Consider the following 72,089-nt stretch of genomic DNA (forward strand, 5'->3'; position numbering starts at 1 on the left):
TGTGGTATTTTGTACAGAAAACGATACACCTCAAAACCTAAGCTTTACTTATGGGAAATGACAACTTCTAGCCAAACTGTGGCTGTAGGGAATTAAGGAAAATCTCAACGATGGTGCGCACACCAAACCTGAATTACTTGAGGCCGCAACATTTTCTTTAGCGTATGTTACGGGTCTTCGCTTAAAAGACGCATAACGGCACACACCTACGATGGCCTTTTGAAATCCAATACATTTCCTGCCTTCTTCATTCCTCAGGACTCTTACGACCGACCAGCTATTTATAGCCCAGGAAAGGAAAAAAGCTCCACTAGAGGCAGGAAAACTAAGTTCGGAAAGAATAGGAGGAAGTGTGCCTGCCATTTGGCCAAACAGCCTTCAATTCATTGAGCTCAGCGCTAGCAGCTTCACTGTGGTTGTTGGGCGTAAACAGCTTGCAATTTTCAAGTTTCTTTTTTTTTTTCCCCCCTCTCTTTCTCTTCGCTTTTGAACTGGATTTGGCAACGAAGATGATGACATTTTAGAAGAGAGAATAGGGATCTCCAGGTGTTGAGACACATTAAAGAGAAACTTGCAAGAAGTTGATGAGGTAGAAGGCAAAAGACCATTCTGTAGTGGGATGAACTTTAAATGACTGCACGTCTGCAGGTTAAGGTAAGTGTCATTTCCACGTCTGAATCGGTGTGTCTTCATGCATTTCACATGAACTTTGGATAGTAACTGGCTAGTACATATAATTTGAGGGAAGACCTTCATGTAACTCTTCAATAAGCTTAGCGGATCTTATAGCTTTGAAGAAATAATGTAGAAGTCAGTTTTAATTATGACATCTTCAGTTTTTAACGATACACATATTTTATTGTGTCTTTAGGATAACTTTATTGCCACTAACTTTCTTCAACTTTAATATCGGGATTCGATAGTATAATTTCATTGGTGATCACTTTAAAAAAGACATTCTTGAGGTTTGTCTGCTTGTTCTTTTTAACACGCTGATCAATAAATAAATCTGCCATTTCTTTCATTGGTACTGGCTTGAAATACATTTAGTACACAGATCCTCAAGCATAAACAGACACTTATGGAAAAGTTATTTTAACTTAAACATCAATTCTGTGTAAAATTAAGTGAAGGTAAAGATTTTTATTTAAATACAAAGATTATTCTCCTCAGTGTTCATTTTCAGATAAAGGGGAACCTTCTATAAAGTACAAAAATTCAGCACTGAAGTTTTAGGTGATAGAAATTGTTTGCAGTTATTTCCACTTGCAATTTCAAAACATTTCTTCAGCGTGTATTCTGAGTGCCTTGAAAATTGCCACTGGGCTTGGAAATGGAAAGGTCGAAAGGAAATGGGTTAAATCCAAGAACAGTTGATACTGCCCACAAACACTTAGAAAGTTCCTAGGGACGTTCTGAATTTTGTCAACCCTCCATGCCATCAAGCGAGCACGTTTGTTTAAACGATGCTCCGTCCTCGCGTCGCTGCCCATCCTGCCCAGGCTTGTGTCTTTGAGTTGCTGAAATAAAACAGGCCAGCAGAAAGATAACCAGGGGAAAAGGCTCTTCTGGCTAATTGAAGAGGAAATGTGCTACTGTTATTTTGGTTTATTCCTGTTTGAGATTGGTATGTCTAAGATCTGTGGCAAGAAGATAGCGAAACTGGAAATTAGAAAAGCTGAGAGCCCACCAGAACCTCGCAGGGTCGCCCCGCGCTTCTGGTTCCTGTGGAGCTCATTGGCCATTTTCTTTCCTGGGAGAATTTAAGGGTGATTTTTTTTTTATGAGAAATTTATAATTCATTCCATGAATGCCATAGGTTATACTGCTTTGGGGGATGGAAAGGGCATTATTTCTTAGTTGTACCCACACTGTAAGAAGATAGAAGAAAACAAAATTGTTCTGGATAGATGGGATAGATAATAAGAAATAAACCCTTAGAACTTATTTTGAAGACACTCTAGGGCTGGGAAATTTTATTTTTTTTATTTTTTTGCAGGTCTGGAGATGGAACCCAGGGACATTCGATCTCCAAGCTATACCCTCAGCCCTATTTTTTTTTTATTATTCTTTATTTTGAAACAGGGTCTCACTTAGTTGCAGAGGGCCTCACTAAGTAGCTGAGGCTGTCCACGAACCTTGATCCTCTGGTCTCAGCCTCCGGAATGCTGGGATTACAGGCGTGCGCCACCACACCCAGCTGGGAAATCACTTCTGAATGTGTTATTAATTCCACAGAGTGACTTAATTAACCAAAGGTTAATTGCCACCCCATGTGGCTCTAGTGACAGGTGGTGCATTTAAAGCTCCTGATTCCTATTAATGTTGAACTCATTCATACAATTCCGAAGCAACTTTTACATTTGACAGTCATTACCCTATGAGAATAAGCCTGTTTTAAACTATTGAATGTTGAAGCGGTAGATAAAATTATGAGTTATATTTTATTCTAAGAAAATATTTTTTGCAAGCTGGGTGTGGTAGCACATGCCTGTAATCCCAGTACTTGGGAGGCTGAGAGAGGAGGATCACAGGTTCAAAGCCAACCTCAGCAACTTAGCGAGGTCCTCCACAACTTAGCAAGACTGTGTTTCAAAATAAAATAGGACTGGAGGTATAGCTTGGATGTAGAATGCTCCTAGGTTCAAATTCCCAGTATCATGCGTACACAAAAAATAATATTTGTTTTCACTGGCAGGAGCCGTATAGTTGATTATTGGTGTGTGGGTGTGCAGAGATTCTTATAAATGTATGTATGAAATGCCCATTACTTAAGGTATATTTCTTGGGAATTCCTCAGTAGTTTCACAAATTACTTGATATATTTTCGGGTTCCTAAAAGGATTTTAAGTTAGTTAGATAATATTTTAAAATATTTGGGTTTTTTTTTTAGCATTTCTATTAACTAAATAAAAATGTATTGGCTCATCTTCAGTGTAACTCCTATAATCATTCTGTTTACAGTTTACATAGTACAGTCACACCCAGCCTTCACATATAGGCAAAATCAGATTACTAAAGAGATCATGTCAAACAACGGCAGTTTCGATGTCACCTCATGAAATCTTCAGCCTGTGGGATGTGTTGCAGGAGGTGCAGGGAGAATCAGGCCAGGGGCCAGAAGCCATGCCCAGCAGCCATCTGGCCTGACACAGGGCTGAGAAGGGGGTGTTGCATGTTCATTTTTGTGTCTACAGGCACCCTCATTTCTGGTTAATGATCTCAGGAGATTCCTGTTTTCCTCCTTTCTCTCCCTCTCTCATCCCCTGTATCACACACAAGTCAGCAAGCAGCAGCACACAAGCAAAGCATTTCTGTCAAGATCTCCTGCTTATCATATGATCTCTGTTTTCCATAAACTCAACATTAAGGTGCAGGAAGGGAATTAAATAGGACAGAAAGCGTTCTATAAGTGGAACCAGTTAGCCAGGTAGATAATGGATACCAACCAGATAAGGAAGAGCCCATTCAGGTAGGCTTCAGAGAGCCCTGGGCCTGAGGTAGGTGTTGGAGGACAGAAGTTCTGATGGGTACAGAGGCATGAGGGCATCCCAGACAAGACTGGCGATGGGAGCATGCACAGAGATCAGAATGTCCATGGGTGTGCCCAAGGCAGGGGGTGGCAGGTGAGGTTCAGGGCCCAGTGAAATGTGAATCCCAGATAAACAACAAGCACATTTAATAAGTATGGCCTATTGTACAGTACATACTTACACAAAAATATTATGAGCTGTTTAGCTGAAAATCCCACTTAACTGGGTGCCCTGCAGATTTTATTTTTATACCTGGCAACCCTACCAGGGAACTGAGTCAGCCAGTTTCACGAGCACAGGGGAATGGTCACGGGGAACAAGCGAGATGTTTCTGGAGAAGTTTGGGGTCAGACCATGGTAGAACTCTAATGCCCAACTAAGGAGTTTTGAATCGAAAGATGTCACACAGCTACTGACAGGTTTTGAAAAATGAAATGACATAAGGAGACCTGCCCACCCAAGGCAGGACTTACTGTTTTAAGGAAAGCGGGTTACTGAGCCATGGGTTTTGAGGAAAAAGGAGAAGAAACCAGATGGAGACCCATCAGGAAATGGGCAGATCTGCTTTGAAAACAAATTGGAATTTCAGTATCATGTGTGGGGAAGAGGAGGGAATGGGGAGGGAGCCAGCCAGGGGAAGCTCACGAAGTGCTCTGTGTGTGTGTGTGTGTGTGTGTGTGTGTGTGTGTGTGTGACTATCACTCTGAACTACAGTTTGATGTGAGACTACAGTGCACCAATAAAAGTATAGAAAAAAGAAAGAAAGAAAGAGAAAGAAGAAAAGAAAGAAGGAAAGAAAGAAAGAGGCTAATTGGAAGCTGGGTACAGTGGCACACACCTGTAATCTCTGCTAGACAGGAAGATCATAAGTTCGAGGCCAGCCTCAGCAACTTAGTGAACCCCTTTCCCCAAATATAAATAAAAATAAATAAATAAATAAATTATGCATGGCTATAGGAGGAGAGGACATGTTAAAGAGGGTGGGATAAGCCGGGCGTGGAGGCGCACGCTTGTAATCCCCGCGCTTGGGAGGCAGAGACGGGAGGATCGCGCAGGTTCAAAGCCAACCGCGCGTGCTGGCTTAGGAGACCCTGTTTTCAAATAAAAATTGTAAAAATAGGTCTGGGAGTGTAGCCCGGAGGTAGAAGGGCTTCCAGGAACCCCAGTACCACCAAAAAAAGAAAAAAAAAAGAGGGTGGGATAGTTCATGGCCCCCTTCAAAGCCACAGTCGATCGGAGAGCCACGGCAGGTCAGGGAGTGAGGAGTTAGTGAAGGGGATGAGGATACTGGTCATAGAAATGCTAAGTTTAAGGAGAAGGTGGAATAGTGAGGTAGAAATCGTCGATTGTCAGCTGGAGATGGGCCATGGCCTGGGAGCGAGGTGAGGCCAGCCTCTCCCCGGCACTTGTTACACAGCCAAGCTTTCATCCCCGGATCTTATTTAAGGTGGATGGCCACCGATGGCCAGGCTCCATCACTAACCACCTCTTCTAGGCAAGAAAACAGAAGTTGAGAGGGTGTAAGTCACTTGTCCCTGACTCATGATTACGCAGCTAGTTAGAGACAACAGGAAAGGGGGCCTGAGTGTGGATGAGGCCAAGGCCTATCTCCTGCTCACTTCTGCACAGGATGTTCACTGTCTTGCTCTGAATTCACCGTCTTCAGCTGCAGGAATCTAAGGGCGCCAACTGTTCATGCCGCCACCCAAGTTTTAACTAGCATCCCAGTCTATTATTCTTCCTTACTGTGTTAGCGTGCATGGAATTCCTATTTCTTTAATATTTGTATACTTATTTATTACGTAATTCTTGTCCCTCTCACTGTCTCATTTTTTAAGTTTCCCTTGCCGAAATAAAGATTGTAAGACCAAGTTGGGTGTTGAGCGCCTCTCCCTGTCCCTGACTGCCCCCTAGTGGTGATGTCAGTTAACAACGTTCTGCTGAGGCCGCACAGGCCCCTTTTAGCACCAGCTAGCTCCTCAGGAGCCTAACACTCCATCAAGGGTGCACAGAATCCCTGCAGAATCCGCGGTGGGAATCAGGTGGTTTGATAGCTACTTGTGCTAGGAGATTCTGCAACAAGATCATGAAATTATACACACCCTTGTAGCTGGCTAGCCTGGAGGCCATTTTGAATTGACCAGTATAAGATTTACCTTAAACTTTCTACTTATTAAAAATAGTTCACTTGTTTACTCTTAAAAAAAAAAAAAGCATGCCGGGGTTGGGAGCGTAGCTCAGTGGAAGAGAGTCTGGCTAGCATGCACAAGGTCCTGGACTCAATTTACAGCACACTTGTCCCTCCCCCCCCAAAAAAGTGCCTGTTTATTATATTTGGCTATTACACTTTTAATGCACATATGTGCCTTTATTGTTAAGATGATTTCCTGGGCTGGGGGGTCATAGCTCAGTGGTAGAACACTTACGTAGTATGCTCAAGGCCCTGGGTTCAGTTCCCAGTGCCAAAAGAAAAAGATGATTTACTGGATCTTTCGTTCCATACTTACTTCAAAATTAGCAATATATCTTTAGAGTGAAAAGAATCATAGATTCAGAAAAATATGTGCAAAAGAATCCTTTCCTACTTGTGACAGACACATTTTAAACTAAAGCTGAACATACAAAAAAATGAGGGAATTGCTAAATAAGATTCCACAATCTGAGAATTTATTAAATTACATTAAAGTAGTTAATGTCACTGTGAAGTATTCATAGTTAAGTGCAAAAAGGCTACAAAATTATATCTGTGATGTGATCCTATTTGCTTTAATATGCTTTTACACACACAACGCACACATACATACACGTTATAAATGGTTAGGAGCTAAAAAAATCACATACCAAAATGTTAACAATAGAAATTTCTGGCCAGAGTGATAATGGGAGATTTTATTTTCCACTTTGTCTCCAGGACAAATAAACATATACTACTTTAGAATTGGGAACAAAACCGTAGGCTTTTAAAAAGTGGGGGCCTAAGTCTGTTATAATTTCTTGCTGTCACGGCTAATAATATGTTTGTGCTAATTCAGCGCCATTTTCGGCCTCCTTGCCCCGTAAAGAGCTATATCCTGTTTGTGACAGCACAATTTATTGTCATGGAAAAGATTCTGATGTACTGGCCTGGACTATGACTTCACTGCACTCATTGGCAACAGGAAACAAAGACACACACACACTTTTTTTTCATAATTGTTTTAGTAATAATTGACAATTGGAGGAAATGAATGGCAGAAAACAATTATGGGCAGACAAGATGGTCAGCAAATCAGACTGGGAAAGCAGTGGGGCCAGGCCCAGCTCTCTCCTGCAGTGATGCTGGGACCCTACAAAGAGAGCCTTGTTTTGTTCTCAGTCCACTCCTGAAGTCACCATTGTTTTTACCAGCAGTTACACAATTCTTTGCTGGCAGCCATGACCCCCAATATGTTTTTAATTCAATAATCCGGTAATCCCACATCAGGGACTTGGTGCTGAGCTTTTGATGTTTATTACTGTACAGGGTCAGTGTGACTCCAGCTGGCGCAAATGTCCAGTGATGACGCTCAGGGAAAGTGCTAGAATTTTCCTGCTGTGGATTCGCTGCTGGTCGAGTATCTTGAAAGTTTTATTTTTCCATCAAACTTCAATAAAATTCATATTTCTGTTTTTGTGAAATGATCCCCAGCCTTTGTTTTAGCAGCAATGGAGAAAGGGAAGAAAATTAACAAGACACTCAAATGAGTTTGTGGTTCACAATCTAGTTTCTATGCCCTGAAATGGGCATGATTAATACCATCATAGACAAAAATGGAAATGAAGAATGTGTTATCAACTAGGAGAGAGTAGCAAGGTGGGTACCACACCGCAGCATCACTGACCTCTCCTAGCATCGCATCCTTTATCTCTGTCACAGTACCATCAGTCTCTCCTATGGCTGTATCCATAGTTGACCTGTTGGGTACTGTTAAAATTCTGTAGATGGAGCCGGGGCAGTGGTGCACACCCGTAATCCCAGTACTTGGGAGCTGAGATAGAAGGAGCACAGGTTCAAAGCCAGCCTCAACAATTTAGTGATGTAATGAGACCCTGTTTCAAAAAAAAATTTTTTTTAAAGGATGGGCTGGGAGTCTAGCTCAGAGGTAGAATGCCCCTGTGTTCAATTCCCAGTACAAAAAAAAAAAAAAAAATCTCCAGCTGGGGGAGCTAAATTTGCACAGGCCATTATGACCTTTACCCCAGGTCATATCAGCCTCTAATTGACCTGATTTGTAGTAAAATTCTGCAGCAGCTCTGACTTTGAATCTTAAAGACGACTTACTGGACATGGCTATTTGTTGTAGAGACTCAGCACTATCTAACAGAAATGGAACATGATCCATAAACGTGAGCCACATGAAATAAGAAATAGGTAGCTGGGCGTGCATGCTTGTAATCCCTGCGCTTGGGAAGCAGAGACAGGAGGATCGCGCAGGTTGGAAGCCAGCCGCGCGTGCTGGCTTAGGAGACCCTGTTTAAAAAAAAATATATATATACACACACACACACACACACACACACACACACACACACACATATATATGGTCTGGGAGTGTATCCCAAAGGTAGAAGGGCTTCCAGGAACCCCAGTACCACCAAAATAAATAAATAAATAAATAGGTAAAATACATTGGGGGGGTCCTGGGAATTAAATTCAGGGGCATTCTACCTCTGAGCTATAGCCCAGCCCCTTTGTATTTCATTTTTTATTTTAAAACAGGGTCTCATTAAGTTACTGAGGGCCTCAGTAGGGTGCTAAGGCTGGCCTCAGACCTGCAATCTTTCTACCTTAGTCTCCCAAGTACTGGAATTACGGGCATGTGCCACCATGCCTGGCTCAATAAAATACATTTTAATAGTATAGCTCATTTAGCTCAGTATAGCTAGAGTATTATCATTTTAACATATAAGCAATATAAACATTGTTAATGAGATAAATTGCATTCCCTTTTGTCTACCAAGTCTTTGGAATCCAGTGAGCATTTTTTAATTATTCCATGCCTCAATTCATTTTGAGTGCTCAGAGCCTTCAGGTGTTGGTGGCTGCACTGGCCAGTGCAAATCTAAACAGAAGAGTACTGCTGCTGCCCCCTGTTGCACGCGTAACATTTGATTTTTGGGCTCTGAGACACTATCTGTTCAGGAGTCACAGTCGCCTCCATTCTGATACAGTGAGCTGGCAACTCTTTCAGGTATTAAAATAGGAGAAAAACTAGAAAAGAATGGCAGTTTTTGAGGTTGAGCCTATTAGAACCATCCATCTGTCCATTTAGGCCAGGTTACTATGGATTCCTCAACTGAAAATACGAGTAATAGATGTTTTTAAAAATTCCCGAACTTTGAAATCTGGATTACATGTTTGTAAAAGATTTTAGTTTATCATCATGATATTTGCTAGTGACTCTAGGTCATACGGAGAGATTTCATTACATAGCCTAACACTAACTTATCCAGATAGTATTCTACTGTGCGCTTAGTACTGCACAAAACTTGGTGCAAAGAAATATTTAGCAATTAAAACACCCCTCCCTCAACACACACACACACACACACACACACACACACACACACACACACACCTTCTAACATCGTGACTGGTTGCTGATGTGTCTTCTGCATTTTGCATTGTTTTACTTGAAGGGTAGGAAGCATGCTTTAATAATCTTGTGTAACTACTCTGCCCTGGGGATTCGCATGCCAGTCAGCTGGGTGATAAAGATAGCTCTCTGTGCTAAATATGGAGACATAAAAATAGAACCAGAAGGCACCATAGGTTCTTCTGGCTCCACCGATGGCAGAGACCTGCAAACGTGGGCCTCTCGAGTTGGCAAGAAGTCGCAGCCGACTGGAACAATCACGTTTGGGGCTCATTTCTTATTCCATGAGGCTTTGATTATGAAGCTCGATTTGAAGGAGTCAAAAAATTCTGAAATCAAAATAAAAGTTAAAGACATTTGAAACATAAATAACGACCATTCACTGCATGATTTACGAATTGGTAATGGTCCAAAAGCTTGAGAATTTTGTTGGCCCTCTGAATTCGCTTTCCATTTTCCCTACAGAAACAAAGTTATAAATAGTGACTGGTATGTGCACCTAAAATACCAAATGTCTACAATGAAATGGTTACCATGTATTCATAATTTACTAAGGTCTTGCTTAATAAATTATTTATTGTAAATATGAATTAATTATTAAACCATCATAATACATTTATAATTAAGCATAACGATGAATGTATTATTTCTACATTAATGCATATCATACATTAATGATTATGAATGAATGTATTATAATTAAAACAAAAGAATATACTATATCAACTCACAGTGTCCTTGTATCAAAAACAAGAAATAGTAGTAGGAAATTTAGGAAGTCCCAGGTGCTATATTCTGTTTGGAGATGAGTGAAAGAGATGAATCATATTTATTTTATCTGTTGGTGTTAGTTCGAAAGCAAATTTGCTGAAGAAGAATGAGGAAATACATGGAATTCTTTCTTAAGAAAGTCATTTATCTAAGTGACTCTTAGGTAGAGAGACATTTGTTAGACATTCACGTCTGATTTTACTTCTAAACTTTGGACTTGCCTTTTCTGTAAGGCAATGACTCTAGCCCTGTTCCTAGTCAGTAGCCACACTTTGACCTTTTTGATTTCCAAACAGGATGAGATTCTCCTGAAGTAGCACTTGGCTGAGGGTAAAAAGAGAGTAAGATGGAAGAAAAGATTAGCATGAACAATGTAGGCACTTAAGAGAGTTATGTGACACTGCTCAGTCGTCCTGGGGGAGAGCGTGGGGAAGACTAGGAAAAGGGCTTCAAAAAATGATCCCCTGCAGCCTCTGGGGTGGGGCCAAGGACGGGAAGATGGGACATGCAACCAGCCTTTGCTTGTGGGACACGCTGCCAGGTCAGCTTTACGTCTCAGGGAGCCGTTCATCCGCTCTCCATTGCTCTGACAGGACACCCAAGGAAAGCAACTTCAACTTGGCTCGTGGGTTCAGAGCTTCAGTCCACGGTCACCTGGCTCCATTGGTTCTGAGTCCAAGTGAGGAAGAACATCATGGCGGGTGTGCCTGGTGGAGCAAAGCGGGCACCTCATGGCAGACAGGAGGGAGGGAGAAGGAGAGGGCTGGAGGGATGAAAAATGCCTGGAAAAGAGACCTCATTGAGCCCACACCCCTGGACCCACTTCCTCCACTGAGGCCCCACCTTCTACAGTTCCCATCTGCTGGGGACCAAGCCTTCAATACAAGCACCTTTGGGTCATTTCAGACCTGTCTATAACAGGAACAGTACTGCTGGATCCTACAGACGCTACCAGTCTTGTCCTAATCACTTGTAAATAAGGAGAGCCAAAGTCAGACCTTAACTGGGCGGTAATTTCTTCTTCGGTCTCCTCTCAATTTCTTTGGCCCTTGCCAAGGACATTTTCTTTAAAATATCCACATTTCTTCCTGGCCGTGAAAACTACCACCCAAGCTACTCAACTTTGCTGCCCCTCCTGTTATTTATTTGTAGTCTCTGGTTTCACCCTCGAATCCCTGGTGTGCACCTGGTCACTTACTGCCTTGATTTCCCTTTCTGTCTTTGGAATCTTAAATACACAAAATCTGATCTCTGTCCTCAACCCCACTGAAACCTTGTAAATGATAAAGCAAGCAACCCTTTCCAATTCGTTCACTCCTCTAAATCCCTGTGCCAAAAAAAAAAAAAAAAAAAAAAAAGGTGGGGGCACACGCTTGTAATCCCCGCGCTTGGGAGGCGGAGACAGGAGGGTCGCGCAGTTTCGAAGCCAGCCGCACTGGCTTAAGAGACCCTGTTTCCAAATAAAAAATTATATAAAATAGGTCTGGGAGTGTAGCCCGGATGTAGAAGGGTTTCCAGGAACCCCAGTACCACCAAAAAAATTAAAAATAAAAATAAATAAATAAATAAATACAAGATCCTAAAATTTCCATTCATTCATTCATTCTCTTCTCTCTCTTTCTTTCTTTCTCTCTCTCCTACTGGGATTGAACCCAGGGGCACTCTACTTCTGAGCTTCATCCCCCTTTTTGTTTTCTTGCTTTGAAACAGGGTCTTGCTATGTTGCTGAGGCTGTCCTTGAACCTGTGATCCTCCTGTCTCGGCCTCCCAAGTCCTAGGTTTACAGGCATGCATCACCAGGCTGGGCTTCCTCTATTGAATTGAATTTTGAGGCACTGCATTGTTCTTGTGTTCATCCACTCTTTTTTTTTTTTTTTTTTCCGGTACTAAGGATAGAACCCAGGGCATTCTACCTTCGAGCTACATCCCCAGCCCTATATTTTATTCTTAATTTTGAAACAAGGTCTCACTGAGTTGCAAAGGGCCTCACTAAGTAGCTGAGGCTAGTTGAGAACTGTGATCCTCCTATCTCAGCCTCCCAGAATGCTGGGATTACACGCCTGCGCCACCACCACTCCTGGCTTATCCAGTCTTTATAGGAATCGCCCCCTTTGCCCATAAACGTAACCACTTGCCAAGGATCCTTGTTTTCCATCTGTCTCTGAATTCTTTCTCCCTAAGAGAACTTGCTCTCAGCTGCCACGTGTAAACGACCCTGCACTTGCTTGTGCGGTGCTGCCAGAACTTCAGCCTGCCCTCTGGAGTCAATCGTCTGCCTGCAGGACGATTCTCCCAGGTGTTCTGGCATCCTCTCTCAGGACGATTCTCCCAGGAGTTCTGGCATCCTCTCTCAGGACGATTCTCCCAGGAGTTCTGGCATCCTCTCTAACTGGCAAGTCCAGGAGAGGAATCCCGTCCTCTTCCCGCTTCCATCTGCCCCTGTCATTTCCTGTGCCGGTGACACCCTCCCCTCCAGCCGGGGCAGTCCTTCCTCAAGTCCTTCACCTCCCACTAACCTGCCTGGTCATTCTTCCTGTTAAACGTGTCTCCTAGAGGCCGGGATTGGAGCCTGCCGAGGGGTTAGGCCGCTGCTGGGGCCAGCGAGGCCGGCATCGGAGCCTGCCTTGAGGCAAGGCCGGTACTGGGGCCTCTGAGGCCGGGATCGGAGCCTGCCGAGGGGTTAGGCCACTGCTGGGGCCAGTGAGGCCGGCATTGGAGCCTGCCGTGAGGCAAGGCCGGTACTGGGGCCTCCGAGGCCAGGATAAGAGCCTGCTGAGGGGTTAGGCTGGTGCTGGGGCCAGCGAGGCCGGCATCGGAGCCTGCCTTGAGGCAAGGCCGGTACTGGGGCCTCGAGGCCAGGATAAGAGCCTGCCGAGGGGTTAGGCCGGTGCTGAGGCCAGTGAGGCCGGCATCGGAGCCTGCCATGAGGCATTACCAGTGTTGGGGCCTCCGAGGCCGGGACTGGAATCCTGCCAAGGGGTTAGACTGGTGCAGGGGCCAATGGCCAGCATCGGAGCCTGGCGTGAGGCAAGTTCACTCCTGCGGCCTCCAAGGTCGGGACAAAAGCCAGCTTAGGGGTTTGACCGGTTCAGGGGCCAGCGAGACCAGAACTGGGTCCTCCCATGAGGCAAGGCCGCTGCGTGAGCCAGCGAGGTCTGGATCAGTCCACTGAGTAGCCAGGGCACTACTGGGACCATCAAGAGTGGGATTGGTACTTACAACGCAGCATGCACAGAGAAATATCGCAGAAAATATAAATCAGACGCTTCCCTTAATCAGCAATAACTAGGAGGAAACGGGCAACAGGAAGAGGTTGAGCTATAGAAAGGGCCCTATAGTGAAGCAACTAATGTGACCAATCAGAGGGTATGTAATACTGGAGGACGGAGCCTCTTTAAAATGCAGGAGGTACATAAACAAATGTATCAAAGTAAATCACCAAAGAAGTGTGGGATGGAGGGAGGGGGAGGGAATGGGACGGGGGCTGCAGGAGGGCTAATTGGATGATGTGTGCTTGTATATCCTCTCAAGTCTTGTACTCCAATGTGATTGATATATGACTACAATGCACCAATTTAAAAAATAAATTAATTTAAAAAAAAAAAAAAAAACAACAACAAAAAAAGGCAAAAATAATAGAATATTTTGATCATGTAGATCCAGTATTATGTAATCATATCTAATTAATTTTCTATTTCTAAAGGTAAAATTTTAAGTGAAACTTAAGATTTCAAATGTGCACCAGTAAAAAGAATGACTACAGAAATACAATATGTGATTTCAATTCACTTTACTCAATAAGCAATGCCTTTGTATGTTATTTGGTGCTATAATAAATTACAAACAAAATGTTAAAAAAAAAAAAAAAAAAAAAAAAAAAACGTGTCTCCTACCACGTCGTTCCGCTTTCCCACACTGCCGCCTCTGTTCTCATTTTATTCGCGGACTCAGTAGCCTGATGGCTGGTCTGCAACCCTCGGGCATTCTACTTCCCAAGCACCCTACTTTCTGCGCTCCTGAGAGACCAGGAAGAGATGCTGACTGCAAGCTGCCTGGTTTTAGCCAAGTGGCAAGGAGCAGAGATGTCGTCAAAGTGACCGTGTTGGATAAGAGAAAAGATGTATCTCACAGAGCCTCTCTTGCTCTCTTTTCGATCCCAGGCTTTCTTTACTAGACCACCACACACAAGGAGCAGGAGGATGTCTATCAGCTTCCCCATTCCACTGTGTCTCATAGAAATAGAGGAATTGTGTGCTTCCAATTTCACACCCGACTACCCAAATGGCCTGAATTTGCCTCTGTGTCAACTCCAGCCCTATTTTTTATTCTTTATTTGGAAACAGGGTCTCCTTGTAGGTCCCTTCTTGTAGGTCATTGCGAATAGGGTGACTGTACTGATCCTGAGGATGAGGCAAGTTTTAGGAAAACGGGGACTGACTTGGGACCTTGAAAGCCAACTGTGACATCTGACACTTGGTAGTAATAGAGTTTTCTTTTGCTCTGTCTTCTTTCTCTCTCTCTGGTCCTAAACAACACGTCTCGTAACTTTCCCTGAATATATCTTCTAGTTTTCCTCCCCATGGTTTATCCTGAACTGATGTGACCTTCTGGGGTTATAACGCCTCCTCTCCTCTTCTCTCTCAACCCAAACATAGATCAATTCAGCAGAAATTAGTTCTCTTTGATGAAGCCATCATCAGTTTTCAGTGAGATTGCCCACTTCAGAAACACCATAACATTTATATGTTATAAAACTGTGTGAATATCATCTAACATGTTTGATCATGTTTGGTGATGTTTATTTAACTCATTCCACTATTATTTTCCTCTATAGTTAATTTTCTGGAATTTTGTTTTCTCTCATCAACCCAATTATAAAGTCTTTAAAGTATAAGTCCGTGTTCTGAGCTTTTCAAATAACCCTCTCTATGCTATGCCAGTGTTTATAGCAGCATTATTTACGATAGCCAAAATAGCACAAAGTGTCCCAAGTATTCATCCACAGATGAATGGATAAACAAAATATGGCCTATACACACAAAAAGAATATTACTCAGCCTTGAAAAGGAATGACTTTCTGATCTATGCTACAATCTGGATGCACCTTGAAAATATGTAAGTGAAAAAATACATACACAAATGGACAAATATCTTATTATTTCATTTGTGTGAATTATCTATAATAGTCAAATTTATAGAGGCAGAAAGTAGATTAGAGGTTATGGTGGGCTAGGTAAGGGGAGAATGGAGAGTTACTCCTTAATGAGTATATAGTTTTTGAAAGTAGTGTGATGATTGCACGTTTTGAATGCAATAATTCCACTGAATTGTACACTGAAGATGGTTAATAGAAAATTTTATGTTATATATATTTCACCCCCATCTTTATAATTATTAAATGTATCAAAATCAATAAATTATATGATATGTGAATTATGTCTCAATAAGCTATTTAAAATTTCTCCAGAATCAGATATTGCTTTATAAATAAGTGCTTCAGTAATATTGTTATATCATTTGTTCATTAGGACACAAGTTTATATTTGGTTTAGGTCAGATTTTTTTCAAGTTATATATGCCAGATGTCACACTATTTACTCTCTATTTGGGGATTAGGTAGATATTTAGATTCGAGTCAAGTGAGATCCAGGTGTGGTTTGAGATGCTAAACTGTTCTAATCACTCTGTGTCTCTCCTGAAAGACCTGATGTCAGGAATTGCCATAGCGAGTTTCTAATCTTAGGTTTAATGAGTGAATGAATACAGGGATTAACAAGTTATGCAGGTTTTCCACTCACATATGGCTTTAGTCAGCATTCTCACTTCTGTGACCCAAAATACCTGACAACCTGAACTTAGAGGAAGGAAGATTTATTTGCTCACTGTTCTGGAGGTTTTTGTCCATGTTAGGGCAGGTGAAGTCTGTAAAGCTCAGAGTATGAAGGCTGGAAGGAGGGGGGGGAGCTCTAGTAGAGGGACTCTGCTCTCACATCACGGAGATGGAGGCTGGAAGCAGGGAGAGAGAGAGCGCGGGAGAAAAGGGAGGAGGCACATATATAGTCTCCAAGGCCACCCCCCAGGGCCCCTCCCAGCAACCAAGCCCCGCCCCCCACATGGCTGCCTTGTCTACTGCGTGAGACCTGGAGGACATTCTAAGTCCAAACCATATAACACCTATCTACAGAGATTTTTTTTCTGGACAACTTTTCATCATTACATTTTTACTCTTTAGGGCCAAGATACTGTTTTCAAACATCTGCTTTTAAAGATGGGAATTGTAAAGCTAGCTAAAAAAAATATCATATGTAGGGAAGAATATTTGATGACATTGGAATAGTTAAAAACATATAATGACACTGGAAATGTTTATAACTTATGATAAACACAAAGGTTGGATCAAAAATCTAAATGCCTATTATAAATTTTAGAAAAGCCAAGAGGGATATCTTATTAGTTGCCTATTTCTGTGTAACTGCAAGTCATTTCAAAGCAAAGAGGCTTTTAGATAGCAGTAATAGCTCACTACCACTCATGTTCTTTGTGGGTCAGGAATTCAGAAGTTCAGACTCAAGTGTTTCATGTGAGGTTTTAGTCACATGCCGCTTGGGACTGACATCATCTGAGGACTTGCTAGGGACACCCTGATTTATTAAGGTAGAACCGATGAACCAAAATTGCACATACTTAGAGTGTAAAATGAAAAATCTACATTATGAAATGATTAAATCAATCCATTTAACGTATTTGTCAACTCATACTTATTTTCTAAATGGTAAAAACATTTATGATCTTAGCAATTTTCAAGTATACATTATTATTAACTGTAGTCACCCTACTGTACAATAGGGCTTCAAAACTTAATAATTCCATATAACTGAAACTCTGTACCCTCTGACCAAAAGCTCTCTTCCTCCCACCCACCTCTCAGCTCCTGGGAACCACTATTCCACCCTCTGTTATTGCTCATGTGTTTGAGGTTTTACATCTTATAACTTGGCCACAGAAGAGGGAGGTTTTGTTTCTATATCTTATAAATATGGGGAAAGGACTCACTGGGTTAGGGAGCTATGCCCTTGAATCTGGTGCTTTGAAACACTCAAAGGTGGCCGAAACAAGAGAGGAACCCTGATGGCCCAGTGTAGGTTGTGTGTCTGTCTCTGGGCCAAGAAAGGAGGTGGGTTGTGATCGAAGGCGGTGATGGAGGAGTTTGGGAGTGTCAGGCAGGATTTGTCATAGATGTTGACTCTAACTTAGCGTCTTCTGGAGGAGATGATGTCATGTAGGAACCGGGATCACAAAGGCTTAAAATTGTCTTACAGATGAAAAAAAAAATGCATCAACCTTACATTTTGACAACACAGTATGGCTTCTCATAGTACTTTTTCTAAATTATTTTCTTTCCTGAAAATAACATCCATGGGGCAAATATTACCATTCTTATCTTGTTGATTCAGGTAAACTCGCTGTGACAGTACTGTAGACTCACTTTGCTATAGATTAAGTGGATTAAGGCAGGGATGGGTTGGGAAATCTCGTCTTCCAATTCTTAGCCCTGCACAACTTTTTAGTTTAGCACTGAGTGATCAGAATAGGCTCGCAAATTCCTAAATAATTGGGAGAGGCGAAGGACATTGGGGGAGATGATCTGTGCAGGCGATGAACTGCCATGGATGGTCATAGTTTCCTACTGTCTCACCCACAATTCCTTGCACCCCAGCCCCAACACGCGTAAAATCAATAGAGGCTGAGAAAGTGCTGCCAAAAACGACCACCCAGAGGAGCTGCATGGCCTCCCTTTGGAATAGGACTAAAGAATGAACTTCTGGAAAGAATTTTCCATCTGTTTTCCCGATAAGACTGATTAGAGCCATCTATTCAGTCTTGCCCATTCCATGAACGAATGGATGAACGGCACCAGCTGCTCTGGGGATGTTTAGTTCGGATTTCTTAGAGGAGTTCCAGCGTCCACGTAGACAAGTTCTGGCTTCAGATGTCCACAGGGGAGGATGTCCGAGGGGCTGGAGTGTCGCGCCCCACCCTGGGTGTCTCCTTTGAAGTAGGAGGTGCGGCAGCCTTTTCAATACCCACCACCTGGGTGTCTGTTAGACATCTTCCCATGTACTCTATTTGTGATGTTGCTGAGATTATTTCGTGGAAACATTATTTCTTACTGCCAGTTCTCTGTCTCCACTCCACTTCTCCCACCTTCTCCTCTTCCCACCTAGTTAGTGTACTCTGTTATTTTTGGTATAAAGAAATTCCCTTCAATTAATTTCAAAGCTTTGGAAAAGCAGTGAAAAGGGGGTTGAATTGAGGAAGGTATCCATTCCTCCTGTCTGCACACCTACAGCCCTACACCTGCAAAATAGGACTAATTGTCAACAGACTAATTTTTGTATGTTATTTAATGATAGTATTCATGGTTTATTGGTAAGTTTAAATAATCTATGTTATGGTTATTTTTTAAGATATTAATGTTATTTTTCCTTTCTATTACATCCCTTTTCTTTATTTTTCTCTCCTTTTTCTGCCTTTTTTTCTTTCTTCTAGTTTTTCCCTTTTTATGGTTTGGAAGTTACATGATTTAAGTTTCTTTGTTTTTATTGATTACACTTAAAAATGTACTTGATTTAATATCTTAATTCTTCAGAATAACATGAAGACCTTAGAAACCTTTCATTCTCACCTCACTCTCCTATGTTTAAGGTTATTACTATTGGATACTTTAGTTCCACTTTAAAAAATAGTTTTGTTATGATATCATTGACAGCTGGATGTGGTGGCATACATGAGTAACCTAGTGAGATCCTGTTTCAAACTAAACATAAAGAGGGCTGGAGGTGTGGCTCCCATGTAGAATGCCCCGGATTCAAATCCTAGTATCACACACATACAAAAAAGGATGTAATTGACATCTGATAAATTGTACATACTTAAAGTATACAGTTTGATGTCTGGAGATATACATAAACTACCACAATAAAACTAATAAATATTAATTTTTCTAGAAAAATTAATCTAGTTCACACAAACATAACTACTTACATGTTACCAAGGTCAGCTAGATTTTTGTGTGGACTCATTTTACTTACAGAGTTCTGAAGCTCCTGCACAGAAGTAACTGCGATAATTACCATTCACCGAAGTCCACTAGGCATTGGGCTCAGCGCTTGTCTCAGCTCGCTTTCCATTCCTATGATCGATAACTGAGACTATTGACTTACAAATAGAAAATGTTTATTTTGGTCCACAGTTTTAGAGAGGCCGGTCCATGATTAAGTGGCCCCATGGCTTTGCACATCCTGGTGGAAGTGCATGGCAGAGTAAAACTACTTACCTCACGGCCAGGAAGGAAAAAGAGAGGGAGAGGAAGGAGCCGAGAGCCCACCGTCCCCTTCAAGGGCGCACTCCAGTGACCTAAGGCTCTTCCACTAGGCCTTGCTTCATTTTTGAGAGATTGGATACCTTTTATTCAGAGGTGCAACTGTAGAAATAATTGAATCTAAACAGTCTATACTCATTATTTAAAATATGTTTTATTGGTGCATTGTAATTATACATCATAATGAAGTTCAGAGGGATGAAGACACATGGACATAGCAGTTGGTGTCTCTTTCTGGATGCCGGCCCATTCCTCCTCCTGCCCATATGTGTAAGTGACACCGGTAGTGATACCGCCCAGGACATAGCATTATGTGAACATCATCAATCCTTTGTCAATCTGATATTTTTTCTTCTTTTCACCTTCCTCCTCCAATCCCATTCCACTATTCTACTGGTATCTCTCCTCATTTATCTGAAGTCCGCTTAGTTTCTGAATTTCTCTTTAGCATTTACATATGAGAGAAAACATATGACCCTTCACTTCCTGAGACTGGCTAATGTCACTTGGCGTAATATTCTGTAGTTCCATCTATTTTCTTGCACATGATAGAATTTTGTTTTTATTTACGGCTAAATAAAATTCCATTGCGTGTGTGTGTGTGTGTGTGTGTGTGTGTGTGTGTGTGTGTGAAGTATATACTATTATTGTTATCTACTCTCTTATTGATGGAAACCTAGGTTGGTTCCGTAATTTGGCTATTGTGAATTGTGCTGCTCTAAACTTGGGTGTGCATGCATCACCACAGTGTTCTTTAATTCTTTTGTAAGGATGCTGAGGAGTGGTACAGCCGGGTGTACCACCTATGGTGGTTTCAGTCCTAGTCTTTTGAGGAACCTACATACTGATCTCCACAGTGGTTGTACTAATTTACCATCCCACAACAGTGTATGAGTTCCTATTTCCCCTCACCCTCCCTGACATTGATTATTGTTTATGTTTTTGATGATTGCCATTCTAACTGGAGTTAGATGGACACTCAGTGTAGTTTTGATTTGCATTTCCCTGATTGCTAGTGATGCTGAACGTGTTTCCATATATTTTTTGATATTCGTATTTCTTCTTTTCTGAAGTGTCTATTCAGTTCTTATTAGTCTTATTAGGTTGTTTTCTTAGTGTTAAGGTGTTAAAGTTCTCTGTAGGTCCCAGATATTAGTCCTCTACCAGAGGAGTAGCTGGCAGACTGTCCTCCATTCTCCAGGCTCTCTCCGTTCTATCACCTTCCATTAGTGCCACCAGCTGGGGCCAAGCCTTTGACACGCGGACCTTTGGGAAACATTTGTCTAAACCACAACTATACTTTTTTTGTTACTATCCTTAATGTTTACTTATAGCAATAATGAATGTAGTCAAACTAAAATAAAAAGCCAGGCATGGTGGCGCACACTTGTAATCCCAGTACTTGGGAGGCTGAGACAAAAGGATCACAGGTTCGCGGCCAGCCTCAGGTACTTAGTGAGGCCCTCTGCAATGTAGTGAGACCTTGTTTCAAAATAAAGAATAAATAGGGCTAGGGATGTAGTTTGGAGGTAGAATGCCCCTGGGTTCCATCCCTGGTACTGCAAAAACAACAACAACAACAAAAAAAACCCAACAACAAAAAAAACTAAACTAAAATAAAATAAAACATATAAAAAAAAGGGAAAGACCTGGAATACTCACTTGTTCTTAACAAATTTGAACTTCAGGGAGGATTACTGGACCTATGTTTATTGCTTGCTACATGTTATTGTAATAAAATGGGGCCTAGTGCACAGTGCTTCTTTTCCAGCTCTTTTTCTTCACTTATTATATCAATGCCAGTGTTTAATTTCCGCGTGTGTGTTGTGTGTGTGTGTGTGTGTGTGTGTGTGTGTATGTGCGCGTGAGAGAGAGAGAGACAGAGAACTGGAGACGGAACCCTGGGGCTTTCGACCTCTGAGCCGCACCCCTAGCCTTATTTTACTTCTTTTTTTTTTTTATTTTGAAACCGAGTTTCACTAAATTGAAGAGGGCCTCACTAAGTTGCTGAGGCTGGCCCTGCGATCCTCCTGTCTCAGCCTCCCAAGTACTGGGGTTACAGGCTTGTGCTGTCTCACCTGGCTTAATTTCCTCTTTTTTTTTTTCTTCTTGGTGGTACTGGGGGTAGAACCAGAGGCTTTCTACCTCCCCTTATCTTTAGGTTGTTCATCTGTCTATTTAGTATGATAAATGTCATATTGAACTTGTCTTACATATATTTTGTGCACTTATTGACCGTGTTTTATAAGATCCTGAAGGTGAACGCATCATTTCCTATATGAGGGCTGTGTAAGAAACCTACATAGACGTCTCTTGTGTTGGTGTTATCATTTTCCTTTTGAACACGAAGCATGTTCTCCCCATAGACTTGAGTGGCTTACTCCGCTCATAAGTGATGCCGGGAAGCAGGAACCTTCCTTCACTCCAATGCTTTGCCTGTTCTACTAGTTTAGAAAATGGTTTAAAAAGAAAAGAGTTGTTTATGATGGAATTGTCAGGGGGATTACTGAAAAATTTCAGCCCATAGTAACCTATGGAATTAAAACTCGGGGGATGTATTTCAAGCCGTCCGGTTTTCACCTGGTCTGTCAACTGAGGGCACAAATGTAAGAACTGAGGGCCATTTTTAGCAGCTACTTCTGAGCGCGCTGGGGATGTTGTGAAATAGCTGTCTATGGCAAGCAGCTAGAATTGCTTGCCCAGTTTTTGTTCTGAAGGAAAGGACACGGATCATCTGAGGCAGTAAGTTGGGTTTAAATCAGACTTGTGTTTATTTTACTTAATCAATGTCTCTTGAATAGTATGAGTGTCTGAAGTTTGGCTGGTCGAGTATCATTTTCAGTTCACCAAGAGGTGCACACGTTTCTTGTAATCTTTTAACGAGTGGCTTTCTGAAACAAAGACTGCTTTGGTAATGTGAACAAATTTCCCTTCATTTACATGGAATATAAATCATATTTTATTAAATCCAAGAACTCTGTGCTCGGTTGTTTGTGTCTTGGAGTGTGCTGGCTGATGCAGTTGTATTGGATAACAGTAAGGTGGACTGTGGATGCTGTAAAAAATACAGAGAAATAACATCTGAGGTCTCGTTTCAACCTCGCAACCAAACTATATGGTGAAACCTAATAATGCAGAAGAGGTGGTTTTAGGTGGAATTCTGTGCCCAGAGGAGTGTAGCCGTAGACCGTGGGTTTTCCTCGTCCCTGCACTTACACTGTGGGCCCCATTCCTGCCCCGTGGCCTGTGAAGACCTGGCTCTGCAGTTACGAGGCCACAGCCCAGCAAACGAGGGAGAAACGAGTGAGAGTGACTGGCCCTTTCTCTCACCTGCACCATTGCACGCTGAGAAAATGCAATAAAATATTCTTTAGTCCAACCGTAATATTTTTGTTATTGGTAGCATATCAGTTCACAGTTGCTCATAAAAAAAATAGCTTTTAAAACTAACTGGCAATTGATTCAATGACATAGAATGATATTTAGAGTTAAATAAAATTTGGGTGAATGCAGATAATATGACTAAGCTGGCAAGGAATAAATAGATTCTAGATAATTTTTGTGTATGTGTGGCACTGGGGATGGAACCCAGGGGCATTCTATCTTCGAGCTACACCCCAGCTGTAATTTTTTTTATTCTTTATTTTGAAGCAGGGTCACACTGAGTTGCAAAGGGCCTCACTAAGTAGCTGAGGCTGTCTGCGAACTGTGATCCTCCCGTCTCAGGCTTCCAAATGCTGGGATTACGAGTGGGCGCCACCACGCTTGGCTCCTCTAGATTGAGTTTTGACAAGTTTTAGTCAATTGAGTTTATGATGCTTTGAAAAAGGAATTCTTATTCTTTATGAAAATTAATATCTGCAACATAAATGATTTCTTAAATGTACCTGATGGGATTTAATTCTGAAATAAAGTTTTAGTGGTTCTTGCCTTATAACCTTGATCCTCAAAATTAACATTTTTCAGATTTTTTAAAGACCTTACCTTACTATTAGCTCTGTTTAGGGAAGAGAACCGAGAATGCATAGTGTCAAGGCAGATACTAGTTAAAGTGGTAAGGACAGATGTTAATTGGTAATAACCATTGCAACGGGGGGAAAAAATCCAAGTGTGAACTGAATTCAAGTTTGGTTTGTGAGAAATAACCAAACATTTTAAAGGGAGACTGAGGGAGCAGGAAGACCAAGGAGGGACTCAGCAGAGTTAGGAAAGCAAAACATTACAAAAGGTGACTCAAGCCTAAGAGAGAGTAGGCCAGCTGTGTCCGCCAGCTGGCTCCTGCTGCAGTTAGGAGCCTACCTCCCACAGAGACGAGACGACAGATGCCCTCAGTGCAGGTGTCAGCTGGAAGAAACAGTAAATGGTTTCGGCAGCCTTGAGTGTTCTCAGGTCGATACTCTAGGGGCCACGAGAGTCTTCTTACCGTTGTGTCCTTGAGTGGCTGGGAATGATCTTAAGGTTTTTAAAGTTTTTATAGGCCAACCTTGCGGCCTCAGTAAGAAGAGAGCTCAGAGGAGCCTGGCTAACATTTGTCAACAGCATATGAATAATTTTGTAATTTCAGTGATCCCCTGTTCTGGAAATCCCATAAAAGCACCAGCCATCAACGATAGATGTCAAGGATGTTGAGAATGTTACTGTTTATAGAGGCAGAAACGGGGAACATTCAGACTGTTCATCAACAGGGCAAATGCACTATGATATAGCTATACTGTAGGGTGGAACAAAGCTATTAAAATAATAAATTAAATCGGTATCACTGGTATCGCAGCTATGCTATATTATTGTTGACCATGCTGCATTACTTTTTTTTTAAAAGAAAGGAAACTTAGAGTTGTGAGGTTTTTTTTTTAACAATTTTTTTTTATTGAACATAAATAGTATACATTTACACTATATTTGGTGCCCTCTCCCCCCCGCCCCCGTTTCCCCCCCCCCCACCAATGGTTGGCCAGGTTAACCATGTCTTATTCATAATTTTACACATGTTCAGGTGAAGATGCTCCTTAATCAAGATCGGCCTTTCTCCTCTCCTATCTTTCCATTAAAACTTAGCTAGTATTTCCCCTCTAATATCTGGGGTCCTACTGGTATCCTTTGTGTTTTCTAGTTTGGGCATATTAGAGGAAACATGTGTATCTTCTCCTTCTGTGCTTGGCTGATCTCACTTAACATGATGCTTTCCAGGGCTTTCCATCTTCTTGCAAATGATATAATTTTGTTCTTCTTTATGGCTGAATAGAATTCCATTGTGTGTATTTCCCACAGTTTTGCTGTCCATTCATCTGTTGATGGTGATCTGGGTTGGATCCATATTTTGGCTATTACAAATTGTGCTGCTATGAACATAGGTATGCATATGTTGCTGTATTTCTCTGAATTCAACCCTTTTGGAAAGATACCCAGGAGTGGTATAGCTGGATCATATGGTGGATCTATTCCCACCTTTCTTAGGAATCTCCACACAGATCTCCATAGTGGCTGAACTAGTTTGCACTCCCACCAACAGTGTACAAGAGTTCCTCTTTCCCCACATCCTCGCCAGCATTTGTTGTTGTTTGATTTCTTTATGCTTGCTACTCTCACTGGGGTTAGATGGAATCTCAGTGTAGTTTTGATTTGCATCTCCCTGATGGCCAGTGATGAAGAACATCTTTTCATGTATCTATTAGCCCTTTGTATCTCTTCTTTTGTGAAGTGTCTATTTAGTTCATTTGCCCATTTCTTGATTGGGTTGTTTGTTTTGTTGGTGTAGAGCCTTTTGAGCTCTTTGTATACTCTGGATATTAGCCCCCTATCAGAATGGTGGCTGGTAAAGATCCTTTCCCATTCTGTAGGCTTCCTCTTTAGGTTATTGATATATGCAATTCCCATTAAAATACCAGTGACATTCTTCAGAGACCTAGAAAAATCAATCATGAACTTCATATGGAGAAAGAAAAGACCTAGAATAGCCAAAGCAATTCTCAATAACAAGAAACACGCAGGAGGCATTACAATCCCAGACTTCAAACTATACTATAGAGCAATAGTAGTAAAAACAGCATGGTACTGGCACAAAAACAGATATACTGACCAGTGGATTAGAATAGAAGACACAGAAACAAACCCACACATCTTTAGTCAATTAATCTTTGACAAAGGGGCCAAACACATACGCTGGAGAAAAGACAGCCTTTTCAACAAGTGGTGTTGGGAGAACTGGCTAACCATTTGTAAAAAGATGAATCTAAACCCCTATATCTCACCAAACACAGGAATCAACTCAAGATGGATCAAAGACTTAGAAATTAGACCGGAGACTGTGAAGCTAGTAGAGGAGAGCATAGGTTCAACACTACAACATATTGGCACAGGCAGTAACTTTCTCAACAAAACCTCCAAAGCTCAGGAAATTAAAGCAAGAATAAACAAGTGGGATAACATTAAACTAAAAAGTTTCTTCTCATCAAAGGAAACTATCAATAACCTAAAGTGAGGTTTTAAAAAAAAGAAAAGTAGAACCCCATATATGTGAGATGTAATTTTCTCTCTCACATTTTATTTATTTATTTATTTATTTATTTATTTATTGGTGGTACTGGGGATGGAACACAGGGGCTTTATCTACCTCTGGCCTATACTCTCAGACCTATTTTATATTTTATTTGGAAACAGGGTCTCACTAAGTTGCTGAGAGCCTCACTAAGTAGCTGAAGCTGGCTTCGAATCTGTGCAATCCTCCTGTCTCAGCCTCCCAAGTGCTGGGATTACAAGCGTGCGCCACCACACCCGGCTCTCTCTCACATTTTATGTTGATGTAGGATACAGAAAATAGGTGTTATCTCAGTGAGATAGGGTAGGAAAAATGGGTTGTTACATTTCTATTTTTGTATATCTCTATTATTCAACTTGTCCCAATGGGCATAATATTGCTTTTTAAATTTAAATATCTTGTAAAATTAATTTAAAAAGAGCATAGACAGGACTCTTGATTTTTTTTATTTCATAAAATAAGGAAGAAGATTATTCCTCACTGTCATAATATCTGTATTCTTTTTTTTAGTTTTTTTTTTTTTTAGGTTTCTTTTCTTTTTTAGGGATACCTGGATTTAACCCAAGGACATTCTACCTCTGAGCTACACCCCCAGCCCTATTTTTTATTTTTTATTCTTATTTATTTATTTATTGGTGGTACTGGGGATGGTATCCAGGGGCCCTCTACCTCTGGGCTACACTCCCAGACATATTTTATATTTTATTTGGAGACCGGGTCTCTTAAGCCAGCTGAGGTTGGCTTCAAACCTGCATGATCCTCCTGTCTCAGCCTCCCAAGCGCAGGGATTACAAAGCGTGGGCCACCACGCCCGGCATAATGTCTGTATTCTGGCGACTAGAATACAGGACTGATAAGAATGGATGAGGAATTCAAATTCCTATCAAAGCTTCACAGCTTAGGTTGGTATTTTCCAGCTGCTGTAGCCCAGATGCCTCTGCCTCAATTTCTTACTCTGGTATGTTTATTTCCACCCACAGAGAAGCTTTACTGAGGTTTGTTGTTTTTTTTTAACCTCCTATGCTCCATAAGAAAACAGCCTGCCTCGCAGTCCTGAGAAGTTTCACCCCAGCAAAAATAGACCAACTGCTTTTTGCTAAGAAGAGTGGCCATTCCAAAGATGAGTGCTGAGAATGCTCCTGTTTAAATGAAAACATTAGGCCGGGCGTGGTGGCGCACGCCTGTAATCCCCGCGCTTGGGAGGCAGAGACAGGAGGATCGCGCAGGTTCGAAGCCAGCCGCACGCATTGGCTTAGGAGACCCTGTGTCCAAATAAAAATGTAAAAATAGGTCTGGGAGTGTAGCCCAGAGGTAGAAGGGCTTCCAGGAACCCCAGTACCACCAATAAATAATAATAATAATAATAATAATAATAATAATAATAATAATTATAATTATAATAATAATAATAAATGAAAACATTAGGCAAAACTGAAGCTTCCATTTTTTTCTAGGTGCTGCTGAAAGCACTTTCTTGGTTTACCCCTTAGGATGTACAATAAGAAAATCCTGTCCCACTAATACTAGGCCCCCATTTCTCAGCGGGTTTCTACCCTGCTGGCAATTGCCTTTGTGTTCTCCAGAATGTCCTAAGGATTCTACTCAAACACACACAAAAGTATAAATAATACTGAGGCTGCTGCCTCTGAAGAAACCACGGCCCTGGCTGAGTGCACGGCAGGTTATGAAAACCAGGCCAGAGGAGCAGGCTTCGCAGACTTAGCACCTACCTGCTGCATGGCTGGATTACGGCTTAAGCAAGTAGTTTGGCACTAACGCTGGAAAATGGGACTTGTCGTTAGCTAGCTGGGTTTGAATAATCTGGTAATTAAAGAGCAAAAGCGATTAACCAGAACATTAACATTATTTAGAATTATGGACAGTTTTGAGCAGGTGGATTTGGTATCAAATTAATATTTTGTAATTTTGGCTCTGGTGTAAAAGCACGCTCGTTCGTTCATTTGTTTATCCCTTCCTTCCTTCCTTCATTCCTTTGCTCGCTCACTCAGAAAGTGCACACTGAGTGTTGTCTTGCTGCCAAGGTCAGGGTCTGTGTGCGAACCCAGAGCAGCTCTGAGAGCAAAGGGAATCTTTCTTTCTTTCTTTCTTTCTTTCTTTCTTTCTTTCTTTCTTTCTTTCTTTCTTTCTTCCTTCCTTCCTTCCTTTCTTTCTTTCTTTCTTTCTTTCTTTCTTTCTTGTACTGGGAATGGAACCCAGGGGCATTCAACCTCTGAGCTACACCCCTGCCCTAATTTTTATTCTTTGTTTTGAAAAGGATCTCACTGAGTTGCAGAGGGCCTCACTAAGTAGCTGGGGCTGGCCATGAACGGGGATCCTCCAGTCTCAGCCTCCCAAATGCTGGGATTATAAACATGTGCCACCATGCCCGGTGCAAAAGGGGATTTCTAACTGCACATTTCCTCTCACTCTTCCTTTTCTTTTCTTTTGGAAGGGGAGTGCATGGGATTTAACCCAGAGGAATTTTACTTCCAAGCTATTCTCCAGTCCCTTTTTAAATCAATCTTTCTTTCTTTCTTTCTTTCTTTCTTTCTTTCTTTCTTTCTTTCTTTCTTTTTTTGGTGGTACTGGGGTTCCTGGAAGCCCTTCTACCTCCGGGCTACACTCCCAGACCTATTTTTACATTTTTATTTGGAAAGAGGGTCTCCTAAGCCAGTGCGCGCAGCTGGCTTCGAACCTGCGCGATCCTCCTGTCTCTGCCTCCCAAGCGCGGGGATTACAAGCGTGCGCCACCACGCCCGGCTACATTTTTCATTTTGAAACAGGGTCTCGTTAAGTTGCTGAGAGTCACATTACATTTCTGAGGCCTGTCTTGAACCTGCGATCCTCCTGTCTCAGCCTCCCAAGTGCTGGGATTACACGCGTGTGCCACAGCTTCCTATGATTCCTGTGTGGGGCTGGGGACAGGGAATGAAACCCAGGGCTTTGCATGTGGTAGGCAAGTGCTCCACCACTGAGCTTTCGACTCTGCCCTCCCTATAATTCTTATGAAGATTGGGCTGCTCCCCACATTAGCTACCAGTACATTTTTAGGGAAAAAAAAAAAAAGGACTTTATTTACTTTGCCTCTTTTATCCCTGGATCAACTTTGCAGTTTCTGCTTTGTAATAGCAACTCTTTATTGAATCGAAAGAAAATCATAGAGCCAGGCGTGGTGGTGCACGCTCAGCATTTGGGAGGCTGAGACCAGAGGATCGCGGTTCGCGGACAGCCTCAGCTACTTAGTGAGGCCCTCTGCAACTCAGTGAGACCTGGTTTCAAAATAAAGAATAAAAAAATAGGGATGGGGATGTAGCTTGGAGGTAGAATGCTCCTGGGTTCCATCCCCAAACCCGCAAAAAAAAAAAAAAAAAAAGAAAGGAAATAATAGGTCTGAAATTGTCTAAGGTCACTGAGATAGTTCAGGGTCCAGGAGAAAGCTCTACGACCTTCCTGGAGCGGCTCTCAGAGGCATACCGGGCTTACACCCCCATAGACCCAGATGCCCCCGAAAATAGATGAGCCCTGGCTGTCCAGTTTGTGGCCCAGTCAGCCCCAGACATTAGAAAAAGCTATAAAAGTTAGAAGTCACTTTCAGAATTAGTTGAGGTCGCCCAAAAGGTCTTTGATAATCGAGAAGACCCCTCACAGGCCCTAAATAAGAAAATGGCAAAGGTCTTGCTGGCCATAAACAGCCCAGCCAACTGAGGGCCAAAAAGGGCTGGAAAAAGGGAACGCAGAGGCCTGCCTCGGGCCCCACTGGAGAAGGACCAGTGTGCCTATTGTAAGGAAAAAGGCCACTGGAAGCGAGAATGCCCTAAGCACAAAACATGGGGGCACAGAGAGCCTGCCCCTGTACTAGTAGAGGAAATGGAATGAAGAGGTCAGGGCTCACTTGGCCCCCATGAGCCCAGGTAACGTTAACCATGGGGAGCAAACCTATTGATTTCCTCGTGGATACCAGACAACCTTTTCGGTTCTAAAACTCCCGGAGGGACAGGTTTCAGAAGACCGAATACCAATACAAGGGGCAATGGGCAAAGTAAAAACCTACCCCTGGACTAAGGCAAGAATCTCTGACCTAGGGAAGGGTACGATTACTCACTCTTTCCTAGTCATGCCTGAGTGCCCATTTGTTGCATCCCTTAGGCTCCGTCCTGCAGAGCCCCAGGAAAGAAGACACAAACGCCAAGTCTGTTGATGATGCTTCCTCTTTAATGCTTCCCCTCCAATGCGCACAGCAGGCAAATATATATCAGTCTCATAACCCCTCCCTGGGCATGCACATTTCTAACCCTCTCATAGGCAGGCTGGTGGTAGCACGAGGCGCTGCGTCACTGATCATCCGTAGGGCGCCTGATAGGGCTCACTGCGCAGGCTCAGGGCACTGCCAGCCTCGTGAGCTTTGTGACTTGGCAACATGCCTAGGCACCATCTTGAGTCACCGCCCCATCCCGGTCTAGCCGAGCGGGACCCGACACCCATTCCCCCTCCTGGGATGTGATTTGCTCCACAAACTCCAGGCCGTCATTACCTTTGGGCAAGAGGGCCCGGAGATTAACTTTGAAAACATCCAGAAGGGACATGTTCTCTCCTTAACTGTCCCAATGAGTGAAGAATATAGACTGGAGGGAACAATTAAGACTGACTCTGGACCCCTCCTAAGGCAATTAATCAAAGACATACCTATATTCTGGGCTAAAGGAAATCCCCCCCGGTTGGCGGCACAGCGGACTCCTATCATAAGCCAGTTGCTCATTACCGCTAGTCCAGTGCGGGTCAGACAATATCCAATGGGTCAAAGGGTGAAGAAGGGCATTGCAAAGCATGTCACCCAACTCCGGGAGGCTGGAATTCTGGATCCATGTTGATCGCCCTGGAATACTCCTCTCCTGCCCGTCCAGAAACCGGAAACAGAGGACTTCCGACCGGTTCAAGATTTAAGAGAGGTTAATAAGAGGATTGAAACTATCCACCCTATGGTCCCAAACCCTTATACTCTACTTAGTTTTCTGAGGCTTAGCCAGAGATTTTACACCATTATTGATCTGAAGGACATATTCTTCTGCTTGCCACTGGCACGTCAAAGCCAGTCCATCTTTGCCTTCTTGTGGATGGATCCTGAAAAAGAGGAGTCAGGTCAGTTGACTTGGACCCGGTTGCCATGAGGGTTCAAAAATTCTCCTACTTTGTTTGACGAAGCTCTCAGCCAGGACTTGAAAGATTTTCGTTTCAGCCACCCTAATGTCACCCTACTCCAGTACGTGGACGACCTCTTGCTGGCCACTGAAACCGAACAAGAATGCGAAAGGGCGACTAGGAGTCTGCTGCAAACATTGGATCAACTGGGATACCAAGTATCTGCTAAGAAGGCACAACTCTGCCAGACAGAGGTGACCTATTTGGGATACAACATCAGAGGTGGGGAACGGACTCTCTCTACCAGCCAGATCCAGACTATCCTAAAAATCCCCAGACTCACAACCAAGAGACAGGTACGAGAGTTCCTGGGGGCAGTGGGGTATTGCCGGCTATGGATTCTGGGATTTGCAGAAATTGCTAAGCCTCTGTATATGGCTACAGGGGGAAGGGAGGCGAGTCTAAACTGGACCGAAAAAGAAGAGACTGCCTTCAAACTCCTAAAACAGGCTCTCGTCAGCGCTCCCGCCCTAACTTTACCTGACCTAACCAAGCCATTCCAGCTATTCGTGGCTGAGTCACAGGTATTGCCAAAGGGTTACTGACTCAGGCATTAGGCCCATGGAAAAGACCCGTGGCATACTTATCTAAGAGACTTGATCCAGTAGAAGCCGTTGGTCCAGATGCCTGAGGGCTATAGCTGCCACGGCATTACTAGTAAAGGAAGCCTCAAAACTAACCTTTGGCCAAAACCTCCAAGTTATTTCATCTCACAATCTAGAGGCTCTCTTACAGAGCCCTCCGGATAGATGGGTATCTAACACCCACATAACCCAATACCAAATCCTACTCTGGATCCTCCCCATGTGAGCTTCCTGAAGACAACTGCACTGAACCAGGTCACCTTATTACCAACTCCTGAGGAGGGGGAACCCCTGCATGACTGTGATGAGATACTAACTTCTCTCAGTTCCCTCCAACTGGACTTGACGAAGGTACCGCTGCCGGACCTGGATGAGACCTTATTCACTGATGAGAGCAGTTTTGTTGAAAATGGTACAAGATATGCTGGAGCGGCAGTGGTAACTCTAAGTAAGGTGGTGTGGGCACAAGCCTTGGGACATGGGACATTGGCTCAGAGGGCGGAATTAGTCGCCCTGACTCAAGCACTCGGTGGAGCAAAGGGAAGTGGGTAAACATCTACACTGACAGTAGATATTTCCACGGTCCACGTTCATGGGTCATTCTATCAGGAAAGGGACTCTTTACAGCTGGAGGGAAAGACATTAAAAATGCAAATGAAATCCTCAACCTTTGGCAGCCATTTGGGCCCTGGCTGCGGTTGCGATCATCCACTGCAAGGGACACCAACGAGCTGACTCTGAACCAGCCAGAGGAAACCACTTTGCCGACCAAACAGCTAAGGACATGGCCAAAAGACAAGTAGGGCCCCTTGAGGTTCTAACTTTAGTTCCTGACAACCTCTTGCTGCCGCAGCCAGTGTACTCCAAAGAAGAACAAGCTATGGTGCAAAAACTCCAGGCAAGACGTGGTAAACAGGGGTGGCTCTACTTACCAGATTCTAGAATTTTTATTCCCCAGGTCCTGGGGTGCCAGATTGTGGACCAGACACATCAGAGCACTCACCTTGGAGGAACCAAACTGGCTGAACTGCTTCGAAAAAAGTATTTTATTCCTGGACTATACAAGATGTCCAATGATTTGGCCGATAGGTGCCAGTCATGCACTAAGGTAAATGCAAAACCCCCACACCAGGAACCATTAAGAATCTGATTCAGAGGTGAGAGCCCCGGAGAACACTGGGAGGTTGATTTTACCGAACTGACTACAGCTCCTGGACGATACAGGTATCTCTTGGTTATGGTAGATACCTATTCTGGATGGCTCAGTTGAGGGAAGAACAGTTAGCAGGTCTGTCAAATCACAATCTTTTAAGATCCTTACAGGTGCTCCAAGCGACCTGGGAGGAAACACAATGACTTGTACCAGTGGCCCACCAGAAACGGAGCCTTGAACAAACAGATACTCTGGTGGCCCAACCTGGCGATCTGGTGTGGATAAAGAAGAGGGACCCTGCCTCTCTTGAACCCCAGTGGGAAGGACCACATCTTGTTATCCTGAGCACCCCTCTGCAGTAAAGGTTGGAGGAAAACAACATTGGATACACCGTACATAGATTAAAAGGGCCCGGGAGGGAAACGAAAGATGGGAGGCCAGCCCCTCCAACAACCTGTTGGTTGGTGTGACCCTCCTTTTCGCGGTCTGGTTTCTGACCCTTATAGCCACAGACGAGTATCACCCTTGCCCACGCTACCCACACCGCACCTCTTCTTATCGCTGGGAAGTAACCCGAACTCTGGATGGAGCTCTAGTTGGAAGACCACAAGACCACCCGAGATACAGACTAACTTATGAGACCTTTTTGGACAAAATTAGAACGACCGTAGTGAGGTAAATCACGCAGTACTGGCTGAAACAGGTGGACATGTCGAAATTGTCGGGTATGGTTGTGGAACTGTAAGTTTAGAAAAAGAGTTATGGCACTCCCAACATTATATCTATCCCCGAGAATCCCCGTCCGAGTGTGGGGGTGAGTCTGATTATTACTGTGCCAAGTGGGGCTGTGAAACCCTAGCACCTTGGAAGGAAACAGATCGCCTTACATCTTTCAAACAAGTAAAAAGAAAGGGTGCCCCAGATGCTCGGGGTACCTGTGAGATTGGAAATTGCAATCCCGTGGTGATAAAAGTTCAGGCTTGGAATCAGGATATCTGGGAAGGGGGAAAAATCTGGGGCATGAGACTTTATGTTTCAGGTCAGGACCCGGGGACCCTTTTCACCATTCTGAGAAAATTTATCCAACAGTCCCTGCCAAATCCTATAAGCCCCCTGCAGCCGATTTTAAAACCCCAAGCTCCCATTTTGGTGCCAAGTGCCCGGCCAAGTATCACCTCAGAGTCGGGCCCAACCTCTGCTAACCAAATTTCTGTTTTCTCCCAAAGATTCAGACCCGAAACCCGAGAGACACCTCAGTGGGGAATTTTAGATACCCTTAACACTATGCTTCAGTTTCTTAATGCTACTGCTCCTAATAGAACAAGAGATTGCTGGCTCTGCTTAAATCCTGAACCCCCTTATTATACGAGTATAGGGGCAAATATTTCCTTAGGAACGCGTCCACAAGAGACCAGGAATATATCTACTGAAAATGTTCCCGAACATCTCTGTACCTGGGGAAGACAAGCCTCCCTGTCACTGGGTGACCTCCAGGGAGCAGGTACTTGCCTGTATCCCGAATGTTACCCCCTGAACCCTTCTCCTTTTTCAGCATCGTGCGCCTCTGCCATAATAATTTCTGTAAATTCCATGGAGGTTACAAGTGGTCTAATATATTTAGTCGCTCCTGAAGGAACTTGGTGGGCCTGTTCCAATGGTCTCACTCCTTGTGCCCTACCCCTGACTCTGCTTAATAGCCCAAATCCTCAGATATGTGCCCTAGCCCACATCCTTCCCCAAGCGTACTATTACTCTGGGGAGGGCGGACGGGAACATCTCCGATTAGAACCTCGGAGGTGGAAGCGTGCCTCCCCCATCCTGGTCCCATTACTCGTAGGTTTGGGCGTCACTGGGTCAATGGCCGTGGGCTCGGCTGCACTCGTTACAGGATACCAACATTATAATGAATTGAGCAAACAGATTGATTTAGATCTCAGCGTCCTAGAACAGACTGTGGAAAAGTTGAAAAACTCTCTCAGCTTGCTAGCTGAAGTTGTTTTACAAAATAGGAGAGGGTTAGATTTATTGTTTTTAAAGCAAGGGGGACTGTGCCTGGCACTAGGAGAGACCTGTTGCTTTTACACCAATCACTCGGGAGTAATTAGGGAAAGTCTTAGCCAGCTGAGAAAACGCCTCCAAGAGAGAGAAGAAGAAAGACACACCCAAGGCAACTGGTATGAAAATCTATTCTCTTGGTCCCACGGCTAACCACCCTAGTCACCTCTGGCTGGCCCTATAATACTACTCCTCCTGGCCTTAACTACAGGCCCTTGTCTGTTCAGACAATTCGTCCACCTCATTCAAACCAGAGTCCAGGCAATTAAACTTTTAGTCCTCCGCAGCCATTATCAAAACCTAGCTATAGAAGAACCTTATGACCTCCGAATCGATGATTTGATTCCCCATAAAGACCAGTAGGGAATGTCAAGGTCTGCCTTGACATATACAGGAAAAAGGACAGGCCTGAGAACAAAGGGGGGGAGCAAGAGGAGGTCAGTTTAGAAAATTTTCAGTTAGATAAACAGGCCACCTGGTGTTTTGGACATACTCATGTAGACCACATCCTGGAAAAAATGTCAAAACAAGCTTGAAATGATCTATGCCTTCCTGTACAATTGCAAGCTTTACATTGCTGCTTTAAGTAAAGGTTAACCAAATCAGTTTCGTACAACAACAACTTTATTGCAAAAGTATAAAAGGTGCTTACTAACTACGATCGGGGCCCTTGCCATCTCTGCTGACGAGGCTTGGGTCCGGATTCGAATCTGTATTAAAGGCTTGATTTATACTTTAATTTGAGTCAGTGGTCTTCTTGTTCAGGCGTGCTCCATAACACACTCCCAGACCTATTTTTATATATAATTTTTATTTGGAAACAGGGTCTCTTAAGCCAGCGCGGCTGGCTTCAAACCTGAGTGATCCTCCTGTCTCCGCCTCCCAAGCACGGGGATTACAAGCGTGCACCACCACACCGGGCTAGTAATATGTTTTTAAAAGTGAATGAGCAGCCAGGTGTGGTGGTGCATGCTTGTAATCTCAGCATTCGGGAGGCTGAGACCAGAGGGTCGTGGTTCGCCAACAGTCTCAGCTGCTTAGTGAGGCCCTCTGCAACTTAGTGAGACCCTGTTTCAAAATAAAAAATAGGATAAAAAATAGGGCTGGGGGTGTAGCTCGGAGGCCAAATGTCTCTGGGTTCCATCCCCAGACCCGCAAAAAAAAAAAAAAAAAAAATAAATAAATAAATAAATAAAAAAATAAAAAATAAAGTGAATGAGCAAGGCATGGGTGGCTCACACCTGTAACCCTAGTACATGGGAGGCTGAGACAAGAGCATTATAGGTTCAAGGCCAGCCTCATTAATTTAGTGAGGCCCTGTCTCAAAATAAAAAAATAATATAGGGCTGGGGATGTATTTCAGAGGTTGAATGCCTCTGGGCTCAACCTTCAGTACCAACCATCCAAACAATAGCAACAACGAAAGTGAAAGTGAACTGGGCATGGTATAACCCTAGTTACTGTAACCCTAGTACTCTGGGAGGCTAAAACAGGAGGGGCCTGGATTTGAGGCCAGCCTCAGCAATTTAGTGAGGCCTTCAACAACTTTGTAAGGTCCTATTTCAAAATAAAAATGAAATAGGACTGGGGGTGTAGCTCACAGGTAGAATGCTTTTGGGTTGAAAATACACACACACACACACACACTGAATGAAATTTTACAAAAAGAAATAAAAAAGAATTAAAAGAAAGGAAAAAAAGCCGAGCGTGGTGGCGCACGTTTGTAATCCCAGCATTCGGGAGGCTGAGACCAGAGGATCGCGGTTCGCGGACAGCCTCAGCTACTTAGTGAGGCCCTCTGCAACTCAGTGAGACCCGGTTTCAAAATAAAGAATAAAAAATAGGGCAGGGGGTGTAGCTCAGAGGTCAAATGCCCTTGGGTTCCAGACCCGCATAAATAAATAAATAAATAAATAAATAAATAAATAAATATAAAATAAAAGACAGGAAAAAGAAAGAGAACTGAAAGGGGAAATCTATTTTCAATCAGAACTGATTTGTCCACAGATCTGAAAGTTTCTCCAGGGATGCTAAAGAACGGGAGACAGAGACTGGGGTGCAGAGGCCCCTTCTGCAGGAAACCCCTTTGCTAGAGACTCCTCCATTCTTCTTCTTCTTTTTTTTTTTTACAAAGCTTGTCTCCAATTTATCTGTGGACTATGCTCCAAAGGTTCACATGCAAATTGGTTATTTGGAATTCAGACTGTTTTAGTCCATAAAATGCAATTATCCATAGAAAGAAAGTTACAAATACCCTTCTTTCTTGTGGGACAATCTGCAACCACTTCACTGTTTACTGGCTGAAATATCGCACATTTGCAGTGGGTCATATTAGCAAATTACTGTAACGATGCCAATAACTAGACCCCCAGATGCAATGCAGTTGACTTGGCTGTGGTGCTTGCGGATAAACGGATTTAGTTAGAAGAGATTGAGAAATCTACTGGACCTCCTGTGGCTCCTACATACACAGAGTTTGGAATCAGAGAGTTATGGGTTTGCATCTCTCTCTCTCTCTGCAGCTGCTTACAGGTGTGATCAGGCTAGTTACCCTCACTAAAGGTAATAAAAGCATCTCCTGAGAGCATTGCTATGGTGATTAAAGAGCATTTGGCATAGATGGTACTTGTTATGCATTATTAATACTATATTAACATAATATATTTATCTATATTATGGCACACCATTGCTATTCTGTGTAATCATTATTTTTTTGTGTATGGTACTGGGGATTGAACCCAGGGGTATTCTACCTCTGAGTTACACCCCCAGCCCTATTTTATTATTTATTTTGAAACATTTAGTTAGAAGACCCCAGACCTATTTTATTCTTTATTTTGAAACAGGGTCTCAAGTTGTGGAGGGCCTCATATCACAAGTTGCTGAGGCTGGCCGCAAACCTGGACCCTCCTGTTTCAGCCTCCCAAGTACTGGGATTTCAAGCGTTTGCCACCACTTCCGGCTATCATCTTTTAAAAAGATATTTATTATTATTATTATTATTATTATTATTATTATTATTATTATTATTTTGGTGGTACTGGGGTTCCTGGAAGCCCTTCTACCTCCGGGCTACACTCCCAGACCTATTTTTTTTTTATTTTATTTTATTGGTGCACTGTATTCATACATCATAGTGGGATACAAACTTTTGTAGACATACATGCACACATCGCCCAGTCAGCCCCCACCCGATCCCCACCCCATTCTCTCCCCATCCCTCCTTCCCATGCTTGGCTTAGTGGTTGACATCTAGTATTATAGCAATTTATCCAAAATTAAAAATGATAATCTCACATAACAGTTTCATTTGTCTGATACCAAGCGTTTGATGATTTAAAGATAGCATTTCAATATTTTTTTTGCTTTCTTTCTTACTAGAGCATATTTTTTTCTGTTTTTTTAGGTGAAACTATCATATATTTATATATTTATTTTTCAGAAAAAAATCTATCCTAATATGGAATATGAATTCTAGATACCCAAAACGATCTTGAAAAAGAACAAAGCTAGCAGATATATATTTTCTGATTTCAAACCATATAAAGCTACAATAATTGAAACAGTGTAGTACTGTTCTAAAGGCAGATATATAGACCATTGGAGTTAAATACAAGCCTAGAGCTAAATTCTTCCCTATATTGTCAAGTTATTTTTGACAAGGTTTCCACGAACATTTGGTGGTGGAAATAATAATCTTTTAACTAAATATTGTTGAAAAATAATAATTACATGGAAAAGAATAAAATTGGACCTTTACCTAATCCCATATACAAATATTAACTCAAAATAGATAAAAGACCTAAATATAAATCTTAAGACTATAAACTTTTAGGAGAAAATCTGGGTCATAAAACCTCACAACATTGAAATTGGCAGTGATTTCTTGGATATGATTTCAATGGCACAGGCAACAGAAGAATATACAAACTCCCTAAAAAATAAAAGAAAATATTGTATATCCAAAGACAATGTAAACAGAGTTAAAAGTTACTAATAGAATTGGATAAAATATTTCCAAATGCTATATCTGAAGGTATATTAATATTCCAACTAGAAATCCTAAAAATTAACAACAATAAAGGCAAACAATACAATTTAGAGATAGGTAAAAGACTAACATAAATAATGAATCTCCACAGATAACCAATCTTAGTTGTCTGTTGGATGGAAACTCTTGTTTCTCTGGTTCTGGTGAGTGTTACCTATTTCTTCTTTGTAGTTAATCTCTTTGAGTATTTTCTCTAGCGCTGGTTTTGAAGACATAAATTCCTTCAGTTTCTGTTTGTCATGGAAGCTTCTTATTTCTCCATCTAATTTGATAGAAAGTTTTGCTGGATAGGAAATTTTTGGCTGGAAGTTGTTTTCTTTCAGAGTTTGGAATATGTTACTCCAAGCCCTTCTGGCTCTCATGACTTGGTTTGGGAAGTCTGGAGTGATTCTAATTGGTTTGCCTCTGAATGTCAGTTGGCCCTTTGTTTTTGTTGCCTTTAAGATTCTCTGCTTGGCTTCCACATTGGTCATTTTGACAATTATATGGCGTGGGGATCCTCTTCTCCGATCCTGTCTAAAGGGAGTTCTATAAGTTTCCTGGATCTGTGTATCAACCTCTTGCTCTATATTTGGAAAATTTTCTGCTATTACTTCCTTGAAGAGATTGTTGATCCCTTTGGTATCACTTTCTTTTCCCTCCTCTATTCCAATTATTCTTAGGTTAGCTCTCTTAAGATGGGCCCATATTTCTTCAATGTCAGATTCCTGCTGTTGGATATTTTTTTCTAGATTAGAAACTATGCATTCATTTTTGGATTGCTCATCTTCTAAGAGCGAGATTCTGTTCCCCATGTGGTCTAATCGGTTGTTTGTGCTTTGAATTGAGGCCTTTACTTCATTAATTGCATCCTTTATCTCTTTTTGGCTCTCTCTGAGTTCTTTTCGAAGCACCTCTATTATTTCTACAGTTATTTTCCTGATTTGATCTTCTAGAAATCTCTGATTTTCTGTTTTATCAGGTTCTGATGTTGTGGGGTTGTGCACATTCATTACTCCAGTGTTATTCCTCTTTCCCATGATTTCGGAGGTTTGTGCCTTCTCTGGGTTCTTCCCTTGGGTCACTATGGCTTCACTTAAGGTGCTCTGGATCTCGAGTCTGTATTATCTCAGACCCCACTACTCCTTTACTGGATTGTATCACAGAGTCTCCGACCCAGGTAGTCGATAGAGGCTGCTTTAAACTATGGGGGGTGCCAGGTTGCACGTTCTCCTATGGTGTGATATCTCTGCCACCACCACTCCCTCACTGGGTCAAGTCCCAGGAGGCCCAATACTGCGATTTCTCCTCTGTGGCCCGCAATTTGACTCACTGTTCTTGAGTACGCAGATGTAGCTGTACTGGACTCGGTGAATTCACTGCTGCTGCCGCCGCCGGTGGCAATATGGCGCCTCTGCCACGCCCTCGGCCATGAGGCTGGCGTATTTTTTCTTCTCTGGTTTTGATTTCCACTCTGAATCCCTGCAGCATGTGCTGAGCTCAGCCACTGGGAGCTTTAAATGCTGTCTGCGCCGAAGGATCCCGCCTGGCTGTTCCGCTTCGGCTCACCTGGCTTGCTGTAGCCGTCCGTTGAGTTCGCCGCTGCCGCCGGCAGTATGGCGCTGCTGCTGCGTCCTCGGGCGCTTGTGTCTCCTCTGTGGCCCTGAGCTCTGTTCTCAGTCCGCTTTCTCTCTGGAGCCTGGTGGTTTTTTTTGTTTTTCTGGTGATGGTGTTTTCTGGCTATGAAAGGCGCTCTTTTTGTGGTAATGGAGATTGGTTGTTAGCGGGACTCTTAAGCCCCGCTTTTCTCGGTCGCCATCTTCCCGGAAGTTCCCAGACCTATTTTTACATTTTTATTTGGAAATAGGGTCTCCTAAGCCAGCGCGCGCGGCTGGCTTCGAACCTGCGTGATCCTCCTGTCTCTGCCTCCCAAGCGCGGGGATTACAAGCGTGCGCCACCACGCCCGGCCCGGCTAACATTTTTAATATTTTTATATAGCTTCCTACATGCTCCCCTTTCCTCCCAGAGAGCTTATTAACTTTGATGACAGAGATTTCCTGTTACATGTTTTGGGGGATTTTAAAATACAATATACACTGAACTATATACTGCACTATATTTCTTCATTGATTTGAGGTTGATATACTGTGTTTAAGAGAAATAGAGGTTAAGCACTCTGATTCCGCTGAAAAGTTTTTTTCTTATTTGTTACAGGCAGGTAGCTAGCACAGCTCTCATAATGAACTGTGACTGGGTACTTATTTTGACTTCGCACAGTATAAAGGGGAAAAGGGGAGAAGAACAAGATGGGTAGATAAAATTTCCCCTGATACTTAGGCAAAGGTCAGACTAAAAAAGAGAAACAGAGAAACTATCAAAAATGTGTACGTATTTGCAGAGCTGGAGGAGGAATGTCACTGAGGAAGTCCCCTGTGAGGAAAAGAGGTGGACATGGTAGGAGCCGTGTGTGTAATGCCTCATGTTGACCAGCAGGTGGAGCGCCATCAGCTTGGAGCAGCTTGTCTGGGGTTTAGCCAGGAGCTCATGGACCCTTTGCTTCAGGTGGATGCTGCTGGCCGGGAAGGTGGAGGTGGCGCTACCTGTCAGTGCGCAGATGGGCACCACTTGGGAACTTCTACCGAAGGGGGTACCTCTGATAGGCACAAAAGCCCAAGAGGATGTCTCAGAGAAAGTTATTCCAGGGTGCTCGCTCAGACCCTGCTTTCTTCTTCCTGAAAACCTGGCAGTTCCATCGCATCCAGAAATTTGCAAAGAGATATTGGGCTCAGAACTAGCAAATTAGAGAGTCCAGGCTTAGGAGGGAGTGTTTTCCTTTGCTAATGAGTGGTGCTGCTTTTATTTATTTTTTATTTATTTATTTATTTTTTTTTTAGATCTTGGTCTTTTTTCTCTCTATTTTCTTTCTTTCTTGTATTTTACTAGGGATTAAACTCAGGGGTATTCTACCTCCACGCCATACCCCTAGCACTATTTTATCTATTTTATTTTTAATTTTTAAAAAAGAGTCTCAATAAGTTGTTGAGGGCCTCACTAAGTTGCTGAGGCTGTCCTTGAACCTTTGATTCTCCTGTCTCAGCCTCCCAAGTACTGGAATTACAAGCATGCACCACCATGTCCAGTTCCATGTTCGTTTCTTGGAGCCGATTTCCAGAACAGGGACAGATAAGTTAAAGTGAATTCACATTTTAAAAAGCTTTTGCAGGGCCTTGTGGCATGGTGGCGCACGCTTGTAATCCCAGCATTTGGGAGGCTGAGACAGGAGGGTCGCAGTTTGAGGACAGCTTCAGCTACTACTTACTTAGTGAGGCCCTTTGCAACTCAGTGAGACCTTGTTTTAAAATAAAGAATAAAAAATAGGGCCGGGGGTGTAGCTTGGAGGCAGAATGCCCCAAGTTCTATCGCTAGTACTGGAAAAAAAAAAAGAAGCGTTTGCTCTATGTTACAAAATTATCTTCCTCACATGTTGTACCACTTTATATTCTTACCAGCAGAGTATGAATATGAAGACACCACTTTCCAAACCTCCTGCCAACATTCAAAATTATCATTTTTTTGTCTTTGCCCAGCTTAGAGATAATAAATGGTATTATTTAGTTTGTATTCTTTCTTGTGGTATCTGAATTTTTCACATAAATATTCGGGATTTAATTTCTTCCCTTGGGAACTATTGACTAATATCCTTTCCCCAGCAATTACTTGTGCATACTATTTATATATTATGGCAAATAGCTGTTTTTCAAGATCATTTCTTATGATAATCCAAAATCTTTTCCTCACTGACTCATTTGGGCTAATGAATTATATAATACTGAAATATTTCTATGCCTTTAGAGTAAACGTTGATCATACCTGAGGTTGATTGTGTGTGTGTGTGTATATATATATATATATATATATATATATATTTTTTTTTTTTTTTCAGTGTAGGGTAAGTGAAAAGCAAGTTGTGAAGGTTTATTCAGCACAACCCAACTAGTTTTTTTTTTGTGACTTTGTTCATTTGAATATTTTATGTGGCCTGAGAATTATCTGTGACTTGAATTTCAAAGAGAACTTGATTGTATAAGGAACTTGGACTAAAACCTTTCCTTGGAAACAATTTCTTAATAACTTTTACATTTATCTGTGATTATTGATCTGGTTTTTGATTACTTAGATTAGTTGGCTCCTGATTATAATTTTGGCTATGTCTCATAATATTTGATGTGTGGAAATATTATTACTGAAAACATATAAGCATTCTATAGTTACCTTTTTAATCTCTTCTCCAACCAATGATTTTAAGAAACGTAATTTAGCAGGCAGCCAGGCGTGGTGGCGCATGCTTGTAATCCCAGCATTCAGACAGGAGAATTGCAGTTCGCGGACAGCCTCAGCTACTTAGTGAGGTCCTCTGCAACTCAGTGAGATCCTGTTTCAAAATAAAGAATAAAAAATAGGGCTAGGGGTATAGCTCGGTGATAGAATGCCCCTGGGGTCCATCCCCAGTACCGGAAAAAAAAAAAAAAATGATGTTGCCTGTGGGCAGCTTAGCCAGAAAGGTGGACCATCCTTTCTTTGCAAGCCTAGAAGACTGCATCATTGTAGAACCTCTGATTACATTCCTTGACCCAGACTAACAGGGCCCAAGGTCTCCATTTCCTTATTGACGTTTGTTTCGTGTGTACTTTCAGGATCCATCTTCCCTTGACAATAGAATTGGAAATCCATTTCTTTAACCTATACATGTTTTTTTCTGTTGGCCATTAAAGAGTTTCCAGAAGTCAGTCAGTCAGTCAGTCTGTCTGTCTGTCTGTCTCTCTCTCTCTGCAATGGAATAATTAACTCAGTCAGTTGGAAATGAACTGATTGGTAGATGTCATCAGGTCACAGAAGTATAAATACAAAGTATAAATAAATCAAAGTAGTACTTCAAGTGACCAGTAGGCCTCCTTTTCTGTTTCTGGTTGAAGATTGTCACATGAACACAAGAGCAAAAATGTCTATGAGGGTGACATGTATTTGAGGGCATTGCATTTTGGCATCTGAAATTTTATTTCTATTATGAACTTTGATCTCTTAGAAAGTGGTATATTTTGATTCGTGCAATCTTTTTCCGTTGACATTGTGGGCTGTCACAAATTGGTAACAAACTCCTTGCAACTATGGCAAAACTGAGGGTTTTCTTTAATTTTTATTCAAGAAAACATTATTCACTGTGTGGGAGAACTTTCTGGTTTACTTATTACTGTAAATAATGATGAGACAAAGCCCAGTATAAAAGATTGCCCACACATGCTTCTATTTGAGCAAGAGTTCACTTTTTAAAAATCAGGGTTGAGAGTTGAACAGGCTAATTCTGATTCAGAAATTCCCGGGGAGGGGTCATCTTTAACCATCTTCTTTGGATATTCATTTGGCCAAATAAGCTGATTTGGTCAGATCTCTAGCCTGAAGGGTGAGATGAGGCACTCATTTTGAGAAGTCTCACCCTTCCTTACTCTCCCAATAAATCAGATACCAATAAATCAGATTCACCCTTATTATACCAATAAATTCAATACCACCCAAAGCTGAATATTGGCTCCTCCAAGGGCTTTCCTTTGAGAGGAGGGTAGAAAGGGGACAGTGGGAAACTGTGCTAGGGTGAGAAGTACGAATCCAGCAAACCCTCCAGCATGAGTTGCCGCCTTCTTGAGCATCATAGGAAAGCAGGCTGGTCCAGCTTCCGGGCCCACCAAAGGGGGCAGCAGCGCATCTGTAACTTGCTTGGCAAACTCTGATACTTTCTGTTTCCACTCTTCCTCCCCCCGGGCTGGTAACCTCAGCTGCTCCGCTGTGCCCCCCAAATGTAGACACAGTGCAGCTTAACTGTGAGGAAGCCTGATCTTAATAGCTACCTGAACTCGTGCCCGTTGGCTCTGTAGAGAAAGTCGCACTTGATCTTCTCCACCGGCCAGTCACCTATTTGCAGTGCCTTGGGCATCTCTGGGCACTGTAGCTCTGGTCTCTGAAATCAGACCTGAGTCACGCTGAGTTAGGGTCTGCCTTTCCGGGCACAGTCCTTGTAGTCGTATGGCTCTCCCAACAGTGGAAACTGGAATTCTGCACAAGAATTGAAACCAAGTGGACTGATAGGATTCGGGTGGCGACTTCCACCTGCTGGGGGAATCCTGGGTCTCTCTTTTCTTGCCCTGGTAAAAACTGGAGCAAGATGGAACTGCAGCCTCCCCCCTACCCCACACAAATAGGATTAACTTTCCACTTGTGGTGACCTGCCCTCTGGAGGGGGGACTTATCAGCTGTTGGGTGTTTGTCGCTAAAGAAAACAAGTTGTGGAATGTACTGCTCTGTATGCTAATGAAACGGGCTAGCCAACCCGGGTGAGGAGAAGGTTTCCGAATGAAAAGAATAATGATCTACAGTTTCTGACCTCCTGGCACCGCGCAGTTTTTATCAGGAGGCGCATGTGACTGGTTAAGACACAGAGCCCCGGCCTGAAGGAAACAGCTGTTGGCGGCTGCTCTGGCGCTTGGCAGCAGAGCAGGCGGCTGCTGATGTGAGGACCACAGCCACAGACCCACCCAGTAAGTAACTGGACACCTTCCTCTCTGTGCGTTGCAAGGCACCCGCCACTTTTTAGTCTATGTTGATTTGGGTTTTCCTCTGTCTAGAAAGAGATATTTTATTTGTGCCCATTAATAGCTATTTGTGTTTTATTGGCTTTTTAAGAATCTGATATTTTTAGCCACCTCATCTTTTAACTTTGAGGACAAATGTGTACATTGCTTGATTCCTGGCTGTAAAAGTTTTATTTTCAGGTGTCCAGGGTTTTGTGGTGTGTCGTATTTAGGTGGAAAGCCAAGATTCAGATGATTAAGTGGAGAACTTCTGGAAGTGAGCCAATGACTAGATTGGACTTTACTGAATTTGAAAATGTAACTGCTTAAGATAACTCATGGGCTGGGCATGGTGGTGTCTGTAGTCTCAGCACTGGGGAGGCTGAGATAGGAGGATCCCTTGAACTGGGGAGCTTCGGGCAAGCCTGAGCAATATAGCAAGACTCTATCTCAAAAAAATAAGAAGTAAATAAATCTCTAAAACAAAAAGAAAGGAACTCATGAACTTTTTGTATGTTTGACTTGACCATTCCTGGTTAGAATATTTCATGTGAAGATGTACTACAGTCTGTAATCTAGAGAAAAGGAAAAATGATATTTAGATTGACATTAGAAGTCATACTCAGATTTTATGCCTGCATCCCAACTCATTAAATGCTGTATTTTATAGTTCTTTTCTTCAATAAGCTAATTTATCCCCATTACTTAAGCCAAGGTTCTCAGTTGCTCTGGTCTTCTTTATTTTAGTGTTTTTTGTGATGCTCAGGGTCTTTCTTCTTTATTTATGACAATTTATAAAAGTGCTGCTTAAAGCTGATCGTCCACGGGGGCTGCCATGCAAACACCCTAGAGGACCTGAGGACCTGCCTTTCAGCTTCTTTCAACAGTAACAGAGCTCGCTCTTCACAGAGCTGCAAAGCAGGCGCCATATGTCACACAGGGATGTTGGTCCCGTTGTGGCAATCTCCAGACAGAACGCTAAAGAGGGAAGAAGAAGAAAGGGGAATGGAGAGGGCAGAGCCCCGAGTGGCTGATGTAACCTCTGAGAACTGCAGGGAGCTAACCAGACAGCTTCCTCTTTTAGGATTGCCTGGATAATAGCGAGGGGAGCAGAGCGTGGTTGTTTACATTTTTTTTTAAAAGAACTTGTCTTGGTGCATTATGGTCTTACGGTCTCACATCATACAGGGCTGTTTTCATTTGAAGTCTTACTAAGCAGCGTTTTGCTGGTGAAGAGCCTTGGACACCGAGGTGTGTGCAGTTTCCCCAGGTGACAATGGATTGTTGTATAGGCTTAAGATGTATGATTGGCTTGCAGCTTCTGCCCTGTTTCTTGGGTACACTGCTCTTGTTCCATCCTGGCCACCCCTTTTTCGTGGAGATTGAATTGGAATGACACTGTTGATCTGCAGTACCTCATCGCAGGAGCTCTTCGATGGTGGTGGCTTCGGATACCTCGTTGGAAAAAAGGGCTAGCTGACACTGAGAAGTTCTTCCCCTTTTATTCCTTAAAATGTACAAGAAACCACAAAATCTAGGGTGTCTCATGAGAAAAAAAAATAGTTCCAACTCCTCTGTTGCTATTTATTATGTTTGTGTAAGGTCCTTGGATCAGCCATTGTCCATGTGGCCCATGACTTCCCTTGTCTGACCGCAGGGGCCTGGCTGCCTGCTGGGCCATCTTTATGGGGTCCTTCTGGGGCATGATTTCACTGTTCTTTACAGGTTGATAGTGAGAAAGAATTCTCCAGGAAAATCATGTCTCCAAAATAACAGAGCTTCCCACATTAAAATCAAGGTATACTGGAGTCTGAACTGAGGGTGATTTTTTGATTGTGCAAATAAATTTATTTCAGTCTATAGGGCTGAGGGTATAGCTCAGAGGCAGAGCATTTACATGTATGAGGCCATGGATTTGATCCCCAGCACTGAAAGAAGAAGAAGAAGAAGAAGAAGAAGAAGAAGAAGAAGAAGAAGAAGAAGAAGAAGCAGCCTACAAAAGGAAATATCTAAATGGCAGTTGTCACAACAAACCTACTCGGACAACCATTTTTTATCTAAATGGAGTCAGAAATATGCAACTGCTGAATTTTTGAAAGCTCATACATTTTGAGAGCCCTTGAAAAGTATCTTGACTTTTCAAAATACTAATAGCAAAGTAAAGCAAAAATTAAGTAGTTTACATGCACATAGTATATTCAAAGAGTCAAAGACTTTCAAAGCTGGATAGGAATTATGTTCTGTGTAACACCTTCATTTCAGAGGTGAAGAAATTGTAGCAAATACATCTGGGTCACAGGGCAGAGGCGGAAAAGAGGGTTCAAGGGTTCTGCCATTACATGATCATCTTAATGCTAATAATCATAATATACGTGTATTGTGCAACTTGCTAAACAAAGTGACGTTCACAAGTATATTTTCATAAAACCCTCATAATAACTGCATGTTACATAGACAGTCTCAGACTTTCGATGGCCCAACTTCACAACTTTTCAACTTTGCCAGTGGTGAGAAAGTGATAGGCACTCAGTGGAAACTGTCGTTTGAATTTGGATCTTTTCCTGAGTTAGCAATATGTTGTACAATTCTCTCTTGAGATGCTGGACAGCAGCAGAGATACTGGGCTCAGCTCCTTGCAAGCCACATGCTGACACAGGAAACAACTGACACTCTCTGCACGCTCCCTTCCTAAGTTATGATGCTCGGTAGGTTAAATGTGTTGAGTGCATTTTCAACTAAAGATATTTTCAGCTTGTGAAGGGTTTGTTGGACTATGTAAGTCGAGGAGTGTTTGTATTTTATTATTCTAGTTTTATGTATGGAGAAAGTGAGGCTCAGAGAGACCTAAGATGCAGGCAGGAGTGACACCTAGATCCGATATATTAAAAAATAAAAGTGGAATGCATGTGCAAAACCCATATATTTAAATCGAAAACCCCATGAAGTATGAACAAGGAGTATTTCCATCACAGTATGATTCGATGCACACTGTGTGTTATGGCTCCTCCAAACTCCTCCTGACAGGAAGGGCTAGGTTTCCCCCATGACAGTCCAAGCCCAGGCTGAGCAGGAGATCTGACAGTCTGGGTACTTTTCTCTTTGAAAACAGTTTTCCTTTGGGAAACAGCCACCCCGCCCGTGCCCCATCCCAAACAGTTGGCTTAGTGTTAATGAAACTATTATCAGACCTGTCCATTGTGGCTCAGCCTGGAAGGTTGGTTGTGTAAATAGGTCGTTAGGAACAGAAGCAAGGAGATCCTTCACACTACTGCGTTCCTCTGAGCTGTGTGTGTTGTGGAGGAATAGGTCCCAGGGCAGGGGACTGATTGCCTGGGAGTGGGGAGGGGGGAGACATGCTTTCCTCTGCTGGCTGGGATGCTGCCTGCACCGCCCACTGACCCTGAGTCACACTTATCCCCCACCTGCTCCATATCCAGATGCTGCGCGTCTCACTTATGGGTCATGAACCTGTGGCCTTCTGGGTCATCAGACAGGTATCAGCCTTACGTAAATATACTTCTTCTTTTTTTTTTTGCTGTTGGGGATGGAACCCAGGGGCATTCTACTCTCAAGCTACACCCCTAGCCCTTTCTTCTTTTTAATTCCTTATTTTGAAACCGGGTCTCACTGAGTTGCAAAGGGCCTCACTAAGTAGCTGAGGCTGTCCCTGTCCGAGAATCGCAATCCTCTTGTCTCAGCCTCCCAAATGCTGGGATTACAAGCGTGCGCCACCACGCCCAGCTCCAGTGAAATTTTTAAAAGAAATCAAGAAGCTAGGAATGATCATTAAAATTATCAATTTTAGTTAAAGATAATTATGGCCTAGATTGTACGTTTTGAAGATTGAGCTGTTTATAAGAAAGGAAAGGAAATGTCAAGTGAGGCCCAGCTCATTAAAAGTCAACTCCACAGTCTACTAGACTGGAAACTCAGGGAATTATCCCTATGGGAATTACTGTTGTTCCTCAGTATCCTTAGGTGATTGGTTCCCAGACCTTACAAATACCAAAATCTAAGGATACTCAAGTCCCTTATATAACATGCTATGGTATTCGTACATAATCTATGTGTATTCTCCCTTGTACTCGAAATATCTCTAGATTGCTTATAACTTATACCACAGAAGCGCTATGCAAATAACTGCTATATTGTATTGTTTTAAGAGTGATGATAAGGAAAAATTCTGTACATGTTCACTACTGGTATATTATTTTTTAAAAGAAGTATTTATGATACTCAGTTGGTTAAATACATGAATGCAGAACCCAAGGATGAGGGCCCACTGTACCCCAATCCTTTTGGGGAATTGTTTATTCCCATGGAAAATGGCATGATTCCGTGGGCGGCATATGGATACACATGACATAGCTCCAGCAGAGTCCACAAGCATATGCCAGAGCTGGTTTGAAGCAAAATAAAATGCTTAATTATTCTTGGGACCTCTTACAATAAGAAAATGAATTCTGTGATATGTTTGTGTGTGTGTGTGTGTGTGTGTGTGTGTGTGTGTGTGTGCTTTTTGTTTCAAAACCCCCTCTTCCCAAAAGGTTAACTCCCTGGAAGCCTCTTTTCTCTTTGTATTGATTACTCATTTATAGTCCTTGGAATCAGCAGATTGAGTGTCAAGATCTTATTGTTTTATGAACTTGAAGTTTTTGGGTTTTGTTTTTTGTTTTTACTGTTTCAGACTTCCAGAGTCTGATGTGTAGAGTCACCGCACTTTGGTCTTGGGGCCCAGCCTAGGTATTAAGATGAGCCCCTGTATTTCTAGGAAATTTGCCAGCATAAGGCACTTTCACTTTGCCACAATCCATGAAGGAGGGAGGACATCACTGTTTACACAGAGGAAGCTGAGAGTAAGAGAAAATGGTCCTGGAATAACTCAGTGTGCAGCCTCCTGACTGAATCCCAGACTTGCTCTCCTCCACAGAAAGAACAGTTTCAACTCTTTCATGGCCATGCACTTACATGTAATCTGTGGAATTGTCCTTTTTGATGAAAAAAAAGTAACTTTTTAAATTTGGTACTGGAAAAGGAATACAGGGGTATACTACCTCCGAGCTATATCCCCACCCTTTTTATTTTGAGACAGGGTCTTGCTAAGTTGCTAAGGTTGCTCTTGGACCTGTGATCCTCCTGCCTCAGCCTCCCGAGTACTGGAATTACAGGTGTGCACCACCACACCTGGCCCGTTTTATTAGCTTCTGATAGGCACAAGGTAAATGGGTGACTGATTTGGGATAAGCCATCTCATACCTATCAATCATGGTATTTCCAAAGCCTATGGACTTCAGAAAGCGGGTCAGCTCAGTTGCAGAAATTATAGTATTTGCTTTGGATAATCTTTTCAAAGGAAATTGTTTGACTTCCCTCCCTCCCGTGGTTAGGTTGGAGTCACATCAACAATGCTGGGATGTAACATTCAGTTTTATGGATCTGGTTGTTTTCTGAGATTTTATTTTAAAAACGCAGTTTTCCTCCATCATGCACCCTCTCTGTCCAGCAAAAGCATCAGCATTCTGGGAAGTCCTGCCCAGATACAGCGCCCTCTATTTCTTTTTTATTTATATAATATATATTTTTTTGCGGGTCTGGGGATGGAACCCAGAGGCAATTAACCTCCGAGCTACACCCCCTGCCCAAATTTTTATCCTTTATTTTGAAACAGGGTCTCACTTGAAGGGTCCGAGAATCGCCCACCAACCCAAATAACGAAGGACTCACAAGAGATGTAAAATGCAAGCGAGGTTTATTGTGCTGCAGCTCTGTCCCGGCAAGCCAGGGGCCGAGACCCAGACACTATGGGCTTATCCGTAAACTGGGCTTACGGATCTTCATTCTGTTTCTAATCCTACCTTACTTCTATATCTTAACTCTATATTCTAATATCTTATTTCTAATCCTAATATGGGAGAAGACTTCTCTAGTTAACTTCTCATGCTGGGGGGGGGGGAGCGCTTCTTCCAGCCTGCTTTCCAGCACCCCTACACACTGAGTTACAAAGGGCCTCACTAAGTAGCTGAGGCTGTCCGCGAACCGCGATCCTCCGGTCTCAGCCTCCCGAATGCTGGGGTTACAAGCGTGCGCCACCACGCCCCGCTAGTAGCCTCTATTTCTGATGGAGCAAGAGTGAGCAATGCCGAGTACCAAGGGAAAGGGCGCACTGTGCACAGTTTCCCTCTGCACAGTCATCTGCCCACAGCTAAGACGGACTTAGCTTGCTAGAATAACGGAGGCTCTTTGCTCTCAGTCTAATTAAACTCTGCACTCTCGGTCAGTGCAGAAATCTCGTTTATTGTGCAATAGCCTTATCAATACATGAGCAAGTTTGTAAAAATGACAGTAATTGATGTCTGATGATTCTAAGTGCAGCTGTGCATTGTAATGGCCTGAGGAAAGATAAATGAACAGTTTTGTGGCAACAAAAATATTGAATTAAATAAATATTGAATATTTGAATTAAATATTGAATACTTGAATTAAAAATATTGGAAAACAATTAATTTGTGAACTGACTTAAAGACCATTTGCTTTTAGTGACTATTATAATAGTCAGAATTTTTTTTGCACCTTTCAAGAGGACAAAGGGGAAAGAAAATTAGAGAAAAAAGGGAAGAGAGAGAGAGAGAAGAGAAGAGGAATGAAATGGTGGGTTAAAGTTCTACTTTCCTGCATTATAGTGTATAGAATATGAAGTAGTATAAACCTTGATACCTTTAGAGTAAGTGAAAACTCACTCAATATATACATGGTATATGTAGCACATATTCGAGTTTATTATTTAAATTTATTCTTTACTGGGCGTGGTGGCGCACATTTGTAATCCCAGCGCTTGGGAGGCTGAGACAGGAGGATCGCACAGGTTCAAAGCCAGCCTCAGCCTCACTAAGTAGTGAGGCTCTCAGCAACAAAGTGAGACCCTGTTTTCACATAAAATATAAAATAGGTCTGAGAGTATAGCCCGGAGGTAGAAAGCCCCTGTGTTCCACACCCAGTACCACACACACAAAAAAATTTATTCTTTAAATATTTCATTTATATACTTTTATTTGGCATGTGATAGTTTCACATCAGAATGTAGTTCAGAGTGATAGGGACATACATGCACACAGCACTTTGCGAGTTTCCCCCTGAATTGAATTTTCAATGTGATCAGATTGGCAATCTTATTTTCTGAAGCCTTCTATATTTGCCAGATATTGTTCTATTTTTTCCATTTATTTTAGTGTTGATTCAGATAGACCTGTCCCCACCCCACAAGATGTTCTAATATCCTTACAGAGATCATTATTCAGTTGATTTGCTTTCATATCATAAAAATATTCACGATTTTTACTTTGATCGTGTTCCTGGTACAATCTTTGAAAGAGAAATAGTAATGGAGTAAATATAACATGGGGAAAATTAAATTCGTATCTAATTCCAAAACTTCAATTTAGTCGCTGCTTTTTCTATTGCTTAATTATTTTGAAAACCACAGAAAACCAACTGCATTTGAGTATATTCACATAATTTTGATTGCTTCTCTTTTTCCTGCCTGGGGAGTTGGTAGAGACCTAAACAACTAAAGGTTTGGCCAAAGGGAAGAGAGATGGGCTGGAGAACTCAGGCAATGAGGCCATCAACTCATGATGGATCATCAGACTCCAATTTTTTCTTTTAAAAACTTGGCTTCTCGCTCTTCTGTTTAGTTTTGGGAAAGTAAAAATTTTTCCTCTACCCAACTATTCAAAATGGGCTGAAACAGGTTTTCTTGTTTTCTTTGGAGTCTTCTGCATAATTTAACTTTGGGAAGGCACGCTGAGGGATTCTTGCCTAGAAATTTATACATGCAGGTTCATTTTTCTGGAGTACTTTAGACCTGGAATGCAGGAGGTAGGAAGAAGAAATGTTCTTTTTCAGCTGCACTATAACAACTTGCTCTGTGAATCTCAAGGAAGAATCTTTTCAGATCTCAAGTTCAGATAGATTTCTGGAGCTCATAAGCTACTTGAGAATTTTAAACAGTTTTAAATTGAAGAACTGAGAATTATGTCCAAATCTGGTTCTGGAAAACTCATACCATGAGTTCAATTTAACTGAACCTTGGAATCTGATCAGCTTTCAGTTCTGTTTTTTCAAAATAGAAAGTATTTCATTTATGCCTGGAATGCCTGCCATTCAAAATCATATGAGTTAACAGGATGTTTTAGAGATAATGATGATGATGATGATGATGATGATGATGATGATGATGATGATGATTGTGGTAATGGGAATTGATTCTGGAGCATTCTACCTCTGGGCTACACTCAGTTCTTTTTAATTTTCTTTCTCTCTTTCTTTCTTTCTCTCTTTCTTTCTTTCTTTCTTTCTTTCTTTTTTTTTGTGTGTGGTACTGGGGATTGAACCCAGGGGCATTCTACCTCTGGGCTACACTCCCAGCCCTATCTTTTATTCTTTGTTTTAAAACAAGGTCTCACTAAGTTGCTGAGAGCCTCACCAAGTAGCTGAGGCTGGCTTTGAACCTGTGATTCCCTGTCTTCCCAAGTACTGGGATTATAGGTGTGCCTCACCACTCCTGGCTGTATAATGATTTTTGAGGGTTGCCAGAGGCTGAGTAGTTCTGCAGGATCACCCAGCCCAAAGTGCAGAGCACCATAGTCAAAAGAACACCTCAGTAATGAATACAGATGAGTGAGTTCTGGGTGGGATCTAAAAAGAATTCAGGGAGGTGTGATCATGAATCCATGCAGTCTTTGGACTTCTTGTTCCACAGCTTTCTTCCAATGGAAAGGAGTATGTATTGGGCATGAGGGTTAACATTAGTTGCATGACACAGTTGGCTAAGTCCCAACTTCACACAATGGCTGCTCTCTTCATACTGTCCCTAAACAGTATCAGTTTTTAACATAGATATAGCAAGAGGCAGCATTCTTAAATAGAAGATGCACTCACTTTGTTTCAGACTAGGACTAGAATCCCCTTTCTAGCCTTGTGACCTCATAAGGAGCAAGGTGCTTGACCTCTCTAAATTTATTTTCTTCTCCATTAGAGCTTCTACAATATTTTCCACCTCGGTGTGAGTTAAAAATCAATGTTATTTTATTTTCTCTCCCAATAGCAGACACAGTCTAGCTTATGGGCCACCTTCTGTAAAACACCAGAAGTTATATTTAGGTAGCAAAAGTAATAAAAAGCAAATCCAAAATGTATTTTTATACAAGACAATCTGTTTGGTATATTTGGGGGGGGTACTGGGAATTGAACCCAGAGGCATTCTACCTCTGACCTACACCCAGGCCTATTTTTTATTCTTTATTTTGAACCAGGGTCTCACTAAGTTTTGGAGGGCCTCACTAAGTAGCTGAGGCTGGCCGTGAACCTGTGATCTTCCTGTCTCAGTTTCCCAAGTACTGGGATTACAAGCATGCACCACCAGGCCCTGCTTGGTATTTTTAAGTGTATGTTTATACATGGTATATTACACAGACATGGATAATGATGTGGTCTTTATTTTATATATTGCTGTCTAGCTAAGCAGATTAATAATTGTTATAATAATCATCTTATAATTCACAAATACATGTTCTATAAAAGAGTATTGCCAGTCATGGTGGTGCATGCTCGTCATCCCAGTACTTGAGAGGCTGAGATGGGAGGATCACAGGTTTGTGGCCAGCCTCAGCTACTTAGTGAGGCCCTCTGAAACTTAGTGAAAACCTGTTTCAAAATAAAAAATAAAAAGCCGGGTGTGGTGGCGCACACTTGTAATCCCTGCGCTTGGGAGGCTGAGACAGGAGGATCGCATGGGTTTGAAGCCAGCCTCAGCTACTTAGTGAGGCTTTTCGGCAACTTAGCAAGACCCTGTTTCCAAATAAAATATTTTTTTAAAAAGGTCTGGGAGTATAGCCCGGAGGTAGAAAGCCTCTGGGTTCCACCCCTAGTACCTCCAAGTAAATAAATAAATAAATAAAATAAATAAAATAATAATAAATAAATAATAAAAAATAGAGCTTGGGATATAGCTCAGAGGTAGAATGCCCCTCGGTTCACTCTCCAGTTCCATAAGTAAATGAATAAACAAACAAACAAACAAACAAATAAATAAACAAACAAACAGCATTGTACACAGTTCTATGGAAGTCCGGGGAAAGGAGAGGGCAATATCAGGATGATTCAGGGAAGATTCCCTAGAGTTGGGGACATTAAAGTTGTGTGGAAAAGGATAAGTAGTCATTGTTCAATAAAAAAAAATGCTATTTTAAAAGAGTCCATTCCAGGAATAATTTGTAAGCTGGGAGAGCTGAGTCATCGGCTACATATTGGAGGAGGCAGTGAAGGCTCAAAGACAAGGTGGTTCTACATGGCTCAGAGTAATGTTTACTCTTCTAAAACATTTAAATATTTTTGAGAACTATTTAAAGTAAAAAAATGTTTCTTACAGGAAATTCCAAATATATATAAACCTCCATGTATTCATGTCTGAACTTGAACAGTCTTCAGTTCATGGTAAATATTGTTTCATTTCTCCCTCCACCTTTATTCTTCTCTTTATATATATGAGTTCTGAAGCAATCTCAGTTATTTCATTATTCCATCTGTAAATATTTTAGTATGGGTTCCTAGAAGATAAGTTCTCCTTAAAAAGACCATATCAGTAATAACTATAAAATAGTTACTAATAATTTCTAGTTATTAATGTAGTTTGTCGAATAGAGGAATGATTGATATGAATATATTTGTATTCTGGAAGAAAACTTTGAAGACAATGAGGACAGGTTAGAGAGAGAAAAAATACCCAGGAACAAAAGAAGATGCCAGAGACAAGTTTGAACCAAGGAAGAGGCAATGAACAGGACAGGAGCATCTTCAGAATATTTAGAAAGTAAAATTGAGAGTTCTTGAGATCAACTATATTTGAGGATACAAGAGAAGAGAGAGGTGAGAAAGATTTGGAGCTTTTAATTTGGGTAATCAGCCTATGGATACACCATAAACTGGGAGAGTGTAGGGATTCCTTGAAATGCAATTAGCAAAATACAGAGACTATTGGAAACTAGTCCAAAAATAATTTCCTATTTTCTTCAAACAAAACTTTGGGACTTGGAGCCTATGGAGTAATTTTGATTGTTCCACCATTTAAAAAATTTGGATATATAGAGAGAATAACATCTACAGTGTTCAAGGGAAGAGAGGAACCTCTCAATCAGACTAAAAACTGAGAACTTTCCAGTTTATGTATTAGTAGTAGTCATAAAATCATAAAGGATAATAAGCACAATAATTCACCAAACTCCCAAACAATAGAGATTTGAAAGAGAAGATTTTAAAATAATGAATTTCCTTCCCATTTTATAATGAAAATGTTCAAATAAGTCAAAAACGTTGATAGAAGTGGTCAGTGAATACCCATATACTGCCAGTTCAATTCTATGATCAACGATAAACTGTGTTTACTTTTTAATATATCTGTGCATTTATCCATTTTTCTGTGTGTCCATTGGTCTTTTTCCTTTTCTAAACAAATTGCAGACAGCAGAATGCTTTCTTCCTGAACAGCTCATTATGCATGTCATTAACAAGAGTTTGACTTTTATTTATGAAGAACTTTACTTTATACAAGAGAGATTAAACTTATACAACATACATTTTTTTTCTCAAAAGGAAAGGTGGTGATTCAAGAAGGATTAACATCATTCGTGGTTGATCCTTACTGGGCTATTTATGAACAAGACCCTCTTGGTCCTCAAAAGTTGCCAAACAGAGCAGTCACACCTACTAAACAGCCTTTCAACCGCTGTCATGGGTGGTCTTGGCAACACCATGTTTCTCTCAATGTGTATATTTGGTATGAGGATCAGGGGTGTTCTATCTTTGAATAATATCCCCAGCACTATTTCTTCCTTCCTTTCTTTCTTTCTTTCTTTCTTTCTTTCTTTCTTTCTTTCTTTCTTTCTTTCTTTCTTTCTTTCTTTCTTTCTTTCTTTCTTTCTTTCTTTCTGTGGTACTGCGGTTGCTGGAAGCCCTTCCACCTCCGGGCTACACTTCCAGACCTATTTTATACTTTTTTTTTAATTTTTGGAAACAGGGTCTCTTAAGCCAGCTGGCTTCGAACCAGCGCGATCCTCCTGTCTCCGCCTCCCAAGTGCGGGTATTACAAATGTGCACCATCACGCCCGGCCCCCAACACTATTTTTTTTTTTTTTTAAATTTTGAAACAAGGGCTTATGAGTTGCTGAGGCGTCGCCGAGTTACTGAGGCTGGCCTCACACATACAATCTTTCTGTCTTGACCTCCCAAGTCCTGGATTACCAGCATGTGCCACCATATCCTGCTCAATAAATATTAACTGAATTTGAATTTGAAGAAACAGACACCCAGAAATGGAAGATTTTTGTCATAAAGTGAAAGGTACTAGAACAAATCACCTCGGTTTCATGTTGAGTATCATTATTCTGCCTCTAACAACTCTGCAAAGTAATAATGCAATGTAGCAGATGAATTGTAAGTAAAAAGGCAGTAAATATATTCAGGACAAAGTCATCATGAGACTTCCCAATAGAATTATTGAGCAATGGGAAAGGAGATAAAATGTTCTCACAAAATAGTAACTCTTTATTCACATATAGAAAAAGAAATGACTGTGTTCATATTTATTTTCTGAATTCCTCTGAAATGGATTAAAGCAGCTTATGATAAATAGAAAAAATATAAGATTTATAAGATAAAACACCATATGGTAAACAGCAAAAATAAGATAAAATTAAATTGAAAATGGAAATAAAACATGGGCCAAATTATTGCCAACTAGGAGGGTGGAGAACAAGTTTGGACTTAGCTTTTAAAATGTTCTCGATTATGTCAGTTTTGATATGTTAAATCCTGCTGATTGATTCAAGATTAAAAATCTGATAGAGGAGTTTGAGGTGTCAGTGGCAGAGCATGTTTAGTGCATACAAGTCAGACAAGTTCCTGGGTTTGATCCTTGTCAACACACGCACACACACACACACACACACACACACACACACACACACGGGTGGTGGCACACACATGTAATCCCAAGTACAGGAGGATCCCAGGTTTAGGGTCTTGCTAGGTTGCTGCGAATCTCACTACGTTGCTGAGGCTGGCTTCAAATTGCTGTCTTATAATCCTCTTGCCTCAGCCTCCCAAGTACTAGGATTACAGCAATGCTCCATTATACCTGGCCTCCACAAGGGTCTGGAAAACCAGATATTTAATGTGAAAGTTTGAATTTATACATTTTTGCTAATTTAAAATTTTTAAAACTTTGTGCTGTCACAACAACAAAAACAAAAATACACCTATGAGCTGTATCTGTCCAAGAGATCACCATTTTATAATGTGTGCAAGCTAAGGGAGGCAGAACTCATTAGCATGGACTAGCTTCAATTTGGAGGAAAAAAACCTATGACTTGTAGTTTATTATTTGTATGTAATTAAATGGGTTTTCTAAGAAAGGCATTTGAGAACAATGCAATGTCTTGATAGACACTGTGCTCATGTATAGTTGCAATAGCACTGAGCCAAAGTTTGGGGGTTATTATGGAAAGCACGATTGGGTTTTAGGACCCACAGGCACACCCAGGAGAGCCATTGTTGATGTAAGGCACAAGGCTTCCTTACAGTCGACTTGCTGTGAATACCATCTTCAATAAAAACTCATTGGAATGATTGCGATAAAGCCCATGCTATAACAACGGTACAGAGATTCCAACATATCTAGAGGATGTAAGGAAAGTTCTAGATTGAAAAGAAACAAAGGTTTTGCATTTGTAGACAGCATATCATCGAAGCAAAGATTCCCTTATCCAAAAGCAAATTTAGATGTTGGAAAAGAAACTATAGTTGAAAGTAATAAAACTTGAAAACAACATCATCATCATCAACAACAACAAAACAACAAAACAACAACAACAACAACATACTTTTACAAAACCTGGACACCTTCACAGGTCTTTAAGTTCAGGAAGGCAACACATGTAGGTCTTGAGCATTCTTTAACTTTTCATATGTAGATGCAGCTTCAGATATGTCAGTTTTTCCCCCTAGTTACTGATTTTTTTTACGGTAGCCTTTTTCTCTTCTTTTTTTTTTTTAAGAAGTATCTAAAACAAATAAATAAAAGGTTTAAACATTTTCATTTGTATTTTTCTGTTTCAACAATACAAATAAATATTATTTGTATCTGGGTGTGATGGTGTACACCTGTATATCTAGATACATGGGAGGCTGAGACTAGAGGATTTCAGGTTCAAGGATAACCTCAGCAACTTAATGAGACTCTCAGAAACCTAATGAGACCCTGTTTCAAATAACACACAACCCAAAAGGTCTGGGGATATAGCTCTGTGGTAGAATGTCCCTGGGTCCAATTCCCAGTACCACCACACACACAAAAAACGTATTACATATAGTTGTGAGGAATTATCTTTATATCTAAATGCTTGGTGGATATTTTCAGATTTTGTGTGATTATTACTTAAAGAGTACTAAGACAAATAACTATATCCTCTATTTTCTGGGCAAGACATTAGAAGCAAAGGTTGAAAAGAAGCCACTGAAGATGAGCTATTGTGGTGAGATAAAGACTGGCATGGGTCTAAAATTGTGGAAACCTGCAGACTTGTAAAATCCCCACAGATTACCACAGAAGCTGCTGTGGTTTTCCTTCTAATTTTAGTGCCCGGCTCAGTTTCACTTACTATTTCAATTCTTCAACATCCTTATTGTGACTATAGATCCATTGGCAAAATATTTAGTGGAAATATATTTATGTAATATTCAGTCCCCCAAACAGTTTTAGTAACCTGACATGTATTAATTTCTATTCCACAGAAAGATGAATGCAATGTCAAGACATGAATTCCATTCAAGATTCTTTGGGGCAAATGAGATATTATTAACATTTCTCTATGTATCTATTGCAATATTTTGGTCTTTAACCTTTTTGAGTCAGATATACAACTTTATATTCCCTTGAGTGTTTACGGCTTGATAAATACTTCTTTAAAAATTAGATTTTAATTCATCGATAAGAATATTATTTAATAGGTTGTTTTGTGTGTCCAGAGGCAGCTAGTTTTAACCTGCCAAAGTAATGAATACTACAGAGAAAGAAGCAGATTGTAGAATTTCTATTTCAGAGAGTGTGGGACTAAGTCACAGTAAAAATGGGATTTCAACTAATTGCTAGTTCGTGACTCGAATTTCTAGCCTACGCTACATGTTTTCCTCCTTTTTTCTTTCCTTTTCTTTGTAAAATCGGAATGTGTAGATAAAATACAGATGGCTAATGAATTTGAAAAATTGACATAAACAGGAAACATTTTATCCCTTGGGGAGAAGTCACTTGGTCATTTTCTAGGGAAATGATAATAGTAACTAACATTCATCAAAAATGTACTCTGTGACAGTAAATGAACACTTACCTGTTATTCACTTATTCAATTCTTATATTATTTTTATCACCCCTGACACATAGACACCAATGCTGCCCTGTTATTAAGTAGAGATATATAGACGCAGAAGATGGAACAGCTGTTTAGCCCTGATGGCCTGCTATCTGTATTGTGCACACTCTTGTCCACGAAGCTTGATGCAGAAAAAAACAACAACAACAAAAAAAAAAAAAAAAACCTCATGATGAAAGGCTATGGAAAATGTGTAAAGCTTGCACAGACCACAGGAAGGGCTCCATTGGCTTATGTCATGTGGGCTTTCGTAGAAGCTTTGTTCTGATGCTCAGAACATGGTAGTCCCTCTCTCTGCCCCAACATTTTTTGCATTGAAAAATGAACAGCTCTGTCTTTTAATTCCAGCTTGTAGACCTCACCACACTGAGCGTTCCTGCTCTCCCATGCCTCTCTGCCCTTTCCAAGTGCATCTAGTACTTTCCTTCTTGTTTCTGCTCAGTGCAGCTCTTGCTTCAAGGCATTGCTCAATGTTATGAGTCAGAATTTAATTTTACTTCTCTCCTGACTCTTTCACAATGCCCTATATCCTAACTTCTGATCCACACCCCTCTGTAGATCCTAAACCTTCTCAGATCACAATCTGTGCCTGATATATATTCGTCCCTCCACTGTGGTGTTAATCACAGCATCTGGCACAGAAATAAGTGTGTATTAAATGTGAGAAAATGACTTGAAGAAGAATTTAGTGTATTTTTAGTCTACAGAATACTAAAAATCAGGAAGCCTGTCTTGAAATTTCATTATGGGTATGTTAACATGAAAAGGATAAGTTTACTTAATGATCAAAAGTAAAAATTCAAGGTAAGAATAATATTAGAGAAGAAAATTAGAGTGGCAACCAATTTGAGGTTTAATGATCATGCTGGAAGAATAAGTAGAGAAAGAAAACCATATGAAGGTACCAGACACACTTCCGATGTTCTTGAGGACTCAAAAAGTGTAGTTTTATTCTTAAGAAACTTCTGGGGAGACAGAACCATCTGGTAACATAAACCATGCAAAACATAAAGGAAGTCAGTACCTTGTGCCGAAGTCTGTCTGGAAGAGTTCAGGAGGGAGAATTCTTAAAAAGTGTGTACACGGTTACCAAGCAGACACATGGGGGGACATTCTTAAAAAAAATAGACAATGTGTATGCTCAGGAGAACTCTGAACAAGAAGCCCCTTTTTACAGGAAAATAATATCAGATAGAATAAAGAAGGAGAGGCTGTGGGTGAACACCGAGTGTGGGGCATGGGTAAAGCTCAGCATGCTATGGGAAAGATTCATAGACGAAAATGGGGATCTGTAGAAGAATTTTAGTGAGGAAGGTATGTGATCAATCCATCATTTGGGAAGATTGATTCATCTCTAGTAGGGAGGAGAGAGGAGCAGAATGCGAGAGTCTGTCTAGCAACTTGCTAAGTCAGCCCCAGCAGCAGGCCAGGGGAAAGGTAAGCCAGATAAACCTCTCAAAACCTGCTTATAGTGGGCGACTGAGCGGGCCGATCTGCGTTACTGCAACTCTCCAGGCAGATGATTAGTAGGTCCCCGACCCGCTGACCTCACCCCGAACCCCTAAGGTGCCGAGTTCTTTCAGATTAAAGCTGATTTTTGTTTTAAAAAAAAACCTGCTTACACTTGAGTCAGTGACAATCAGTTATTGGTTCTCTTTTCATAACTTGCAAACAAAATTCTTATTCCTATTTCTGGGGCTCCTCTAACTGTATAGCAGTTACTTCCTGAAAAGCTATCTTCTTTGCCCTTTTTCTTTGGCCGTTATCTCTCTAGATCAGAAAGACCCACCAGAGTCCAGTCTTCAGGAGATGCATAATTCCTGAAGGCTTATTTGGAATGCTGAGGAACCCGTACCACCAACCTCTCAAATGCTCTGGAATTCCCTAAGTCCTTTGCTGTATGTCGACAGATCTCTACTGACCTCCTGGTTCCCATATGTAAACACACTATTAATACACTTCCAATATTGTTCTGGTGGGAAAATCTATTCTTAATTCCAAATAACTACTTTACAAATTTAGTTTGGAACATTTCACAATTTTAGGACTTCTTTTTTTCTCTCATCTTTGATGCTCTTTAAAACTTTAAAAAATGAATTCTGTTTTTATTTGTTTGTTTGTTTCTACTGAAGATTGAACCCAGGGACATTCTACCTCTGAGCCATACTCCTAGCCCTATTTATTTTAGGGTTTCACTAAGTTGCCGAGGGTCACACTAAGTGGCTGAGATGGCTTCCAACGTGGAATCATCCTGTCTCAGCATCTCAAGTATTGGGATTACAGGCATGTGCCACCACACTCCACTGAATTCTTTTGGAAGAATTGAAATTTTGGGAAACATATGCCTTAATTTCTCTCCTGATAGAGATGATGGCAGTGAGCCTTATAGAGGTTAAATGGGACTTAAGACACTACAGAATGTTCTAGTTACATGTATATAACATGTATGTTTATGTGTATGTTTACATGTTCTAGTTACATGTATGTTGCATGTGGATGTTTACTGTGATTTCTTTCAGGAGTGAGGAAAGTCAAGTCTTAGATGTAAAAATAGAGATCCCTGCTTTTTAGAGAAAGGAGGAAACATTTGCTGTAAGGAAACGTCGGAAATAAGAGTAGGATGAAGTCACGAAGTGGAGGCTTCTGCTTACGGAACCCAAGCTGTGTAAATTTGAGAGCACAGAAATAATTTTAAAAACGGTTTTTGGGTTCTTATACTTCACTTTTAATTGGTTCCAATAAAGAGTCTAGCTCCAAATCCCTGTCTCAGAAGCAATTTTAAATTGAAACTGTACTGTCCCATGCAAGAGTAAACACCACAGGCTTCTAAATAAGAGCAAAATGTCTTCACTTGGATGAAAACAGAGTACAGTTTCAGTTAGAAAGGAGAAATTCACATCACCTCTTCAGGTAGGCCTGTTTACATATAAAGTAGGTGTTAAAATAGTGCAAGAAATTGAACTTTTAATGTTTAGCACTGTCAATATGAAATACTTGAGAGTAAAATTAATAACAATAATAATAGCAATAAAGCATTGTAGACCTTCTGTGCCTTAACACTTTCCCTTATTTGTGTGTGTATTTATTTATTTATTTATTTATTTATTTATTTATTTATTTTGGTACTGGGGGTGCAACCCAGGGGCATTTTGCCTATGAGCTACATGCCCAGCCCTATTTTTTTGACTCTTTATTTTGAAACAAGCTCTCATTAAATTGCAAAGGGCCTCACTAAGTAGCTGAGGCTGGCCACGAACCCGTGATCCTCCTGTTTTAGCCTCCCAAGTACTGGGATTCCAAGCATGTGTCACCATGCCCAGCTTATTTTTAATCCCCAAATTAAATTAGTATGATTGTGTATTACTGTAATCCCAGTACTTGGGAGGCTGAGACAGGAGAAGTGTAGGTTTGAGACCAACCTCAGCAACCTAGCTAGTCCTTCAGCAACTTAGCAAGACCTTGTTTCAAAATAAAAAATGAAATAAGGCTGAGGGTAGACTTCAGAGGTAGAAGGTCCTTGGGTTTGATCCCTGGTTAAAAAAAAAAATCCCCAAACAGTTCAGAAGTCCATGTTACCCCATCATCAGTTTTTGTTCTAAATATGGTTGTGTCAACACATTGTCTTCTTTTCTTTTTCATGTGACAAATTTCTTGATGGCAAATTGCTCAATCTATCCTATGTCCCACTGTAGAGTCTGCTCAGGTATTTTCACCCATCTTGCTCTCTGACATCATTGCACTTAGCCTGTGTTTTCCATTTTAGTTTTGCGACCTGAAACTTTCCTTCTCGGGAAAACTTTGTAGGTCTCTGTAGGCTGGATTGGCTTCCATTTCTTGTCCTATAACACTCTGAGCATCTGTCTCTATCACTGGTCTTGAGCTCATTGGTTTATAACAGTTTGTGTATAATCTTTCTCCTGTTCAAGGTCTGTGGGCCCCTGAGAATGGGATTTTTCATTTCCAAACCATAGTACACTGCTTGGTGGCTAACAGAAAAAACAAAAGTTGGCTCTTATATTTAAGGTAACGCCTTTCTCAAAATCTACAAAAATCTTTTATTATGTTAGTGTCTTCTGTTGTTTCTTGAATAGCAACTTAGAACTCCGGTTTTAAAATCCTTTCCCAGGGTTTTCAGAGACAGGCAGATTCCACCCCAGCTTGGGTGATGGCAGGTCAGAGATTTTCTCCTCTAAGCAGTTTCTTCTGCCCACATTCTCTGGCTTTGTAGAGATACCAGTGTGATGTTTTCACTCCCTTGGAGTTTCCTTCATGTAAATTCTATCTTCAGAGATTGTCATCTGGCCCAGGGGGAGGATCTCGAAAAGTTAACTTAATCCTGCAGGTATTGAGTGTGCGTTCATGTTAACAGTAGGCACAGAAGGCAGAACATGTGAGCCCTGTGCCAAGTGGTGTAATCTCAGTAGATCCTGTTCCAAAATAAAGAACTAAACCAAAGTTGCTCAGTGGTAGAAGGCCCCTGGGTTCAATTTCCAATACTGAAAAGAGATAGATAATAGATCGATATACAGATAATATGTAAAAGGGAGAAATAAAAAAGAAAAAAAATCAATTGTGCCAAGCCTCACAAGACTTCACAACATTTTGGGCTAACAATTAAGTAAAAATATTTAGCTATATTTTATTTATTTTTCAGTTTCTGGGAGGGGCCTGGCCTCCCCAAGTTCTTTGGGTCAAAAGCTCAATAGCAATTGGCATGGAGAACAGTCAAAAAGACTCCTCCTCCCTCCTTCTCTTCCTTCTTCCTCCTTCTCCATCATCAACAACAACATCCAACTCACTCTGAAGCATAAATCAAGGGAACAGGACAATGTGACTTTATTTCAAGAGATTTGAGATCATGTCCTTCCAGAGCATTAGAGACATAGATAGGATTCTTATAATATCAGCATCCTCGGGAGAAGAAAGCACTGATTTTTTTTTTTTTTTGGTGGTACTGGGGGTGGAACCCAGAGGCTTTCTACCTCCGGGCTATACTCTCAGACCTTTTTAATATTTGGAAACAGGGTCTCACTAAGTTGCTAAGAGCCTCACTAAGTAGCTGAGGCTGGCTTCGAACTCGTGCGATCCTCCTGTCTCAGCCTCCCAAGCGCGGGGATTACAAGCATGCACCACCACGCCCGGCAAAAGCACTGATTTTTTTTTTTTTTTTTTTGTGGTACTGGGGTTCCTGGAAGCCCTTCTACCTCCGGGCTACACTCCCAGACCTATTTTTACATTTTTATTTGGAAACAGGGTCTCCTAAGCCAGCGCACGCTGGCTTCGAACCTGTGCGATCCACCTGTCTCCGCCTCCCAAGCGCAGGGATTACAAGCGTGCGCCACCACGCCGGGCAAAAGCACTGATTTTTAAGAAAACGATTTTCCCAAAGTCTAAACTTTTAACTTCTGAAATATAAAAATAATTTTTAGTTCTTAGTCTCCTTTGGAAATATTCTTTGCAATTTGCACACTGGAATTTTAAGTCCTGACTCTTCAGTGTGCTTGAATGTGCCATCTAGAAGCCATCTGACTGGAAGGGTCTGGAATGTGTACCTGTGAATTCTCTTCCATGTTCAGCCCTGGCCAAATGCTGAGAAAGCGCCCTGTTGGTTGGACTTTAGAATTTTATGGGATTTATTAAGAGAGCTCTTTCAAAACTCTCAGTTCTCATTCAACTCTGTCGGGTAGCAGTAAATGTGGTTGTCTATATTAAATACCAGCAATCAAGAAAAAATACATAAAATGCAGATAAACCATGTTATTTGATTGTTACCAAAAATGTAAGCAGCCTTGTGGGATGAGCTCTGAGCTTCTTATTGACTTCTGATTAGTACTTGGTACCAGCAATTCCCTGAGTTGCCAAGCTGGCTGTAATAATGAAGGCTATTCATTTTCAGACAATAGGACCAGTAATGAAATGCTCAGGCTCTAAGCACAGGGAATAGTAAACATGTGTTCTGGACAATGCCTAGAAATTGAGCTAACAGGCAGGTCTTACCAAGCTAAAATTTGTGTGTATAACAGCAGAAATAAGTAGAAATTTTTGGAGTCAGATTTGGCTTTGCAACTTAATTAGTAACAAGATATTGGACAAGTAATTTAACCTTGATAGGTTTCAATTTTATTACCTACCAATTGAGGATGGGAATACTTAGTTTTAAAGATTAAACATAATATGGGCAATTTCCCCAATAATATGTCTTACACATTACATTGCAAGCAGAGAGTGGCATTTTAACATTTTTATTACTTTATATTCTAAAACCCTGGATAGCACTGATTATTAGTGCCCCATTAATTTAGCCAAAACTTTTTGCTGGGAAAAACAAATGAACAAACAACAAAAACTTAGTACCCAGGAAAATCTCATTATGGCATTTAAAAGCCCATTGGAGGCAAGAATGGAAAATAAATTACTTTTAGAGTTGAAAAATGCAGTATTATTATTCATGGTTATGCCCTGCTGTCATGGTTAAATAACCTTTGGGGGCATCTCTCCACTATCCATACACATGTATTTTATTCTTTGTGTCATCAGTTCTGGTCCATTTCCAATGATTGAACCTTGCTGTAAGCACTGGGCTCATTTCCTCTGTTCCCACTATTCCAGCAGGTGTGTGTGTGATAGAAACAGTGTTGACAGTGATGAGAAAGAGACGTTGACGGAATGCAGTGGGAAGAGCATCTGGTCAGAGGAAATAGAGTAGAAACAGAAAGTCAAAGAAATGAGGTTTGAGGCTGAAACAATTGAGAATGAGATTTAAGAGAAAAACAAGAGCAACGCAGAAATAACCAAAGAATGCCAAATATAAAGGGTGAGCCAGGAAAAAGAGTAGCGATCTCATGTGATTTTCAAGACAGAAGATAATGAGGGTATGGGGGAGTGTGCGTGGTATTGCAGAGACACGTAAAGCCCGGATGGGAAGGTGGAGATCACAGGGGAGGTAGCTAAGTTTGTAATTGCCAAAAGGCAAGAGTCTGGGTCACGTTAAAGTGTGGGAGAGAAATCATTTCCTTATTATTTTCTTTCCAATAGTTTAACCTTCTCTTCACCCTATCAGGTAAAGGTAGATGAAACGTTAGCTGGAATCTGTGTCCTACTGAGGACACGCCCCAGCAAATGTCAGCCTGGCTTCAGTTTTGAGGCTCACATTTGAGCAGAGGGCACGACTAGACCGTAACATCAGAAACCCGGAATTGCTTCTCTAATACAGCAGACATTTGCGATGTAAGTTGTTCCAGAAAAGTTATTCAAAATAATTTTAGAAACATGACACAAGAGGGTGATACAAGAGTCCAAGGAATAGGGAACATTGAACTTCCTCTCAAAAGAAACTCTAGAGGAGAAACATCAGACTTCTTTCCTTGGTGGAGCTGATCTCAACACTTCTGCTTTCTGTCTTCTGTTCTTCACAATGTCTCCTGCAAATTTTCTTCTCCTAATAAACTTCAGACCTGTGTCCATCTCACCTCCCAGAAGATGACCTTGTTTCCCTATTAGAGTAAGCAGAAGTCGCCAGAAGATCTTCCTGAACTTTTTGCCACCAAAATGACAAATATATCCACACACCCCTTTCCCTCTTGGTTTCTGATGTTGAAAGAGGTGACTTTTACTTTACCGAGGTTAATCCCTCTTTATGTTGTAGGTCCCTCCTGTCCTCCCAGGAATATTGTTATGTGAATTAACTTTTTGCTATCCTGTCCCTGAAATTTCCCTTTCTGCTAACTTAAATGTACTCAGATCTCAACTCAAGAAGTTTAATGGGTGTCCAGAAGTTAGCTCAAATCCCCCTTAGACGTCTCAGACGATCTCTAACTCAACATGGCCAAAAGTGAACACATCGGTCGTCTTCCATGAACTTGCTCTTCCTTTCTACTCCTCGATTTCTCAGTCTCAAGAGCATGACACCATAATCCAGTCAAATATCTAGCTAGACCTTTGCAGTTCTCTTTCATTCTGCTCATTGTCTATAGCCAATGAATTGGAAACATTTCTTGGCTTTATTTTCAAAGTATATTCTACAAATACCTACTTTTCTCCATTTCCATTGCTACGTGGTGACTTAAACAACCACCCTCTCTTGCTTGGATTGTTATAATCAAGTACTAACTGGTTCCACATCTTTAGGGTAGGCCTGTGCCACACTGTAACTCTCTGTTGTAGCTATAGAGATCTTTTTAAAAATCTAGAAGCTCCATTCATTTTCCTGCAAATGATATAATTTTGTTCTTTTCTTATGTCTGACCAAAGTTCCATTTTGTATATATACAAAGAGCGACCTTCAGTGTCATTTTGGCATGGTTCCTAGACACTGTCTGAGAACTCAGTCTACACCCTCTCCTACTGGCTTTACCTGACTTTGGCTTGAGACTTTTCAGGAAGGAATGCATTGCTGATGAGGCCACCTGCCCACAATGCCGTGGTATTTTCCCCCCTCTTTAAATGAACATCTCTTTTCTTGACATTTCTACATTTGGTCCTGTGTTTCAGCTTAAGTCCTCAACTTAAAAGGCTTTAAATATTTAAAGAGAAGAAGCACAGGCAGAGAGAGACCCTTCCCCTAGCACCCAGTGTGTTGCAGGACGCGCGGCAGGTGCTCTTTTATTATCTGCTAATGCTTTGGAGAAGCTAGTGAGACAAGCTGCATCGATGGCCTATACTCAGATTTCAGTGTAACTTTCTCTTTGTGGTTATCTAATGTTGAAATCCATTTTTTTTTTTTAACCGAAAGGTTCTGAGTCAAGAGCCTGGGGTGTTAATTTACACCTGTTAATCACTAGTTGCATGAATTTGGCTCCCTTTTACTATTTCAAAAATTAAGAGCATGATACCCATACTTCCAGCAGGACAACTCACAATAGCCAGATTTGGAGCCAACCTAGGTGTCTCCCAACAGATGAATGGATTATGAAATGTGGTATATATACACAAGGGAATTTTACTCAGCCATAACAAAGAACAAAATTATGTCATTTACAGGGAAATGGGTAGAACAAGAGAATATTCTGCTACGGGAGATCAGCTAGATGCATGAGGTCAAGGGTCAAATGGTTTCCCTCCTATGTGGAAGCTAGAGAGAAAATAGGAAACAAAAGGGACGTGAGATAACTGGGGAGAGCGACCATTAGACCAGTGGGAGGGAAGCGGGGAGGCGAATGGGGAGAACTGATGAAAGAGGCAGTTCAAATTATGCTGTGCCCGTGTATGAAGGTATCACTACCAACCTAGCTGTTATGTATGCGGAAGGGTGGGTAGCGGGGTAGGACCTGAAAGGGATCATACCAAGACTGATGTGTATACATCTGTTTGTATGAATGTGACCTCGTTAGGGTGTACAATAACAGTGCACCAATAAGAGTATTTTTTTAAAAAATTGAGAGCCTGGTTCTAGTTGTCCTAGGTAACTTTAGAAGGATTTTTTTAAACCATTGCCTCTCTCTCTCTCTCTCTCTCTCTCTCTCTCTCTCTCTCTCTCTTGTGGTACTGGGGTAGAATCCAGGGACTTTCTACCCCCAGGCTATACTCCCAGACCTATTTTATATTTTATTTGGAAACAGGGTCTCACTAAGTTGCTGAGAGCCTCACTAAGTGGCTGAGGCTGGCTTCGAACCTATACAATCCTCCTGTCTTAGCCTCCCAAGTGCTGGGATTACAAGTGCGTGCCACCATGCCCGGCTTAACCGTTGTCTCTTTACAAGTCATATTAAAAGAACATTCCAAAGCCTTTGAAGTCATACCCAACAAAGTTCTATTGCTCCTTTAAAATGAGAACTTCTTTCTTAGCAATAATCCAAGCTATCAACGTCACTGCAAGTCCTAAACCATTAGGAGAGTAAACAATTTTAACTAAAACAGCATTGACATTCATGTTGAGCCAGTCAGGAGTGATTTGGGCAGAGTTGATGATCCCCATAGAAAACTGCTTTAAGGTTTTACTCACATTCCAAAGCCAATGTTTGGAAATTCTGAATTAGTAATCTCCTGAGATCAGTATATTTGAACTAAAATAGTGTCTTGCACCACCTGCGTATAACTTACTTTTGTCACATTTGTGGGTTTTTAAAAGGTTGAGTCTAAAAAAAATAATAATAAGTTTAAAAAACTCACTGTCACCAAATAACCATTTTTAATATTTTCTTTTTATTAATTTTATGGATGAAGTTTAGACAATATTTTCAACAGCACATATACTTCAAGTAATACCTTGGGGGATACAGTAACACCAGATTCTCTGGAGTTTTCATTATTTAACTCTAGGTTGTTTTATTTTTCTGCCCTAATATCAGGCTTTCCAAAATAAATTCAAGTTGGACAAACCAGGGGTGCCAAGAGCTTCCTCAGAGCACTTCCCAGTGATGAGAAGTATCCTTTAAATCCTTTCCGACCTGGAATTTACCTGTGTGAAAACAATATGTAAGTACTTTTAAAAAAATTATTGCAGATTACATAACACCCCTAAAAAAATAAACACGAGTGGAAAAACTGAACAAAGCATAGTGTGATGTTAATACGAGTTATTTTGGATGACTGGACTCTGAGCAAAGTTTTTTCCTTTCTCTTTTTTTTCTTGCTATCTTGTTTTAAATAACAAATCCATATTGCTTTTACAATAAGGAAGTTTTATTTCTGAAAAGGTAGTCGTAGACACAATAATGTCCACACATGTGAAACGTGATCTCGGTAAATGCGCAGGGGACAGAAAGCTGCTAAGCAGAGTCACAGAGAGGTCTACCCAAGGCACAGACGGATTGTAACCCGAGAGCGGAGACCACCTGGCTCCTGGCACTAGCTTTTTTGCAGATCACAAATATAAATCCAAAACAGAGTGGCAGGTCTTTGGTGCCAGGTTATCCCTAAACCCTCATTGGCAGGTCAACACCCTCCCAAACAGAACAAAAGAATAATTTTAGTTTTGACCAAAAAAAAAAAAAACACTTTAGTTAATCTAGGCTATTTGGTTTTAAGTAATGAATGCATTTACCATTTGGTGCATAACAGAACAACAACAACAACAAAATGTCTGCATATTTGGAAAGGTAGTCAGACTTGTTGATTGTTCAATCTTGACTTTTAAGCAGATTGATAGAGCTTACATTAGGAAAATTGGGGAAATGCTGCCCAGAATGTCCTGGAAG

Source organism: Muscardinus avellanarius (genome assembly GCF_963383645.1).
Source record: "Muscardinus avellanarius genome assembly, chromosome: 15".
NCBI lineage: Eukaryota > Metazoa > Chordata > Mammalia > Rodentia > Gliridae > Muscardinus > Muscardinus avellanarius.